This window comes from Temnothorax nylanderi, unplaced genomic scaffold (assembly GCF_030848795.1).
Source record: "Temnothorax nylanderi isolate EJ_2023f unplaced genomic scaffold, tnyl_v1.0 TNYL_tig0088_pilon, whole genome shotgun sequence".
NCBI classification, from domain to species: Eukaryota; Metazoa; Arthropoda; class Insecta; order Hymenoptera; family Formicidae; genus Temnothorax; species Temnothorax nylanderi.
This window is the reverse complement of record NW_027249150.1, coordinates 1-69097: the sequence shown is the minus strand read 5'-3', so window position 1 is coordinate 69097 and position 69097 is coordinate 1. Positions and strand designations below refer to the sequence as shown.

At 36.8% G+C, this 69097-nt stretch overlaps 10 protein-coding genes across 10 annotated transcripts; 3 read left to right on the top strand and 7 right to left on the bottom strand.

Annotated features, from left to right (window-relative positions):
* The first annotated feature begins 10266 nt into the window (after window positions 1-10266).
* Window positions 10267-18668, top strand: LOC139774814 (lipase 3-like). Its single transcript, XM_071710293.1, has 8 exons — window positions 10267-10564; window positions 10819-11017; window positions 11815-11929; window positions 14249-14492; window positions 14623-14781; window positions 17318-17402; window positions 17669-17811; window positions 18083-18668. The coding sequence occupies exons 1-8, from the start codon at window positions 10361-10363 to the stop codon at window positions 18296-18298; spliced, it is 1365 nt and encodes a 454-aa protein (XP_071566394.1). The 5' UTR covers window positions 10267-10360; the 3' UTR covers window positions 18299-18668.
* Window positions 18669-24196: 5528 nt separating this feature from the next.
* Window positions 24197-36854, bottom strand: Cln3 (CLN3 lysosomal/endosomal transmembrane protein, battenin). Its single transcript, XM_071710330.1, has 8 exons — window positions 36502-36854; window positions 32064-33759; window positions 29505-29647; window positions 28026-28184; window positions 26673-27009; window positions 26223-26372; window positions 25990-26130; window positions 24197-25809 (listed from the first exon to the last, which is right to left on the bottom strand). The coding sequence occupies exons 2-8, from the start codon at window positions 32247-32249 to the stop codon at window positions 25669-25671; spliced, it is 1257 nt and encodes a 418-aa protein (XP_071566431.1). The 5' UTR covers window positions 32250-33759; window positions 36502-36854; the 3' UTR covers window positions 24197-25668.
* A 2541-nt stretch (window positions 36855-39395) lies between these two features.
* On the bottom strand, window positions 39396-42675 carry LOC139774838 (uncharacterized). The gene is made up of 3 exons (XM_071710329.1): window positions 42048-42675; window positions 40120-41442; window positions 39396-39793 (listed from the first exon to the last, which is right to left on the bottom strand). The coding sequence occupies exons 1-3, from the start codon at window positions 42382-42384 to the stop codon at window positions 39396-39398; spliced, it is 2058 nt and encodes a 685-aa protein (XP_071566430.1). The 5' UTR covers window positions 42385-42675.
* A 132-nt stretch (window positions 42676-42807) lies between these two features.
* Trm7-32 (tRNA methyltransferase 7-32) lies at window positions 42808-45155 on the bottom strand. The gene is made up of 5 exons (XM_071710333.1): window positions 44750-45155; window positions 44436-44505; window positions 44133-44332; window positions 43531-43925; window positions 42808-43397 (listed from the first exon to the last, which is right to left on the bottom strand). Exons 1-5 carry the CDS (start codon window positions 44868-44870, stop codon window positions 42936-42938), a joined length of 1248 nt encoding a protein of 415 aa, XP_071566434.1. The 5' UTR covers window positions 44871-45155; the 3' UTR covers window positions 42808-42935.
* An 89-nt stretch (window positions 45156-45244) lies between these two features.
* LOC139774842 (probable U3 small nucleolar RNA-associated protein 11) lies at window positions 45245-46364 on the top strand. The gene is made up of 2 exons (XM_071710335.1): window positions 45245-45383; window positions 45500-46364. The coding sequence occupies exon 2, from the start codon at window positions 45516-45518 to the stop codon at window positions 46275-46277; it is 762 nt and encodes a 253-aa protein (XP_071566436.1). The 5' UTR covers window positions 45245-45383; window positions 45500-45515; the 3' UTR covers window positions 46278-46364.
* A 54-nt stretch (window positions 46365-46418) lies between these two features.
* LOC139774844 (uncharacterized) lies at window positions 46419-48499 on the bottom strand. Its single transcript, XM_071710337.1, has 5 exons — window positions 48252-48499; window positions 47888-48022; window positions 47728-47814; window positions 47519-47609; window positions 46419-47319 (listed from the first exon to the last, which is right to left on the bottom strand). Exons 1-5 carry the CDS (start codon window positions 48322-48324, stop codon window positions 46974-46976), a joined length of 732 nt encoding a protein of 243 aa, XP_071566438.1. The 5' UTR covers window positions 48325-48499; the 3' UTR covers window positions 46419-46973.
* Window positions 48500-48501: 2 nt separating this feature from the next.
* LOC139774843 (uncharacterized) lies at window positions 48502-51581 on the bottom strand. The gene is made up of 3 exons (XM_071710336.1): window positions 50917-51581; window positions 50654-50799; window positions 48502-49240 (listed from the first exon to the last, which is right to left on the bottom strand). The coding sequence occupies exons 1-3, from the start codon at window positions 51290-51292 to the stop codon at window positions 49058-49060; spliced, it is 705 nt and encodes a 234-aa protein (XP_071566437.1). The 5' UTR covers window positions 51293-51581; the 3' UTR covers window positions 48502-49057.
* A 198-nt stretch (window positions 51582-51779) lies between these two features.
* On the bottom strand, window positions 51780-53872 carry LOC139774841 (uncharacterized). The gene is made up of 3 exons (XM_071710334.1): window positions 53380-53872; window positions 52603-52887; window positions 51780-52320 (listed from the first exon to the last, which is right to left on the bottom strand). Exons 1-3 carry the CDS (start codon window positions 53558-53560, stop codon window positions 51944-51946), a joined length of 843 nt encoding a protein of 280 aa, XP_071566435.1. The 5' UTR covers window positions 53561-53872; the 3' UTR covers window positions 51780-51943.
* Window positions 53873-55104: 1232 nt separating this feature from the next.
* Window positions 55105-64170, bottom strand: LOC139774806 (uncharacterized). Its single transcript, XM_071710287.1, has 7 exons — window positions 63179-64170; window positions 61356-61968; window positions 59343-59432; window positions 58731-58916; window positions 58429-58518; window positions 57208-57376; window positions 55105-56975 (listed from the first exon to the last, which is right to left on the bottom strand). The coding sequence occupies exons 3-7, from the start codon at window positions 59416-59418 to the stop codon at window positions 55832-55834; spliced, it is 1665 nt and encodes a 554-aa protein (XP_071566388.1). The 5' UTR covers window positions 59419-59432; window positions 61356-61968; window positions 63179-64170; the 3' UTR covers window positions 55105-55831.
* Window positions 64171-65629: 1459 nt separating this feature from the next.
* LOC139774807 (uncharacterized) lies at window positions 65630-69091 on the top strand. Its single transcript, XM_071710288.1, has 4 exons — window positions 65630-65874; window positions 66928-67155; window positions 67443-67650; window positions 68252-69091. Exons 1-4 carry the CDS (start codon window positions 65805-65807, stop codon window positions 68805-68807), a joined length of 1062 nt encoding a protein of 353 aa, XP_071566389.1. The 5' UTR covers window positions 65630-65804; the 3' UTR covers window positions 68808-69091.
* The last annotated feature ends 6 nt before the right edge of the window (window positions 69092-69097 follow it).

Sequence of the window (69097 nt, the reverse complement as noted above, 5' to 3'; positions counted from 1 at the left end):
GCTGTTGAACAACGCTGCTTTGGACGATCTTTTATTTTATTTCAGTCAGAACTGTGATATAAAAAGTAGTGTGGCAGTTTTCATAGTTTTAACGAGATTTCGAAACGCAAGAGATGTTTTCCGGTTTTAATACAGAAAAAAATATGTATCAAGAATTATGAATTTCTGTCATGAAAACATGTGACATTATGTCTAATTTTATTCCTAAATTAGAGATATTCGTTGCTAATCATTATTGTGATGCTTTAATTTATTATGTTTCTTCCTTGTGGTATTCGTACTTAATTCCGCCCTCTAGGAATGTTCGCATTATATCACCTATTTTTCTTAGCTGGTCTGCCTCTAGAATGCTTCTGACGCTTCCTCAGCCTCCTGTCCAATGAGTAACAAGATCTTCAGAGAGTAAATCAGCGAGGCGGGATGCTGATCAATAGTCCGTGAAACCCCATGTACTTTTTTAATCGTTAAAAGAGGATATTTTTATCAACTTTATGTGCCCTATTTTGAATTGTTTCTATTTTAGCACATATTGTGTGTCATAATTGTATTTTTAATAAAAATATGTAAGGGTGCGATATTAGGAACATTTTTTTTTCGATGTCGTCAAATGCTACTTTTTTTTGTTTCTTTCAGAAAAAAATAAAAAGATATAGTTAAAGTAAATTTTGAACACATCATTCATGCCATGAAGATTATATTACGATAATTCTAGAATAAATTTATCAGAATTATGTTAGATCATTGATATTTAGGTGACTCATTTAATTCCTTGTTTTTGAGAAAATTTAGAATAAATGAGTCAAACTTTTGTGACATCTAGAAATCAAACTTTGTTGAAAGAAAATTCAAATAGTTATTTTTTTAACATATACGGATGAGGATACATACAATCCATCATACTTTTACAATCAATATTATATATACAGTTGAACCTCGCTAACTCTAACCCTGTTAACTCTAAAACCTTTATAACTCAAATTTTTTTTCATTGATCCTTTGAAAAACCCTTTATAAGTCGAGAAGAACCTTTGTAACACGAAGAAAGCGTCTATAAGTCGAAGAAAAAAAGGGGATTAACACGAAGTATTTTTCCAGCGTACCAACCCAGGTAACACATATTAGTTTCATATACGTTTTTTGAACGTATACGTAGTTTCATAACCATAAAGAACCATTAAGAAACGTTTGAACAAAAATGTTTTTGAAACCATGATTTAAAGGAACGTATCTTTTACGTTTCTACAGTTAACAAAAATATTTGTTAAATTTTTTCTTTCAAAATTATAATTTGCTTTATCATGTAATAGTTTATTAGCTTTTTTTAAAACATTTAAATTTATATTGCATTAATTATTGAACAAAATAAATCATTTTATCCATGCACATTATCCACTTATTTACTTAAATTAATTTCGTCCTACCGGTCTTAAATCTATTTGTCATGGGACAAATCTGAGCTTAGAAAACTTCCAACAATTGCAAAATAAATGTTCTGCTGAACGTGGCCATTGAAAGTACATTTATGTTTGTTCTGTTTTGAAGAACTTCCTGGTGCACATCAGTAGTGTAATACCTAACAATAAGTTAGAGTGAGACAATTATTGCACAAATGTGCACCAGTTCAGGAATTTCTTCGAAAAAGAATAGCGCCATAGATGGTATAAACTTCTAGAACATTCTCACGCATGTCTCAAAGACGTCATAAACACGTTCAAAAGACGTGAAAAGTAGGAATTTCTAAATTTTTTCATCATTAAAAAAACGTTTCTATAATAGTTTTTTAACCCTTAAATGCCACACCTCTCAAGAATCTCGTAAATGACACATGGGGTCTAAAAGACCCCAGCATGAAAAATGTCTCCTTACTTATTGATTTTTTGATATTTAGTTATGAAAATTATTTTCAATGTTGTTCAAGGCTTAGAAAAGAGAATAAAATGCTTATATTGTTAAAATTTCAATTTCAACATAGTATAAAAAATTAAGATCGCCAACAGTTAAAATATTGGCTCCAAAATCAAAAAAATAAAAAATAATAATAAATAAATATGAGCTCCATTTTTGGCGGGAACATTTGAAAATATATCATTGTAAAGGGTCTGGGGTCCGCTGGACCCCGGGTGGCATTTAAGGGTTAAACGTTATTTTATCGGAAAAGAAATGTTCCATCGAACGTTTTTCGAATGGACATTTTTACTCATGAGAAACGTTTCTAGAAATCGGTTATAAAACGTTTCGGAAAAACTCTTATAAAACATTTCTGAAACGTGTATGTGCTACCTGAGAATTACCTTAGTTTACTTCTACAACTCGAATTGTTTCGAAATATAGAGGTTAATATTATAAATTAACCTCTGTACCTCGAATTTCGATCAATAAAACCTCTATAATTCAAAGTATGAAGCAAAATAAAATCACAGATTTTTTTTCTAAATAAAAAGAATGTCTATACATGGCATTATAGTATTCATCTCTATATATAAATAAATAAAAATTTATTTCTTTAAATGTGTGTGTGTGTAGTTTTTTGTCTTTGTATGTGTGTAGTTCAAGGTTTAAGAGGCTGGCGTAAGTATTTTCATAAAGAAGAAATATTGCTCGAACTGAAAAGCAACCGGCGGACTGTAAACATGGCAATAGCACAGTTGAAAAAGGCAGCAACGTAAAATTCCGCAGTAAAGATTCTATTTTTCCAACTATTCAAAATCTTTTAATTATTACTTTATATATAATTTAATTATTACTTTATATGCTTGCAACACACATATAATTAATTTATTTGTATATAATTGAAAAAGTTATAATATTTGTCGCTATTAAATATTGTACAAAGATTGGATCTTTGTAAAAAACATGTTGAGTTGCTGCTTTCTCGAATAGTATCGTTGAAACAATCACACACTTCGGCAAGACAAAAAATGTTTATCATCTCGACGGTTTCGATGATCATTTTATTAAAATTGACGTAAATGTCTATAATACTCACAATCACAATTTCTCAATCAAAAGACTTAAGAATAATACCGATATATCAAAGTAGAAACGTGGTAGTTCGAACTAGTAATTTTTATATCTAATCGCAAGTGAGTAGGTAAGGAGACGGCGTAATCCAAGTGCGTTATTACGATTTCTAATTCATCAGTGAGGTCAATTCGTTACTGTACTACTAATACTGAGATAATCCTCGAATCTTCGTGCGATCATCCTAGTGGAAAAATGTCTCAGAATTTTTTAGATTTTTTATACGAATTGGAACATTTTTCAGAAAAAATAATAATAATAAAATATTTCAGATTTTTCCCGCTAACATATTTTTACAGAAATCTGAATAAATAAGAGAAAATCTGCGCAATTTTTCAGAAATTTTCATACATAATACATACGGATACTGAAATATTTCGAAAATTCTCATCCAATTATTCCTGAAGTATCTGAGAAATTATATATTATATATTTTTTCACAACACCTCCACGGAAAGTCCGACTTTCATGCCTGTAGAGAGGGGCGAAAGTGGCCAATTTCACGCCAGGGAGGAAAGTTGTTACTTTCCTCCCTGTTTAGCGGTGGAAAGTGAGCACTTTCCTCCTAGAGGCGGAAAGTGCTCACTTTCCTCCCTGTTTAGCGGGTGGAAAGTGAGCCACTTTCCTCCCTAGGGGCGGAAAGTGCTCACTTTCCTCCCTGTTTAGCGGGTGGAAAGTGAGCACTTTCCTCCCTAGGGCGGAAAGTGCTCACTTTCCTCCCTGTTTAGAGCGGGTGGAAAGTGAGCCACTTTCCTCCCTAGGGCAGGAAAGTGCTCACTTTCCTCCTGTTTAGCGAGGTGGAAAGTGACCACTTCCTCTCTAGGGGCGGAAAGTAACGACTTTCCTCCCGTGTTTAGAGCGGGCGGAAAGTAAAGTAACGGGCAAATCTTAAAACATATAGGAAGCTTTCCAGCAAGTGACAAGTCGACACAAGTGTCGTTTTGTCTTTGTTACTCATTCCTAAAAAAAATTATATTCTAAAAATTATATTTCTAACATTTTATTGTCATTTTGCTTCCTCATAGAGGAAGCTTTGTTTTCGTGAATTTCGTATATGAACCTTTGATTACGTATAAAGTTGGGTCTAATTAACCAAATTTAAATAATTTACATATGAAATAGGGGTAGAAGAAACCAACAAAGAGATTGGTTTTTGAGTTTTTGATGCCAATATGTTCAGAGTGTTCTAAAATGTCGAAATATCGCATTAAAATCGCATGTCTGTATGTATGTGCAGATTTGATGTCCGTGATTGCTCTAACTTCCGTAAATATTGAGATATCGGGCTGTTTTTTTTTTTTAATCGATAGAGTATCATTCAAGGAAGGTTGGTATTGAATTTGGCGATGATCGGTAAAGGGGTTCTTTTTTAAAAAAATTTTGAATTTTTTTGGAAATGTCCGTGGTTGCTCTAACTTCCGCAAATTTGGAGATATCGATCTATTTCTAATTTTATTATATTTTTTAGTCTTTTCTACCCCTATTTCATATATAATTTTTTAATATTTGGTTGATTAGACCCAGCTTTATACGCGATCAAAGGTCCATAATTTTGATCGCATATAAAGCTAAGTCTAATCAACAGAATTTAAAAGAATTATATATGAAATAGGGGTAGAAAAGACCGAAATAAAAATTGTTTTTTGAGTTTTCGATGCCAATGTGTTGCTTATGTTCAAAAACGTCGAATTTAAATTTTTTGAGGATCGGTTTTGAGGATTGGCTATCCATCAAATAACTTAGGGTTAATATAAGTTGTAAGACAATTTTCGTTAGTATTTTATTTTAAACGAGCAATTTTATCGTGCTATTAATTTTGTGTTATGTGGGGGGCTTCGCCCCCACACCCCCCACCAGGCAGGGGCTTCGCCCCTGGACCCCACCGGACGCTTTACTCCTAGACCCCACCAGGACTTCGCCCATGGACCCTGCATCACTCTCTTTTTCTCTTTCTATTTAACTACACGCGCGTACAAACTGTACGAATGGAATATCAAATGCATACACTCTACAGGCATTCAAAAGTCGAACATTTCCGTAAAGAGGTGTTGTGAAAAATATCGTGTGCACCTCGGGTCGAAAGCTTTTTCAGACTCGTGTGATTTGCCGCCCTCGCCTTCGGCTCGGGCGACAAACTTCACACTCGTCTGAAAAACGCTACTTTCGCCCCTTGGTGCACAATATACTATTTGAATTTTTCACAAGTCTAAATTCTTAGAAAAAAATCTGAGAAAATATGAGACATTTTTTCAACATTCTTGCGGACCCACGAGAATACTTGCGCATCCCGTTTGCTCGTAGCAAGAAAATAACGATGTGAAGATCGACAACTAATAGCAACCTCAGAGTACATATATCTACGGTATCAGAAAGAGTTAAACAAGACTACAGTACAAGTCAAAATTTAGATGCGCTATAGAAGAAATAGTACAATTCGCAAAATTTAGGCACAGCACCGTAAAATAAATAGGCTTACAGTACAACGCAGAATCTAGATACAGTACTTCGAGAAAGATTTCTTTCATTCCGCAGCGAAAACGCAGATGATATTCGTATGTCACGTGCTACGTCGCCGTATAATGTATCATGTAAACTTAATATGCGACATGTACTGCAATATGCCCTGTTCCTAATATATCTTTTAAACGTTTGTACCGAATAAAGCTCGGACATTTGTAATACATTGCAATCAAAACTACTTATTGTTAGAAGACACTTAAAATGAGTCTAGAAAGTTTCCGCGAGCGATACGGTCGTGGCTTAAAAAAATGTTTAAAAAATCCAATAAATATGATTATAAAGTAGAGTTAAAAGTAGTAGTTAATAAAACGATAAAAATTCACCTCCGTGTCGCCTGCATCCTAAACGTTCGCCACAATTTCCCTCGAAATTTCGTAGACTCAAATGCTTCTAGTAAAGCTAGAAGATTAGCTGGAACATTAATCGCTTCACAATCCCGCAAACGCGCTAAGAGCAGTTACGTTTGATCTACCTACGATCGTTAAATTAATAAAAGAAACAGCCGCGTTATCTTCGCCTCTAATCGCGGGCGTGTTACGTCGAGGAATTTTCGGAAGCGAAAGTCTCCGCTTGCGGACGATTGTAATGAATATATAAGCAGATTAGAGATACATGTGTAATAAAGAGATATGAAGATTATAGCGGGATATCGTTACCAAGCCCTGGTTGATAAAGTATTCGAACAGGTAAACCAGCCCGAGTGGTATCATGTACTTCAGCAGGCCGGGCACTAAATTGATCTTGTCTCTGAAGCTCTTCTTGGGGTTCTTGATGATCTGCTCTTGGCTGTCGATGCCGTTCTTGGTGATCGGGATTTTGGTGTGCGCCGGGTGTTTGAGGATACACCAGAACGTGATCGCTTGCAGGATCGGAACGGCTAGCATAACTAACAACGTGTGCTCGGTGGATAGTATCATGGTGAGCCCGGTGTAAGACACGGCGCCGATCACCCGGCGCCGCCCGTGCCCGACGACCATGTCGAGATCACGTGCCTGCGAGAGAATTAATGACAATTAACTGTCAATACTTAATAATACTTGATAGAAAATAAGAGAATCATCAAGTAGCTGAGAAGCCGAGAAAATAAACACTGAATACGAAGAAATAGAAGTTAAAATTAATGCAAGCTTGTCCTACAATTTTCGCGCCTTCAAATCAACTGACGTTAGAGTCTAATAAGCAGGTTGTTGTATCTAACAAGTTGTTTGTATTAAGCGACTCTTCCGCTTCATCTAGAGTGACAATATAACTCTAGACTCGCATAACGGACGTAACAGTTTACAACAAGTCCTCTTACGTTTTACGAGAGAGTGATTAGCGGTTAGCCGTCGTAACTGTTATTCTGCAGTTATCCATGGCGTGATTATAAACGTACCTATATATATACGTATACTGCCGAGTTCATTACGTTTTCATTATAGTTCATTACGTTTTCACATATACACACTTCCAGATCTGAAAGACCGAATCGCCAGCGTTGCATTATCTTATCGCTACTTCGCTGTCACAACTGTCTAAATGTTAATACTACAATTCAGTGTACTCTGGAAATATACCCGTAGTCCGGGAGTCAGGGCTATTAAAAAATGAGAATATTGAAGTTCACGGCGCAAAGCTGGAACTTTTTTTAATCGATTCTTATGATTTCCCGTAACAAGTGTGTAAAGTCTCTAGAATCAACTCGGCCCGCTTCGCCTTTTTTTATTGCAAAATATGTAAAAAAACGCGTTTCTGTATAGTTTTCTTTAAATAACTCCTTCTGTGTTGGTCAAACGACAAAACTTGAAGAGAGGAAAATTGTTCGGAAGAAAATTTCCTATAAAAATAAGCCTTAAAAAAATTTTTTTAATTGCAAATTGGCAAAAGATACGCGAGAAAAGGGCCATTTTTACAGGTTCCCGAAAACTGGGTTAAAAATTATCATATTTAAGCGGACATTCACTCAATGATACCTTTCAGTATGCTGAACAAGTGTGCACAAGGCTCGCCTCCAATTTCTATATGGCTGCCTATTAACAAATTATTTATGCAAATCGGGCGCTTGGCTCTCACGTCTGAATGGGTGAACTTATTTTGATGCACTTTATCGGAAATGAAAGGTAACGATGTCTACTTTATGAATTTAAAATAAAAAATTTTTTTTTTTCTAAAACTTAACTATTATTTAAAACAATTTAAATTTCGCGTATTAAATATCGGCGTTGTTTATTGGCGTAGAGTAATGCAAATAGCACCATTGGTTTGCGCTTAAAAAATCATGAATTTAAAAAAAAAACGTCCCGATATGACCAATAGAAGCCGAGATAATTGACTTTTACATAATTAATGATTATAGCTAAACTATTTCATATTTTTACTTGAAATTTGGTGTGAAGGTACTGGAGTGAGTGCTTTAACGGTGGAATTTTTTTCGCTGCAATTCGACTGCCAGGTTCGGCGAAAAAAAATGTCGAATACAGCGGTTTTAGAGCGAGAGCGCCGGAGCGGACGCAGCGGCGGCTCGACTGCGTGGCGTGCAGGCGCGCGAGCCGCCGCTGCGTCCGCTAAGCTCGCTTAATTAACAATTACTTTTTTCTGCAACAAAAGCACGTATCCAAACGATTTTTTTAAAAATCTGCTTCAAATTTTCCGAATTTTATGATTATCACATTATAAATGTCATATTCTCAGTATTAACGGAGATAAACAAGATATATTAGGAAAAATACGTATTAATTAATAACAAATTATTTTGTGATATTTTACATTTTTAAGCTGTTTTTTACACATACCGACATTTTTTTAAATGCGATATTTCGACGTTTTAGAACATAAGGAACACATTGGCATCGAAAACTAAAAAAAACAATTTCCTTTTTGGTCTTTTCTACCCCTATTTCATATATAATTCATTAACATTTGGTTGATTAGATCTAATTTTATATGCGATCAAAGGTCCATATACGAAGTTTATGAAAACAGAGCTTCCTCTATGAGGAAGCAAAACTACGGGAATGTGATAAGAATTTTTATACTTCAGGTTACAGTTTGAGTGTGCAGGACCTCGATACCCACCGGTCAGGTGACAATGATCACGTACCCGCGTGTCGTCTGGCGCGAACGGTTTCTCGCATATGTAGCAGTGTGTCGCACTGCGAAATATCTCCCACTCGTTTGGCGTTAAGTCTATCATGTCAATATTATTAGATAAGATACGATACACCACCGATATGTATGAAACGTCTCTGTAATTGAGTCTTCACACTTTCAATTCGCGTGATTTGAGCCACCAACGACTGTTGGCGGCCGGTTGATAATCGCGGCCGTTTGACTCGGCTTTTTTCTTGCAACGATTTGATAAACTCAACACATCGTTGCTCCCACGCGGCAAATTCTTCTACCGAATTCAGTTGAGCGGCTTGCTCCAACAACTCTTGCTTCAACAACTCGTGCTCCAACAACTCGTGCTCCATATTCTCAAAGATTCCTTCCAAAGACTGCTCGCTCGCTTGCTTGCTTGAGAATACTATGATTTTAACACTATTTTCCATCGTTTTATACTTTTCTTCTATCGCTTTTTCTCTTTTCTTAATCATTTCTTCCTCTTCTACTTCTACGTCACAGAGAGGTGACATCTCTTAGACCCTTTGGATCTCAATAAGCAAATAAGCTATTTGCTTATTAGTAAAAAATTTCGTCCGAATGGTAACATAAACCATGTCCCAACACGTAGCTCGTCAAAGGACGAGACAATTGTGGGTCATAAACTATAGCAGTCTGTCATCGGTGCTCAATTCTATAACATTTGCATGGCTCTTATCTGGCCGGATGTGCCTCCACGCAAAAAACATAGAATTTGTCCGTCCCTGTTTTTCACCATCATGTTGAGAGATACCCTCACCAATCATAGTATATCTACACATCAGGTGAAGCAAATCTCAAAATCTCAGGTACTTGCACTCGTGCGTTCGTGCGTAAAAGAGTCTGACTGTTTCTATCTTTACTCCCTCCCCTCCCCACCTGAGCAGCTACGGGGACAGATGTCCTGACACGTAGCTATTCATAGGACGTGATAATTGTAGGTCATAAATTATAGCAGCCTGTCATCGGCGCTCGATTCTATAACATTTGCATAAGAAACTCTTCGATACAAAATTTCTTTGGAACGCAGACCTAGAAAAATGGTCTTCGGTACCATAATTATAACCTAAATAAATATCTGGCTGCAATCTTGAAAGAACCTCTTCCTGCGTTCAACTAAAATCTATTGTTTAAGTCACGTAAATATGTTTTTTTTTGTTGATTTTTTTTTTGGAACGTAGACCTAAAAAATGGCCTTCGGCACCATAATTATTTATTTATTTATTTATTTATCTATTTATTTATTTATTTATTTAATTTTCTATTTATCTATTTTTTTTAAATTTATCTATTTATTAATCTATTTAATTTTCTATTTATTAATCTATTTAATTATCTATTTATTAATCTATTTAATTTTTTAATTTATTTATTTATTTATTTTTTAATTTATCTATTTATTAATCTATTTAATTTTTGTTTATTTATTTATTTTTTTTAATTTATCCCCCGCCCAGCTCCCCCCCCCCCCGCCACCCACCACCCTTGCCTCCCCCCCCCCTCCACGCCGTCATCCCCCTCCACAATTGAGTTAGAACCGACATAGCTTATCTACTGTCGACTCAGCACTTATCGCGTTTGTTTCTCATTGCAGACCGTATTGCAGGAATAAGTTGCCTCGAGTTTGCCAAAAAGTATTTTAAGTAAGATTGTGCCGACATAAAGGACTTTTCTTACAATCTACTTTGCAATAAGTGATATGATTACATCAGATATGAAATCCATGTTTCTTGCATTTTTAATTATTATGACGTTCTCAGAATCAGAAGGAAGATTGCAGAGCATATTGTCGGTTTTTCTAAACGAATTCTTAAATTTCTTCTTCCCTAAGGACCCTGGTTTAGTGAGAGTAAGAAGAATGGATCGAGTCGAAGAAATGATGAGTGGAAAAATATTGGATTGTGTGAGTAAAAATTCTTTTCAGTTTTAGTCTTGAATTTACGTGTATTTTGTAGTAAATTAAATTTATCTTTGTAGTTCTATGATAAATATAGATTAAACTATACCATATACAATTTCGTCGTCTTAAATTGTTAAGCCAAAAGTGTCTAAACGTTGTGTAAATATTTTTTGACATTTAAAATTAATCGAAATCGAAATAGAGATAAAACGATGATATCTCGCTGATGTTACATATTATGCTATTCTTTTACATAGGTTGGCTTGGTAGAACGATATAATTATCCCGCTGAGGAGCATAACGTCACAACGGAGGATGGTTACAATTTGAAAATACACAGGATACCTGGAAGTCCATTATCGGATAATAAGAAAAAGAAGGAAATTATATTTATGCAACACGGTCTTTTGGCTTCATCTGATTCCTGGGTATTGTTAGGTCCTGGTAAAGATCTTGGTACGTATATTTACTGATTACATGTAGTTGTTAATGTAACGTGCGAATCAATTCAAAGCATCGTGTAAAATTTCACCATATAGCGTTCTTGTGGAAAAAAGATTTTACCTTCAAATCTCATAACTTGAAAATTATTAATGCTGTAACGTTTTTGCAAGTGTGCTATTTTAAAATTTAGTCGAAATGCCTTTTTTATATATAAAAATGTTAAGGCAATACTATTTAATATTTTAAAATTCGAAGTATAGGTTCCAATGGAAAATCCGTACGAATAAACCGGGCTAACTAAGAACCAGCGCGGTAAATGAAGCGCGAAAGTTTTATTTATATTTCTATTTTACATATCTTCCAACCTTGACTGCGTGCCGACTAAATGTCAGATGTCAGACTTGAAACACAGCTCCGGTTGGAGTAGTAAAATCCCCCCTACACCTAATTAAATCGATTCGATTTAATTTTTGATGCTATATGCATCTAAATAACTGTAAAGAAATTATTGCAAAAAATATTAATATTTTAATATCAAGCTATTGGAAATAAAGAGTTTTTTCATGATATATAGATGTCAAAGAAGATTACAAAGACATAATGGAACATTAGTTATTCTCCAATTTGAAGTGGAATTAAATAAAATTTGAAGCTTAATCAAATTATTAAAGTTTTGAAAATTGCGAAATATAATGTTTTTGAAAAACTGATTTTAAATTTTAGAAAAGAAAACACATTTTCATATACATTTCATCGATATTATACATCGTACTAATAGTCAATTAGCTTATTATTATCTTATGTTGCAGCATTTTTATTGACAGATCAAGGATATGACGTATGGATTGGAAATGTAAGAGGAAATAGTTACGGCAGATCGCATGTAAATATGACGACATACGATCCCAAATTCTGGCAATATAGGTAAAATATTTTTTTTTAAAATTATTTTGAGCGAACATTAGATCTCAAGCTTATAAATTTTAAATCAAAAGTACGACCTGCCTAAAAATGAGATATTTATGAAGCAAAATGATAAAATAATCGTTACTTCCCATACAGCACAAATTATTTTTTAAATATTTTTAAAATATTTTTTAGGAAGATTAAAATAATTTACAAAAATATTTTTAGAATGTTTTTATGTCCGCCAGATCATGTCAGAAAAATATTTTCAAAAATATTTTTTCACAACACCTCCACGGAAAGTTCGACTTTCCATGCCTGTAGAGAGGGGCGAAAGCGGTCAATTTCACGCCAAGGCGGCATAGCGGGCGGAAAGTAACCACTTTCCTCCCTAGGGCGGAAAGTGACCACTTTCCACCCGCTAAACAGGGAGGAAAGTGGTCACTTTCCTCCCTAGGGAGGAAAGTGGTTACTTTCCGCCCGCTATGCCGCCTTGGCGTGAAATTGACCACTCTCGTTTCTCTCTAGGCATGGAAGTCGAACTTTCCGTAAAGGTATTGTGAAAAATATCGTGTGCATTTCGGGGCGAAAGCTTTTTCAGACTCGTGTGATTTGCCGCCCGAGCCGAAGGCGAGGGCGGCAAACTTCACACTCGTCTGAAAAATGCTACTTTCGCCCCTTGGTGCACAATATAGGGGAGACCGGGGCTAAACCGCCAGTTTTTTTTCGGTGCCGATTTTTAACAACAAAATAAATAATTTTAGTTAAATGTGGTATACCACTGTAAAGAGTAAACCTTTAGCTACAAAATTTATATAGGAAATTTTTATCTATGTTGCTTTGTTTAACCGGTATAGAGCAAAAACGACAACGGTGGAAAAATTTGAATCTAAAAAATGCCGGGGTTGAACCGCCACCCCCCCGGGATAAATCAGTTTCAGGTTTGATCGCTCATGAAATATTAGATATCTACACTGGATTCGTGTTCAGCATGCATTACTCTTTATAATCAGCATGCATTTATAATCACGTACCTCGAGATTTGGAGAGCAAATATTATTGCAGATATTACAAAATTTCCACGCGCAGAAAATTTCACTTTTCACCACGAAAACACGTTTGCCTCCGTAAAAATCATAACACGGCAGGTAACCTGCCGAAACTCCGTTGGTCACATGGGTACCATAAGCAGCGTTTACAATGTTAATAGCGAGTTCGCACAATATACAGGTTCCGAGATATTTGATTTGGCGGTTCAACCCCGTTGGCGGTTTAGCCCCGGTCTCCCCTACTATTAAAAGATTGCAAATAAATATATTCAATAATATTTGTAAAATCTTTTAGAAATATTGCTTCGAAAAATAAAATATGTTAGACCCAATCAGCAATAATTGTTTCACGTTTAAAAGATTTTTTTAATATTTGAAAAATATACATCTTTACATCTTACTTTGGAAAATATTTTGTATATTTATAGCATTGTGGTGTGTGTTGGGTAAGTCTTGCGTCGTATTGCTGGCGAAAATATGTGTCGCGAATGTCATGATTTCATGATTTTGCTTCGCCGTAGGCCTGCTTATATTAGATCCCAACTAAAATTTACTTGCAAGTTAGTCTTACCATTATGCGCCGCCTAGCGGCGTCGTTGCGAACTGGCACGGAAAAATGCGCTACCATGCATCTTTTTTAATTAAGAATATTTCATAATATTTCAAAAATATTTGAAAAAAGATTATAGAACCAATAATAAATTTAAAATATTTTTAAATATTTTGGAACAAGATTATAAAACATTAAATATGTAGAATTAAATTAATATTTCAAAAATATATTTCAAATATTTAAGAAAATATTGTCTGGGTGATAAAGAAGAACATTTTTATAAATATTTTTAAAAGATTCTTAAAATATTCTTAAAAATGTTATCACAAACGATTTTGTAACTATTTTAAAATATTCCTAAAACCGTTTTAAAATATATCTTGCAATATTTTTATAGAAATATTTAGAAATATTTTTTGAAAACATTTTGTGCTGTATGTGTTGTGTACTGAATAGAGTATACTTACCAAGTGATATAAATATAAAGTCAGGAATTTCTAAAAGAGTATATGCAATAAAGACGTAAAGCATGTATGAAAATGAAAAAAGGAAACTTATAACACGTTTTATAAACGTTAAAGTTTGCACAGTATTCTCTTTATTCCCAAGATTGTAAGTCTTTTATTTCTTACTCGTTTTCTCACTGTAAATTGATTGCGTACATACATTTATCAAATAGAGAAGAGGGCGAGAAAATGTTTTGTAAAATAATATCATAATTCTTACTCTTTTCAGCTTTCACGAGATTGGAACAAAAGATCTACCGGCCATGTTCGATTACATTCTCAATTATACAAAGCGAAAAGATTTATACTATATCGGTCATTCAATGGGAGGTACTACGCTGCTCACTCTTCTGTCAACAAAACCAGAATATAATATAAAAATAAAAATGGCTATTTGTCTGGCTCCTGCTTCTTTTTGGATAAAAGTGACACCTATAATTAACGAAGTTGCTAACATTTATCCAATATTGATGGTAACTGCCATAATCTGTGACCCCTTATTGCAAGCAATATAGTGTTTAAAATACATGAATCATAATTTTTATTATTTAATGTGCATGCTAAAAATACTAATACTTGATTTGTTTGTTTTACACGTGCCAGGAAGTTCTACGAGAGCGTGAAATATATGATTTTCTCCCACAATCTTTAGCGACTGTTACGTTATTAAGAATATTATGTAAAGATAATACGATGACTCAAATTATTTGCGTCACTGTATTATTTTTAATCGCCGGTTCTGATCCACCACAACTTAACACTGTAAGTTTTATCATACATAAGACACACAACCCGGAAAAAAAAGATTATATATTTTGCTGTGTAGGCTGTATAATATTATATCCCAGGTAGCAGAGTAACGTCAAATTACGTGTTAATAACGTCTTAATGACATCCTCTAACGTCAATAAGACGTCTTTAGACGTCATCTTCCTACTTGGGATATAATCATATAGGATTATATGTACTTCCATATAAATCTTACATGTATAATCCATACTAGAGCTGTTATTTTTGATAACTTCGAAGCTCCGAAGCTTCGAAAGAATTCAAAGCTTTGAAGTTACCTTCGAACTTTCGAAGCTTCGAATATCGAATTCTTCGAAGCAAATTACCAGCCCTAATTTGGGTATCCGTATCGACGCGGGTATAATAGCGTATGCTATAGATATCTGTATATTACATGGAGACGCGTATATGCAGAGTAATAAAACATAAATTCTCACACGCTTCAAAAATGGATAAAATATATGAAAGAATGCTTTTATTAACTTTCCATTTTTTCGGTACCTTCTTAGTGCATACGTGGGTCTGTCATGTTCAACACTATTTTTCCTACCTTAAGGGGTCATGCCACCATGACCGTTTCCAAAACAAGCATAAATTCTAGATTTTTTTCTTCGCAACTACTGCGTAAAATTAATTTACATTTAAAGGGTCTATTCTACATAATTTTAAGTATAAGTCATAAAAATTTCATTCGATTTTATTGATAATTGTGACCAGTACAGCAATTCTTATGAAGCGGCGCTGCCTCTGTACGGGCCGGCGACATTCTGACGCCCACACGGATAGTTTGAAACCATTAAATGAAGAATTTTCTTGTAAATAAAGAAAATAGCTAAAACTTAGCATAGCGGTTTTCAATTTTCTCGAAAATTGTGGAAATGTGCTCGATTCTAAAATTAAACATCGTTTTTGCCTCAAAATAACAAATTAAAAAAAATTGTTATTAAAAAACGGAGCAACATATCCAAAAAATCCTATGCTAGGTCGGAGAAAATCTATTTAGACATATTCCTACCAAATTTCAAGTCAATCGGACCATTAGTTTCGGCTGTACAACGTCGCCCGACTTGAAAAATGTAGTTTCGAGAAAAACACAAAAGAAAAAAGACTCAAGTTTCTTATGTGATAAAATTGCATTTCTTAGCTCATTGGCCTTAGCTCAAAATGTTCTTAAGAGACTTCAAACTTAAAGAAAATTAAAAAAAAACAAATCGAAAAAAAGAAAGTTGCATGGTGGCATGACCCCTTAAAGTATTTTAAAAAATCTGAAAAAATTCACAAAACATCTGTTTACATTGTAGTTGACGATTTTTGTCTTTTGATGAACATAGTTTATTTAATATTTTATCTTTAATGAACTTTGAATAAAATTAGCAAAATTATTACTTACAAAAAAGATGACATCTAGTGCATACGTGGGTCTGAGACGTCCGTGCGAGATTTGACTTGCTCGGTATTCGGAGATATATTAATCTTTCGTAACAGCTCTGGGTCCCTCTTGAGTCCCTTCTTCTACCTACTTTTTTAAGAAGGGGAGGCAGACAGGCAGGCTTGTCAGTTTTACAGTTACGAGCCGATATTATTTTGGCTCAAAGTCCGAAAGATCAATAAAACCGAATACCGAGCAACTATTGGGATCTGACATGGAGGCGGGGCTTAACCATATAGGGCGCAGAACGGCTTACACTTTCTCATATAAAGAGTCGCTTTCTTCATTTTTAATGCACTTTTCCAGACTTTAAAACGATCAATTTTCGCTAAATTGCCAAATAAATGTTTTACATGTATGAAGCACTCATTTTGGGGTTAGAAAAGCAATAAAATCGAACATTTAAAGTTTTTGGAGCCTTATTTTCACAACCGCGAACTGAATAATTAATTCTGCTCGTAGATTTTTAACGCGGAGAATAAAATTTAACATCCATAATAATTCAATGCAATTGTAATTCGCCAGTACGAAATAATAACTATAAGACATATGAATCGGCCTGACTGGCAATAATTTTATCGTCGTGACGATTCGACCATTGATTTTGGCCCGATTAATCGTCAAGCGTTTATAATCTTTGATACTTATACATATAAGCATCTTATTTTTAAAATAATTTAAATTATTTGAATATCGAAACTTTCGAAGCAAATCACCAGCCCTAATCCATACATAAGTGCATATATAATCTAGTGTTCATATCTAGTTATATTTGGCATTATATAAGCCCATATATAATGATATATGGACCCATATATAATTTTATATAAAGTACCAAATTTCATATATAATCACATATAATCATATATATGTTTATAATTATACATAATCTTTTTTTTCCCGGGAAAAGTCAAACGTAATACGATGTTTATAATGTGTGTAAATACTTATATTTTATAATTTTTCTAATTTTTTATAATGAAATAAACTTACTGTGACGGTTCTAGCTACTCCCTAATCTCCTTTTCTAATTTAAGTCGCTATATGCCTTTTTATTTATATAAATTATTTCTGTTATAGACAATCCTGCCAGATTTATTCTCCTATTTTCCAGCTGGTACTTCTACACAAACATTAGATCATTTTTTCCAAAATATACGTATAAGTGAGTATTCCCTCTTTTATAAAACAGAATTCCCTTTTATAAAGCAATATTCTAGTTGATGTGATGTTACAATAAACATTTCTTGTCGTTTAAGATAAGATATTACTGAAGGATGTAAATTAATTTACATAATTTTCTACTGCAGGTTAATTTATAATTATATGCATATGTAATTATTTAATTTTTTTTCAAATATATTTTCAAGTTATAGGCACGTATTTCTCTAGATGTACAATTAATTTAATATCGATTGTTGCTTGTTGCAGATGACTTTCGAAACTATGATTATGGAATAGCTGAAAACTATAAGCGATACAAACAGAAAACACCCCCAAGTTATGATCTCAAAAAGATAATTGCTCCAATAATTTTATTTTACGCAACAAATGATATGCTTGTTACAGACGAGGTAACAGTTCTCCGTTAAGTTTTTTATTGTCTAATTTTTACTCACAAGTAAAAGCAAAAGAAAGAAATATTTACACAAACATGATGAAATGGTAATCACGTAAACTGTTAACAATACGAAAGAATCCGATTGAATGTAAAATGTAATGCAAAGTATAAAAGAAAAAACAGCTGACTTATATCAATCAGATCGATTTTCTACTCTTCATATATTTAAATCATCTTGTTATTAATATCGTTCTTTCATTATTGCATGGGTTTTTGATTTTCAGAATGTGTTGGAACTTGGCAAACACTTACCAAATGTTCTTCTAACTGAGAAAGTTCCATTTAAACTTTTCAATCATATAGATTACGTGATAGCAATCAACGTGAAAACTCTTTTATACGATCGTGTGTTAGAACTAATACAAAGGTTTGATACTGACCAAAATAAGAGCCCTCGGCGGGGGAGAGGTAGAAATAGGGTCAAAAACAGAGCTGTGTGAAAGGGTGGAGGTGCAGGATTGAAGGAGGGTATGAAGGAGGTTGAGAGGAAGCGGTGGGATTGGAGGTGAGGATAGAATCGAGGTGAAGCGGCCAGAAATCGAGAGAGAAGAGGAGAGTTGAAAGTGAGGTTAGGATGACGGAGAGGAATTGGAAGGAGGACGCGGCAAGAGGGAAAGTAATGGTCAGGTCGGGTCAGGAAGGATGTATGTTTGTAAAGGATTGGGTACGTCCCTGAAAAACGCCAGTTTATGTAATGTATGTGTATAAGTGAGGTGGAGATACATTGTAAAAGGTTTGTGATCGTTCCTTTAAAAAAAACGCCTTTCGAACCCTGCGGAGAAATGAAATAAAGCATACAATACAATATAATACTGACCAAAATAAGTCTATGAAATAAATCTAATCGATAAATGTAAATTAAATGGAGAGAAATCCTAAACTCTCCGTACATATAATTTGAAATGGTAGTAAACGTAGAATTGCTAAAAATTGAGTAAATAACTATATGCGCGCGCGCGCGTGTGTGTGTGTGTGTGTATTTCTTTAAATTCACATAAGATTTGTCAATATAAAATTATCAATTATTATGTTAATTAGGCTATGTTGTGATAAGATTAAAAAGAGAACACTATGAGATACACTACCCATACAGCACAAAATATTTTGGTAAAACTCCACAATTAGGGCCAATACAAGAAATCAATTGGAAGTAAATCTTATGTATTTTTGCCCCCTGAATTCGAAACTGTTTGATAAACTTGGGGTCGCTTGTATTATCTAAGATATCGTCATGAAAATGATAAAAAATGCGGTAAATATTTAGTATTAAGAAGGAGCCACCCCCAATTTCCATAATTTTGAAATATATTGTCAAGGACCCTGAGTAACACTTTTCCTTGTAACTTAATCGGCGGTCATTGCTTATTTAAAAGTTATGAACAAAAATAGTTTGAGAAATATAATAGTTCCTGTCAATGCTAAGGGAAGTAATTTACTGACAGTATAGACAGTACACACGTGTAGGCGGGGGGGGCGGTAGCCCCTCCCCCGCAAGCAGGGAAGGGTGGGAGTGGACCTTGTTTCGCCTAAAAAGTTGAAAACGCGAACCGTTCAATGATAAATCTCGTTTCGCCCTATAAGCAGATATGGGGTGGGATGGAGTGGAGGGGCTACCGCCGTTCTCCCGCCTACATGTGTTATAGGGTAAAGTGCACATTTCGGATCAGATCCTATAAATTCGGATCAGCAGTAATGCCTCTCTAGCCGACTGTATTTATCATATGTGGATTTTTTTTGCTATTGTCTATAGCTATCCCTTATAGACAACTAGTGAAAAAAATCCACATATGATAGGTACAGTCGGCTAGAGAGGCATTACAAATTTGCTGATCCGAATTAAGATCTGATCCGAAATATGCACTTTACCCTACTGTCAATATCTTAGAACATAACTGGAAGAAGAATTGCTTATACCTTTCTTGAACGAGCCTGATAAAATTTAGGGCTGTTATGTGTTTGTTATGATTTTCGTATCGTGACAACACGAGAATTGTGTTTACTTGATTTTTCGTATAGGCCCTAAAGTATACATCTTATCTTAGAAAATACAAGCGACCCCCAAGTTTTATCAACAGTTTCGGATTCAGAGGGCAAAAATACATAAGATTTACCCCCTCCTAATTGATTTCTCGTATAGGCCCTAATTGTGGAGTTTTACCAATATTTTCAAAAAATATTTCTACATATTTCTATAAAAACATTGTAAGAAACATTTTAAAATGGTTTAAAAACCTTTTGTGATAACATTTTTAAGAATATTTTAAGAATCTTTTAAAAATATTTTTAAAAATGTACTTTATCACCCAGACAATATTTTCTTAAATATTTGAAATGTATTTTTGAAATATTAATTCAAATTTACATATTTATTGTTTTATAATCTCGTTCCAAAATATTAAAAAAGTATTTTAAATTTATTTTTGGGTCTATAAACTTTTTTTCAAATATTTTTGAAATATTATGAAATATTCTTAATTAAGAAAGATGCATGGTAGCGCATTTTTCCGTGCTAGTTCGCAACGACGCCGCTAAGCGGCGCATAATGGTAAGACTAAACTCGTAAGTAAATTTTAGTTAGGGGCTAATATGAGCAAACCTTCGGCGAAGCAAAATCATGACATTCGCAAGACGTCTTTGCCAGCAATACAACGCAAGGCTCACCCAACACTGCTGCGATGATATAGATATACAAAATAATATTTTTCAAAGTACCTAAGATGTAAAGATGTATATTTTTTAAATATTAAAAAAATCTTTCAAACGTGATGGATTGCAACAATTATTGCTGATTGGGTTAAACATATTTTATTTTTTGAAGCAATATTTCTAAAAGATTTTACAAATATTATTGAATATATTTATTTGCAATCTTTTAAAGATATTTTTAAAAATATTTTTCTGACATGATCTGGCGGACATAGAAACATTCTAAAAATATTTTTGTGAATTATTTTAATCTTCCTAAAAAAATATTTAAAAAATATTTTGTGCTGTATTTGGACTAGCTCAGTATTAAGTTACTGTAATCGTAAATGATTAAACGATATATTTTGTAGATTGTACTTACATGTATTAAATGTATATACCTTTTTTGCGTACCCCATTTTTTAATCAGAATATATCTAATCTTGTGTGAAATCACAAATCAGTCTATTTTTGACGTTATTAAATTCAATAATAATGTGAAATGGAAAATCTCAAACGTTTTGAAATTATTCAAAGTAGTAAGGAGAATATTCATGCAAATAATGAAAGTGATAGTAGAAGTTAAAACGTTTAATGAATGGGGAATCGATAAGATTTGGAAGGGATTGAAGAAAAAGGATGTGGATGTTCGACACTCTTTGGTTTGGACGGTAATGGGATATGGTGTGGAGATATGTGGCTGGAACAACTGAGAGAAAATGGAGAGTATGTAGGAAAAGATTTTTAAAACATAGGAGCAGATTGGACGACACTTGATTATACAATAAAGGAAGAATTCAAGAGAGAAGGTTTAAGATTACGAAGCTTAAAAAGAGCATGAAGAGAAATTAGAACAAGGTAAGGAAAATGGACTAGCAAAGGCATGCTAGGAGGAGATGAAGGAGGAGAGAGCTACGAGAGCAAAGTATTTGTTGAATTGGGAAGAAAACAGAATTAAAATAATGTGAGAGAGAGGGGGAGAGAGAAACTTATGCCGAACAACTATTTCCTTTCTTATGTCAAGGAACGCTTGGCTATCTGGGTAGCTATATATAGAGCAAAAGAGAAAAGCAAGAAGATGGGTAATAATAAAACGTGATAAAAAATAAAATGTAATAATTATTTACAATAGGGCCTTTTCCGAATTTTGATATTTTCTTGCGGCTCTCTTGGTAAAAACCTTTGTTGTAACTCTGACAGTGATAAATCAATCGGGGGAGCCCGAAAAATATGTACCCTACCTATTTTTAATCTATTTTTTTGAAGTATAATATTGTTCAATTTTCCACGCAAACGTTTAATTTTCTTTAGTATTTATGCATAAAAGGGGCCCCCTCTCCGATTTGGTTTATTTTTAAATGTTGTTGGGGGAGTCTTCCCGAATCATTTAATATAAATATATATATATATATATGTGTGTGTATATATATATATATATATTATATTATGAAAGGAGGATATGAATCGCTTACGAAAGGATGTATCTCTCTTGTATTTTGTTAAAAAATAATCTTGTTAATTAATAATTAATAAATTATTATAATATACTTGGCGTGAGACGCTACCGCGTCTCTTGATATATTATTAATATATAATTATAATATTTATAAAATAAGGAAATCTCTGTTGCAGAGTCTATATGGCAGCGTGGTGGTGACTGGTGGCAATTCTTGTCTTCAAGGATTTAGTGAGAGACTGAATCAGGACTTGGGTGCAGTAAGACCCCTCCGGTAAGCACGTTCTGTACTCACACTAATTTACTCATTACCGAGTTTCGGGCCTCTCGATTTATGACGACGCAATTTTTCTTCGCAGAGCATGAGACTGAAAATAATCAGCGCGAACAGCTCGAGCGAGCGACGTTATGGTGCCTGGATCGGCGGCTCGATCCTCAGCTCCTTGTGCTCGTTCCAACAAATGTGGCTGTCGCGTCAGGAGTACGAGGAATCCGGCAAACTTATTTTGGAAAGATGCGCGTAATTCAGTAATTTTAAAAATCACGGTACGAAAAACGGACGCTCTCCGTTTTCAGTAGATTGATTACCTTCTTAGTTAGGCTTTTGTTAATAATCGCTTCCAAAAATCTAAAACTTTTGATTTAAATGAAAATTAGGATATTCTTGCGACATTTCTTGAACATTTCATTTGCCAGAACAATCATTTTATGAATTAGTATGAGAGAAGATGGACTCGTTAATTTAGTCTAAATCGTAAATACTAATCAAACGTCTTACGTAAACGTTAGAAGCGATTTACATAAAGATTGACGTAATGGCGACGGTGTAATGTAAGCCGTCCTCGTGAGCAACAACCATCAAATTCGTTTTGAAGCCTAAAAATTTAAGGATACTGCTAAAGCATTATTAATAAAAAAAAAACCATAGATAGTGTGCTAAGGTTTTTACGCGATCTGCGAGAGATGATTTTTCACGACAAAGCATCAAACACAATGTTTTCTCGCAACCTTGCGCACTTGTAATGAGCAAAAAGTGCGATTAATCAAAAGCATCCTGTATAACACATAAATCGCGAGTATAAGCAATGTTTAATCGACAACTCGCTTAGACGTCTAATTAGATAGATATAAATATAACACGCGCGGCTTATAAGAATACAGTTCCTAATTGCTCCGTGAATCTTCCATACATCGTATCTTACAATTAGAAAGGAGGAATTACCTCTCCCGTTAAAGCCATTCCAAAACAAATATAAATGGATACAATTTATCGCGTAGTAGACTTTCATTATTTTACCAGATATTTATTTTTATTAGATATTTATTTGCTGTAAGCACAAAATACTTGTTTTATACATCGCGACAATAGAGACATATCGCAATTGTTCTCGTTTATAAGTTATCCTGAAGAAAAATAACATTATCGTATATAACGTAGTAAAAGTAATATTTCTAGCATATACTATACTCACTATTTACGTCCTGCTAAATATAAAAAATATCATCACATGCGAGTCATGCATTATTAATCTTAGAACTACATGCATATTTTTTTATACGCGCGGACTACATACCGGATCTCGCAAACCCAGATGGATATTTTTATATGTAACTCCGGTAAAAGAACATATTTTTCGACAAATCTTTTTCCAGGAAATTGTCAAACATTGTAGAATTAAAAAATACGATTGTAAAGTCAAAATTTAATCGACTTGCTAAATTAAAATAAAAAATAGGTGTTTGAACAAGGAGAAATTTTCAAGAATGTTAATGACTTGAAATTCTTGTCGGGTCTTGCAGATTTGTATGTGTGTAGTTCTAGGTTTAAGAGGCTGGCGTAAGTATTTTCATAAAGAAGAAATATTGCTCGAACTGAAAAGCAACCGGCGGACTGTAAACATGGCAATAGCACAGTTGAAAAAGGCAGCAACTTAAAATTCCGCAGTAAAGATTCTTATTTTTCCAACTGTTCAAAATCTTTTAATTATTACTTTATATATAATTTAATTATTACTTTATATGCTTGCAACATATCATTAATTTCATTTGTATATAATTGAAAAAGTTATAATATTTGTCGCTATTAAATATTGTACAAAGATTAGATCTTTGTAAAAAACATGTTGAGTTGCTGCTTTCTCGAATTGTATCGTTGAAACAATCACACACTTCGGCAAGACAAAAAATGTTTATCATCTCGACGGTTTCGATGATCATTTTATTAAAATTGACGTAAATGTCTATAAATCACAATTTCTCAATCAAAAGACTTAAGAATAATATCGATATATCAAAGTAGAAACGTGGTAGTTCGAACTAGTAATTTTTATATCTAATCGCAAGTGAGTAGGTAAGGAGACGGCGTAATCCAAGTGCGTTATTACGATTTCTAATTCATCAGTGAGGTCAATTCGTTACTGTACTACTAATACTGAGATAATCCTCGAATCTTCGTGCGATCATCCTAGTGGAAAAATGTCTCAGAATTTTTCAGATTTTTTATATGAATTGGAACATTTTTCAGAAAAAATAATAATAAAATATTTCAGATTTTTCCCGCTAACATATTTTTATAGAAATCTGAATAAATAAGAGAAAATCAGCGCAATTTTTCAGAAATTTTCATACATAATACATACGGATACTGAAATATTTCGAAAATTCTCATCCAATTATTCCTGAAGTATCTGAGAAATTATATACATATATTTTTTTTGAATTTTTTACAAGTCTAAATTCTTAGAAAAAAATCTGAGAAAATATGAGACATTTTTTCAACATTCTTGCGGGCCCACGAGAATACTTGCGCATCCCGTTTGCTCGTAGCAAGAAAATAACGATGTGAAGATCGACAACTAATAGCAACCTCAGAGTACATATATCTACGGTATCAGAAAGAGTTAAACAAGACTACAGTACAAGTCAAAATTTAGATGCGCTATAGAAGAAATAGTACAATTCGCAAAATTTAGGCACAGCACCGTAAAATAAATAGGCTTACAGTACAACGCAGAATCTAGATACAGTACTTCGAGAAAGATTTCTTTCATTCCGCAGCGAAAACGCAGATGATATTCGTATGTCACGTGCTACGTCGCCGTATAATGTATCATGTAAACTTAATATGGCACATGTACTGCAATATGCCCTGTTCCTAATATATCTTTTAAACGTTTGTACCGAATAAAGCTCGGACATTTGTAATACATTGCAATCAAAACTACTTATTGTTAGAAGACACTTAAAATGAGTCTAGAAAGTTTCCGAGAGCGATACGGTCGTGGCTTAAAAAAATGTTTAAAAAATCCAATAAATATGATTATAAAGTAGAGTTAAAAGTAGTAGTTAATAAAACGATAAAAATTCACCACCGTGTCGCCTGCATCCTAAACGTTTGCCACACTTTTTCCCTCAAAATTTCGTAGACTCAAATGCTTCTAGTAAAGCTAGAAGATTAGCTGGAACATTAATCGCTTCACAATCCCGCAAACGCGCTAAGAGCAGTTACGTTTGATCTACCTACGATCGTTAAATTAATAAAAGAAACAGCCGCGTTATCTTCGCCTCTAATCGCCGGCGTGTTACGTCGAGGAACTTTCGGAAGCGAAAGTCTCCGCCTGCGGAAACTTTGTTATCACTCGCGGCAGCGGGTGAACCACCGCTATATCTCTAGCTGCCCAGTCGCGTCGGCTGCGGCATCTTGCAAATGGCATTGTGAACAGGCATGGACAGCCATCCGGCCAACGCGATCCCGATCGAGTCCGCCATCGTCGCGATTCCCAGAGAAGCTTCGCGATCCTCCCTCGGAATCTATAAGAGATTTCACACCGGATTAATTTTAAGCTGCGGAAAATATCGTTACGTGCGTGGCAAAATATTCTTTATCGCATTAAATTGCAAAAAGATTCAATTTTTGACGCATTCCTTCATGTCATTCTGCATCGTTTGTAATTTTAGCATATTTCTTAAATGAAGAAGTAGCATAGTTACCTCGGTGGACATCCGATAGAACGTGTTCACGTACGCCCCGCCGCCAAGCAGACCCTCCCACAGTACAAGAGCAAAAACGATCCATATGTTCGGTATGTAATAGTAAATGGCCTCGAAGAGAAGGATTATGACGTTGACGAACTGAAAGAAACAATCAATTTCGAACAATAAGTTTTCCGATCAATACAATCCGTATTCTTCGACTTCTCGATTCCGGAAGTTTCATTTGTTACCTGCAACACGGACATGATCCAAATCTTGTTAATGGAAATTATGTTCACCGACGACCTCGAGATAAATACACCTATCTGGTAATCCACCTGAAGCCATCTGTACTGCTCGGAGTGCGTCAACCAAATGTCTTTGAATTCGATAAGCTCATACTACAAACAAAATTTCGCTTGCTCAGTTAACGGCTTGTAAAATTAACAAGTCAGATAATGATTCGCAATATTAAGGCTGATACGTCACAGACGACGATGCCTAACGCTGTAACTCTTGCATATATTTCCCTCTTAAAAAATCAAAACAGGAATTTATCGAGTTGATTTAACAAGAGCACAAACGTGGGCAAAATTATATAACGTTAACAGAAAGAGATGGACGATTGTAATGAATATATAAGCAGATTAGAGATACATGTGTAATGAAGAGATATGAAGATTATAGCGGAATATCGTTACCAAGCCCTGATTGATGAAGTATTCGAACAGGTAAACCAGCCCGAGTGGTATCATGTACTTCAGCAGGCCGGGCACTAAATTGATCTTGTCTTTGAAGCTCTTCTTGGGGTTCTTGATGATCTGCTCTTGGCTGTCGATGCCGTTCTTGGTGATCGGGATTTTGGTGTGCGCCGGGTGTTTGAGGATACACCAGAACGTGATCGCTTGCAGGATCGGCACGGCTAGCATAACTAACAACGTGTGCTCGGTGGATAGTATCATGGTGAGCCCGGCGTAAGACACGGCGCCGATCACCCCGGCGCCGCCCGTGCCCGACGACCATGTCGAGATCACGTGCCTGCGAGAGAATTAATGACAATTAACTGTCAATACTTAATAATACTTGATAGAAAATAAGAGAATCATCAAGTAGCTGAGAAGCCGAGAAAATAAACACTGAATACGAAGAAATAGAAGTTAAAATTAATGCAAGCTTGTCCTACAATTTTCGCGCTTCAAATCATCTGACGTTAGAGTCTAATAAGCAGGTTGTTGTATCTAACAAGTTGTTTGTATTACGCGACTCTTCCGCTTCATCTAGAATGACAATATAACTCTAGACTCGCATAACGGACGTAATAGTTTACAACAAGTCCTCTTACGTTTTACGAGAGAGTGATTAGCGGTTAGCGGTCGTAATTGTTATTCTGCATGGCGTGATTATAAACGTACCTATATATACGTATACTGCCGAGCTCCACGCGCGCAGCTTTTATCTTTATTTTTCCGCATGTATAAAATCGCGCACATATTATAGTTCATTACGTTTTCACATATACACACTTCCAGATCTGAAAGACCGAATCGCCAGCGTTGCATTATCTTATCGCTACTTCGCTGTCACAACTGTCTAAATGTTAATACTACAATTCAGTGTACTCTGGAAATATACCCGCCGCCGCAGCAACAAACGACGAATCTGCTGCCTCGTAAAACGTTGAGCCGACAGCTTTAAATTCGACTATCTGACATTTTATTATACGTTCAAAGTTTAAATTTTACGCTCCTTCCGTCTACTTTCGATCCTCCCGCTGTTCCCAAAGAATCACTGAAGCATAGAAAATTATACATAACGTCCAATAAAAAGAGATACTGCTTAATTTTATACGCGCATCTGTATAAATATAAATTACGTCTATAATACAATTATATTAATATAAAAATGCTGTGTAACGAGAAGCTATATTAAATCAATGATCTATATATTCGTGTCGGAAGCTACAAGAAGTTTCAGTTTCCGGTGTGTGTATAAACAAGCGAGAACAAGTATAACGCACCTGTAATATGACAGTAACAAACGGGGTGTACACTTACTTGGAGAACTGGTTACTGTAACTGAGAAGGGTAACTTCACCCAAGCCGGAGGAGAGCGACGTAACGACGACGCCCAGAATGGCGAGCCATTCGGTAGTGCTCAACGACACCATGAGGAATCCTGCAGCGGAAAAGAACACACAGGTAGCCAGTCGAGCACTGTAATTAATGAGTCGATTGCTCGATTAGCGTTTGGACTGACGGTTCGGGTCGGCCGTTTGCACAACCGCGAAAGGACTTACACGATATCCGAGGCTCCGCCGTGCGCCGGATGAGGTTTAAAAAAAAGAGGATATGTATCGAGAAAGATAGTTAGTAGATAAGTAGGAAGGAGCAGAAACACTCGGATTGCACGCTGGATCTCATACTCGATTAATTTCCCATATGCCATTTATACACTTTGAACAAATTTTAAATTTTTCTGTTCCAAAAAGTATATATGTGCGTCTCATAAAAAATGTATTATTAGTCTAATTAGCTAAACAATACCTTAAAAAATTATTTTACATGATAAAATCTTATTAGATACAATTATATTGATAAATTTTTTTGATATTACATAATATGCGGAGAATGAAAACTCTTGGATTAATTAAACACTGCCAGTTAAGTTAAATCTAGTGCGTCTCATAAAAGAAATGTATTATTAGTCTAACTAGCTAAATAATATCTCAAAAAAATGTTTTACGTGATAAAAACTTATTAAATATATTAATTTTTATATTACATGTATATAATACATAGAAAATAAAAACGTTTGGATTAATTAAACACTGTCAGTTAAGAGTGCGTCTCATGAAAGAAATATATTATTAGTCTAATTAGCTAAATAATACTTCAAAAAATTGCTTTACGTGATAAAAACTTATTAGATATATTAAAACATTTGATATTACATGTACAAAACGTGGAGAATGAAAACGCTTAGATTAATTAAATACCTCCAGTTAAGTTAAATCTAATTATTACACTTTTGTTTGCATATTGTTTGCACTTTATTTTAGAACAAACTGACATAATTAAAAGTGTACGTCATTATGAGCATCGTCTAATCGTCGCAATGTAAATTAATCTTGGTATGTTACGTTTAATGCTTTTACTAATTATGATATTATCGTGGAGCATCCAAGCGTGAAATCTGCAGGTGTTCAGACAAGAGTTTTAATCTCAAAGGAAATATGCTCGTGTATCCAATGCAATCAATTGCGCAACGCGAGAAAAATCACGTAGAATCTGGAAGACAATACAAACGTTTCACGGAAAAAAAAAGAGTCACACATCGCGTTTAGTTCTGTCGTCATTCCAATTAACTAATGGGAGTGAAACGCGGAGGTATTCGTTTTGCATTCGTGCTCACTGGGCTTCATTCGGACAAGTAATCGGACAAGGATAACGCGAAGATGCACGAGAATGCACATCGTAGGCGTTACACGCGGCTGAAAGAAATAAAAATAAGGAGAAATAAAGATAGATACTCACTGCACTAGAAATGGTAGGAACGGCGCCGTGATCTTGATCGCCAGTGCTGGCAGAATGTCTGCCAAAAGTATAACACCGGTCGAAACGTTGTTGCACGTGCGACCATCCGTCGTGTTCGTGACGTTTGTGATTGGTGTGGTATCCTAGAAAGATTTGAAAAACAATTGCAATTCAATTATAGCACTCCGTTCAAGATAAAAATTAAAGAAAACATTCCAAGGGTTTTTTGAGAAAGGGAGAGATTTTCCGAGGAATTTAATTTGAGTATTTTCTTCGTGAAAATTTAATAGTGACACGATAAAAATATCGTTTCGCAATTTTTATCTTTTTTGTAGTAAACTCGCTCCAAATAAAAATAATTTTTATTTTATGTAATAGACAAAGTGTACTCTGTCAAAAAAATAATTTTGACATTATGCGAGTGTAACGTTTCGCACGTGATATACTAATTGCTCCTTTCTTACGTAATTTATCGACTATAAATACGACGCATTGAAAGGACAATGGTTGCACAATAAGGCAGTCTCGTGCTGCTTTATCAATGACACTCGTTTTTCTCGCTCAGGAATCCGGCCGGAGGACATGAATTATTAAAGCACGACGATTTTCCTCGTTCAAGACAAAATCGAATCATTACGCTATTAAATGGGTCATTAAGTGTTATCATTATCGCGGATCACGTTTATCAATTTATTGCTAAATTGCGGCATGATTCGAATGATTACTTCAATATATGTATATTAGAATTGCATTTGCACATATGTTAGAATTGCATGCATTTTGTATCTCAGCGGTCTGTTAATATCGTTGGAAAATTTTCCATGGAACTTCCACGAGTATTTAATTACTTTTCAGATTGGTATCGTATATCGGCGCAAGAATTTAATCGATAATAATAAGCGGCTAGACTCACGCCATTGACCCAGACCGTTGCACAAAGTTGAATATTACCAATTGACATTTTGATCTATGCAAAATGTCAATCGCAAAAGATTGATTTAAAAGGATAAGAAGGAAAAGATATATCAATCATCTATTACTTGTACCTCTTCCGGTATAAAAAATAAAGATACTGAGCCTCAAAGTTTCAACTTTTACTAATGAAAAGGTTTTCCAGGCCAAACGGTAAGAGATACGAGGTTGGCCAAGAGGACCAAAGTTGCTCCTCTCGTCGAGTTCTATAAGGAAAAAATGCCAAAACTAAAAAAAAATTAAATTTAAATTTTTTTTTTGAAACTTTGAGGCTCAGTATCTTTATTTTTTATACCGGAAGAGGTACTGAAATTTATACCACGCATAAAGCACACCTAAATTAACGTATATTCACAGTTTCAAGAAAATCCTAAGAAAATCGATTTTCTCTAGTATATAAGGACCGGAGAACGTCCTTAAGTGTTCTTCTAAATTGTTTGAATTGAAATAGATTAAAATAGATACGCTGTTTCAGCAAATAATGTTTGCACTTGACTTCCCAATAGCGCGCTTTACACGTTCTTTGCTTGCATCGTTGCACTTTCAAATCTATATTGATATAAGTCTTATGTGTGTACTTATCGATAAAATGTCTCATGCGAGCGTTATTGAGACGCATTATCGCGGATACTGTTTCGTGTGTTGTTGTTGGACTCATTTCTGAACTGACGGATAACAGATAATTTTTAAGAAAATGTAAAGATATCGCTACATTCGATAAAAAAATATCAATCGGGTATAAAAGGTTAATTTAATTGTACACAATACAATTATCGTAAAGATATTTAGCCTGTATGGGAATTTTTTCTAGAAAATAAAAACGCGAGAATATTTCCAAAATATAGAAAGAAAAGATGCATGAAGTTGAAAGATCTCTGAGAATTCACGTCACAAATTATTATTATGCCAGTCTTTTGTGAATAATGCAAAGTGGTTCACGCTATCTCATGCGGAGGTGAATCTGATACTCGTTGTTAGTCACAGTATTGTTATCTGGAGCAGGCCACAACACGGTGAGTTCATCCAGAGATAACTACGTCTCCGTTTCGCTTGAATTTCACAGATAAATCTCAAATATTTCAAATATTCCACTGTTAAAGGGTTATCGGAGTGAATTTCTAAAATTAAATAACTTCTGTGTCTTCACGATAATCTCAATCTAATTATTTCGTTTAAATTACTTTCGCACATACTTTTAAATATTATTAGATTCTTAAATCGAAAGATAATTATGATTATAAATTAAAACAATTATTTTCTTGTTTTACAAATAATGCGCGAAAAACTACATTACAAAAGATATTTAAATTTTATTTTAATATTTAAAATATTGTAAAAATTAGTAAAAGAATTATAATTATAAATTAAAATAATTATATATTTTTCATTATTTTACAAACAATGCCCTAAAAACTACATTATAAAAGATGTTTAAATTGAATTTTAATATTAAAATTATTATTTTCTGATTTGGTCAGAATATAATTCGTCGTAATATAATTTTAAGTTCGTCCTCTCCGCAAACTCTGCCAAATTTAAAACTCCAGTTTTCTTCGCACACAATCAAGAATCGCGTGAATCACTCACCTTCTCACCGAATTTGCTCTGAAGGATGTCGTGGGCCGCGCTGAGCATCACGACGTAGCCGTAATTGTTGCACAGACCCAGGATCCAGAAGGCCAGGAGATTGCGCCATCGTGCCTTCTTCAAGATAGCTTCCTCATCAAAAACATTCCCGGCCGCGTGCGAGCTCGCCAGACTCTTCTTACCCATCCCAAAGAACAGTTTCGAAAAGGGTCACGTTCCTTCTTGCTTCTATGGACTTAACCTTTAGACTCTCCGTCTCCTTCTTTTATCTTCGTCTCTCTCTCTCTCTCTCTCTCTCTCTCTCTCTCTCTCTCTCTCCCGTCTTCTCTATCTATCAGTTCGTCTCCTTTCCTCTGACTGTCTTCAAACTCTTTCCTCGTTTCAGTGCTTTCCTCGCAGCACGTACGCGTCTGCTAAATCGGCGTCTGAACCTGAACCCGTAGGTTCGCTTTTCTTTCTCTCTTTTCGTCTATCGGTCTGTCTCTTCTTCACTGACTTTCCCTTTCCCACTTCGTCGCTTCGCTTACTCTATCGCTGTCGTGAATACCGTCTCGTCTTCGGCTTTTCCCGGCCGAGCGGCGGCGAGGTGCTTCTTCTTTTAGAACGGATTCAGCAGCGTTCGGGCTTCGAGAAACTTCTTCAAATGCCGTTGAAAGCCGAAGGATACTCGCATATAACACGAGGATAATTCGTGCAACAACAACGTCGTTTGGCACTCACGTGCTCAAGTGTACATTTAGTTGAAGAGTGATTGGCACCCCGAATTGTTTTGCGACGACTATATATCGTTTCTATTAATCCTGCAAGTCCTGTACTGGCCTTTTACCAGTTTAAATCACAGTAGTGTTGATTGTACTGATGAGAAAATCACATAAAATGGAGCGCGAAGGTCGCACAGCCTCGTTTTCTTCGTAACCAAGTGCGTACCTTCTCGCAATGGAGTAAAAGCACGTATTGTCTCGGTCGATCCCGCAACGAGCTCTCCGATGGCCTTCTACAGTCACCTACAATTATTAATGGAAATACCTCGGCTACTAATGAATCACAGAACACACGTGACACCAAGTTCAACGCTCTTCCTCCTTCGTAAACAGAGGAAATATTCTATTCGAAAGTAAATACTTGATTAATATTTCGCAAATATTTCGGCTTTTTTTTTTTAAATATAGATCGCCCTCTTATAGGCATTCAATCAATAACGTGCGGAATGCTGCTTTCTCACGAGTTATCGCTCTCCTTCGGCGAACGATACCGCGCGGCTTTACCATTTAAATTCGCGACCTACGATGCACTGGATATACTTTTTCCCCAGAATGACGCCAGCCGGCGAAGTCCCACCTTCGGTTCCCTTCTCCTCCTTCCACGTGCACACACACACCGGCTTCGAGAAACTTTCCCAACCTTTCTTTCAACCGGGCTTCCTCGAACGCACACGCGTTAAAGTACTGCAGTTTGCAAATGCGCTTCTTTCAAGATGCACCAACAGGTCACCATTTGTTAACGTCGACGAATTTCAAATCGTGCTTTTCGCAACTCTTCGTGGATATATATGGCGTTTTAGTATTTATTTTTTTTTATCCGTGATTTTGGATTGAAGATCTGGATCGTTTTGTCGGCTGATCTGGATGTCTCTCCTCTGAAATGAGTAGATGCTTGCGTAGATCGAGCGAATCCCTCGAAAAGTCCAGCAGTTAAGCTGTTAATAAGAGAGACAGTGTGAGCAGGAGAATTACAATTGCAGATTGGTGAATGAATTGCTGATGAGTTGGCGGGCATAAAAAAAAACGTGCTTTTAGATTGTCCGAGAGATTCAGCTCGCGCTTCGCGTTTGACGTGTTTGAAAACAGCGTGTGCAGTTCGAGACAAATATAGAACGCATTAATATTTATATAATGCGTTTTACATAATTGTAAAAAGTATGTGGCAAATGCATTACGTCGTATAAATATACCGTTATTATTAACGTTCCATATTAAATTTTTATGTTTAGCTCTCCTACTCGAATTCCTGTGTAAATTCTCAGCGTGATCGCATTCAGCGATCACCTCTGCGTTTAATATTGTTAACTGCCTCCAGTTAGGTGACACTAAACTACATTTTCTACGCGTCTATTCAAGGATGGCGTTATCGCGCTACTTCGCACGGACAAACATAAGGAGACCCTGTGCACAAGACGTGTTTCACTCGCGAAATTCACGCTTCGCGCTATTTAATTTCCTCCACATTCGAACAAGCACGAATAATTTAACGTACAAATCGCGGAACGCATCATGCATTTTACGGAGATAAATCTTGGAGAATTTCAAAATATCGTATAATTTTTTTTGAGCTTTGAAATTTGTTCGTGAAATGTATTTTTTTTTAGAAGAGACGCTTTTATCGTACAAAGCGGCTTGCGTACTTGCATTGCAAAATGCGAACGTGAATTGGGGATGTTAACTCGCGTATTGTGATGGAAATATGTATATATGCATGCGATATGTAGATAACATTTTGAACGTTGGAATTTAAAAAAATTTCCGAAACCTCGCTTTTTAAAAATATTTTTGGGATAATCTTGCAGTTATATTATATTAAAAGATATCTCCCGTTTGATTTCTTCCTCTTTTTTTATTTATCAATACTTCTGAGTTGTAAATTTTTCCAGTATCTTTTACGTTTATTGCCACGCAATTCTGCCGTAGTAGATATAGGAGCGGATTACGAAACGCGTTATCTAAACAGAAAAGGAAAATAGAAGTAAGCAAAATAGGTATTTCCCAATATGAATTTTGTTATCAAAACAATATGAATTTTGTTATCGAAATAGTATCTTTCGCTGAAAATAGGATGACAGCCATGCATATAGGATAAAACGGCATAAAAAGTGCATGGTAAGACACGTCTTGACATCGATCGCTCTCGTTTTCTTCGTTTGGATTATTTAAATCTCTTATTTAAATCTTTTCTTCGCGTTATAAGAAATAAAATTCAAGTAACACAGTTCACGTACTCGTTCTGTTATCTCACGACTCTCGAGAGGTTATTGCATTTGTATTATAATTTCTTTTATCTCTATCTGTCAGTGATACTGTCACCGTCAGTCAAAGTAATCCACGTCCGGCGACGATTCCATGTGTATTCCTGATGTCGGTTCACGCGTTTTATCGCGACTCATGTCGGCTGCGGATAACGACTCGCTGCACAGTTAGCAGCGACGGACTTTTTGACACGCGACTGGCGTGTACGAGCCGATTACACATTACCCTTGACCCATCTTCAACGATATTCAGCCGGTGCAGTATAATGACAGCCGTATTACCATACTGAGAAAGGAAGCCCGCGGTTGAATCGAATAAAACTCGGTCAAACGGAATCTCCAAACCCCAAATGAATCGCTTGAATAAGCAAGTTTAATGCTAAAACTTCGAATGGTTTTACATATTATGATCGTAATTAACAACATTTCTTATTACGCTACATTATTTGATCAAGGGCCGTGACGATTGTTTAAACAGTTTTAGTTGCATAAGCAAATTCTTTTCTCAGTATATATATCGACTGCACAATTATTTAAAAACATCACTGGCGATAAGACAAGTGCGGGTACCACTTAATTTTGCAGCTTCTTCTAATCGAAATTAGTGTAAAGTAAAATAATAATACAATAATTGTCATTTCTTTCATCGTTCAAGTTACATTACGACTGAGATAAAGTTTTGAGACTACGTTTTGCTAATTAAATTGCTCTTAAACGATTTGCTTGCCTCGTAATAGCCAGCATCTAATGTTACAGGTCTCGTCTAGCGTTACAAATCTAATATTACTGATCCTTGTGAAACAAAGGCTTATTAGTCGACCAGAAACGATTACCGAGCCCGCAGTGACGATTTAAATAGATTGGACTGACCGGAATGCCGTTTGTTTACGGCTGCGCTTTTATCGTTTCGCTCCCAAACCGTCATATTAAATTTAATAATAGCGCATGAAGACGTTCGTTCATTTGAGTGACTCACATTCGTGCTCTATATTTAAGTGCAGCCATCGGTGCTATTTAATTGCCACAAGAAACGTTACTACAAAATAAAAGTACAGCTGTATTTTGCACGGAATGTGGGTTTTCGTAGGTATTCGGATGAACATCTGGACTAAACAATTCTAATGTATGAAAGAATACTTTGCAAAGAAAGCGTGACGTGTACGATGACTCTTTAGCAAAATTAAACGACAATTAAATTGCATTATCTGTGCGATATAGCAAAAGCCTTTTATATTAAATAATTTTATTTTAAAAATATTTATTTTACATCAAATTTTATATGTGCGATAAAAGAGCTGTGGTCAGGACAAAAAATTATCTTGAGCTTTAAGGTGCATTGGTATAAAGGGTTGAATAATACAGTAAATTCTTTTGTTAGTACATATATATAGTTCTGAAGTAATCGCGTTAGGTACTCACTCGAAATTCGTCTCCGAAGAGTTCAGCGAGGGACAGATCGAAGAGTCTCTTATACAATAATGTTTTCGGGATATCACAAACACAATCACAGCATGTGATATCACCAAAACCAGCAGGTGATATCACAAAGACGGTGCAGCGTGCAGCTCCGAATCGGCGATCGCCGAAATCGTTTTAGAGTAGCTCGAAGACCGATATGATTTATTGTCTAAAAAATTGCGAGGTATATCTTCAGAACGTTCGAGAATAATTTAATCGCTATCACAGCTTGATAGCGCAATCGATAGATAGATAAGAGCCGCGATCGGGAGTGCCGTAGTTGTCGCGACGAGTTCCAGCTCCAGAATAAATAAATTCCTGGCGAAATCGGCACATATATCATCGACATAAGCGCGACCACTCGGTAGGATCGACAATGGCATTTCGTTCTTGAACGATTCCGAGGCTTCCGAGCGTTCGTGACACGAACGGCTGTTCAGTCGGCTTCCGACCGCCGATCCGGTCGGAGCTGATCGGTCGATGACGATAACGCAAGCCGAAGAAAGAAAAAGAGGAAAAAAGATTCTATTCGATAAAAAATGTTTTTAAATTATAATAATGCGTAACAAAGACATGCATTAAAATTTAATTGGTTAAAAATAATGAAAAAGTTAGGTAGTAAAGGAAAAAGAGAAGACAGAAAGAATTTTATTGATTCTTAAAATAATTCTTTTTAACACAAATAAAGAAATGTAACGTTAATTAAATCGAGATAATTAAAGATATTATTGATACATCTCTCTTTCTCTCTCTCTCGCTCGACAAACGAGAGAGATAAAAATTGATGTCGTGATAACGTGATAAAATAATGAGTTTTGATAAAAATCTGAATGACGTGCGACTACTAGTAAATAACACATTAATATAAGATAAGGAATGAAGCCGTATCTTCCTGCCTTCGTTACAAAATTCGAAAGTTGCACTTGAAAATTGAAAAACATCGCGGATCTACTTGTGCAGCGAAGTAAACGCCTCGAATAATGGTTAGATTTACAACAATTCGCGGAACAATGTGTTTTTATATCACTATATTAGTATGATCGAGGAGTATCAACGTGACATTGCGATATTGCCGATTCAATGACACTTCCTATAGAAAAAGAGGGCCATGGTTCGCTGAGAACCTTCGGTGACACGCGTGACATTGCGTGCATAATGCTGGGATAAACTCAATTATTTAAATTCTGTAAGCATAGTGCAATATCCCTTCATTCCTTTGCGTGGCTCGATTACTATAAACAAATTACCGTTATCCGCTGGTCGAAAGAATAATCGATAAACCGAGAGAGACATTTTTAAGTAACTCTAGCGAAACGAACTTTCTCCTATACTTACGCTTTTTTAATTGTAATTTTAAAAAAAGATCTTTTAAAGAAAGAAACAATGTACATCATTATAATCGTACGATATGCTTCCGACGTCATTGTGCGGCGCGATAACCCCGTCATCTTTTCTTTGTTGAGTAATATTGAGACCAGCCCCCAAAAATGACGCAATATTTCTTGAGCAATGGCTCTTTGAAACATGTTTTTGTCTCTATTTAAATATATCAATTAATACGTTAAAATTTTGATTAATTTACTTTTGATAATTCTTAATGTCTATATATGTTTCATTATTATAATATAAAAATTATATAGATGTAATTCTAGATCAATAAAGACAAATACATCGTCAGAAATCGATAAAAGAGATATGGAATCTCGACCAAATAAATCTCGATTATATTTCGATTTGACTGATATTCACGAAACCCAACGTATCTACAAGCACTTCCGATGAGATTATAACAAAATGGATAGATAATTAATGTGTGTGTGACAACGAATCAAGATAAGAATTTAATTAAGTCTTCGCACTTGTTTTCTCTGATAGCGTATTGTATATATATGCTAAATATTAACGATTTACGAATCGATAATAAACGAGTCTCGATTAGAAGTTAACATGTTAAACACGTTAAACCTGTTTTATAACGTAAAAATTGTGTCGATAACTGGAATATGATTGGAATAAAATAATAATTGGAATGAAATAATCTAATAATCGAACGCGGAAGAATCAAACGTTATGAATATTTAACGTTGCTCGAAATAGCGTACATATCGAAACTTATTATGTTGCAAGACTGGTATAACACATATTCACGCCTTTAATTAGAAATGCATAATATTAATTTTTATTGCATACTTACAGATAATAAAACAGTATTTAAAAATATAAAAAAGGTGACATCTTGCAAGTTGTCTTTATCACAATTATTTGTAAATGTAACGTGTATTTTAAAAATTAAAAATAACTTATTTAATATAATTCATTCATTCTTAAAAATCGCATCAGTTTTCAAATAAACGTATGTATAACTTAATATAAAAAACATCATGTGCACGTGCTAGTGTTTAAATAAAAATTTCCTGTTCAATACTATATATAATAAATTATTATATGTATAATAAAATAAGATTGGCATATTAAACATATTCTATTGTTTCAAAAAAATTTTATTTCTATAGAATTAAGCATTTAATCATTTTTTAATTACCTTTTAATTAAAGAGTAAAAGAGTTAAAGAGTAAAAAGTGATTGTATTTCGTCTACTTTCTTTATATTACTTTAATATTTAACACTTAATTTGCTGTTACAAGAATTAAAGTGAATAAGTAAAAATAGAAAAGAAAAAAGTTATTATTATGTAAGAAGTAAAATAATTTGCCAAGCTTTGGTTCGATCATTCATCAACGTTAATTTAATTTTTCTAAATCCGATAAAAAAAAGTTTCTCAAAAATAATTTCATGAAGTGGGTTAATTTATTACTGCCTGCTAGGTATCTTCATCTTTTATAAGGAGCATCGTTTTACTCTGTGGATTGATGGGCTCTCACAGGAAGTGGCAGGACCGTGTCGCCCACCGTCAGGGATCCTTGACTGAAAACCTGCGTCTCCGCGGACACTCCTCTGGGCGAGGTTGGCAAGCGGCTGTTCCGCATCCTGCCGATCGGCTGGCGTCCCCTGATCATCTTGTACCATCCCTTCTGACGTTTCGCGAGGGGACTCTTTATGTCGAGCGCGAACGCGATCGGACCTTCCCTCGAAGAGCCCTCGGTGACCTCGCGGGTCCGTTTACCGGGACGAGTTGGGCTGTTGCTGGCGCTGCTGGATGATTCCTGCGAGGATGTCAATTCCTCAACGATCTCTCGTCGCTGCATCACTTCAGTTGCCTCGATGCTTCTTGGCGGTATTCTCAAACCTGAAACTGAAGTTCCGAAAAGAGTTGAAGATTAGAGTTGCGAACGCGAAATCTTATCTCTCACACTGTTAAATATTAAAGGATGTTAAATATAAAATTTAAACCAATACCTCAAGTTAAATAACATTTTGTTATTTTAAAATATCATGCGTTTCGAAATTTATTATTTTAACACGAACAGTATTATTTTAACTTCATTAATTTAATTAAATTAACAGCATATTAAATTGGCTAATTATCTTTCTATTTAATTTGCTAATAAATTAAATAGAAGCAGTGTTGATCTATATAGAAATGGTTAAAAATCGCGAATGATTAAAACTTTCACCGACCAGAGAAACTTCTCAAGGCGTGCTTCATAACTTGCGCGACGGTCGACAGGAATCCGCTGCTGTTACTGTTTTCGCCGCTCTGCACGAACGACGAAGAAGATGCTGGCGCGAGCTGTCCGTGATTCGTCATCGTCTCTGCCCTGTTCGGGGAATAGCTCTCGACACTCGAGACACTCATCCTCATCGTCGTGATAGACCGTCTACAGACGTTAGCAGACTCGGGCGCGCTGACTGAAGGTGCCTGACAATTCGCCGACGCGATTTGCTCCTGTATCTTCTTCAGACCCGAACTGATCAGATCGTTGGTCAATCCCCCCGAATTCTCCATCGCCACCATGATCCACACTCTATTGGAATCTCGCTGATTCGAAGTTGGCGCACCTCCGTCGCTCACTTCAGGATCTTGATTCTCTTTTTTCGCGTTTTTCGTGTTGTCCTGAATGATCCTGATTTCCGAATTGCTTAAAAGATTCTCCGAAGGTTGTATCGAAGAGCGCGTTTTATCCTCCGCTTCGCTGTCGTTCGTGCTCTTCGCACCTTCCGCGCTGCGCGTGTCTTTCACGTTGTTCGTATCATCTGCGTTCTTCGCGTCCTTTATGTCTTCCGCAGTAGTTTTCGCCCTCCGTGCGTTGATCTCATTATTAGCGTCGTGAAACTCATCCTCCTCCTCCTCCATCGACGTGTTGAGAATAGTTCGCACGCAGGAGTCCGTCAAGTTTATTCCGCGCGTCTCGCCTGCCGCGGTTTTAAACTGATCGGAGAACCTCACCTTCTTCACGACGTCCTCGCGGACGTCGTCCGACTGCGGCGAGTCCTGCAGGATGCCGCCTTCGGGCGATGTCAGGTCCATGTCCACAGGCGACGACACCTTGATCTCGTTAGCAGTTATCTTCTCGGCGGCTTCTTCGTGCGCGGTCTTCTCTTCCTCCTCCATGATGCTCAGCTTCCTGAAGGAATTGCTTGTCCTGAAGAATTGCTCGTCCCTGCAGGTCCTGAAGGGCGTCTCCTCGCTCGAGGCGTGCAGCACGAAGCTGAAGAACTGCGTGTCGTTCGAGATCGACGCGATCTGCGCGATCGAGTACGGCGAGCTCGTCTTGGGCGTTTTCAAAGTGAATTCCGGCACGCAGGGCGTCTCGAAGCTGGCCTTTTGGCCGATGAACATCGGCGTGCTGGTCTTCCGATAGATTTCCGGCGGCGTGCAAAATCTGCTGCCGTTGCAGTCGCTCTCGCTTATGGAGTACGGTTTTAGCTTATTCTTCTCCAGGTAGTCGAAGCAGGTCGGCGACGTCAGACAATGCCAGCGTTCAAACCACTTGCACGCAGCTGAAGATTCAGTTAAAAATGTGGAATTAACATACTTGCCATAAAAAATACCCGGCGTTGAAGATAAAAGATCTATTTATAGACTTGAAATTTACGCGTTATGCATAATTTTAGAGAATATTTTAATGAAGAAATTTAAATTTATTATTTATATAAGAATTGCATTTTATGTATTTTATATCCTTAAATTTTATTTTAATTTCGATTTGATTGTATATTATAATATTCTACATGCTTTCCAAGTAACAAAACTTTGAAATAGAGACAGAACTTTATAAATAAAAACACAACTTTAAAATAGAGAAGAAAAGCATATCATATACATATTTGACGGTCATTTCCTTCTAGCGGACTGTAATCTTTATATTATTTAAAATTCAAGCGAATGAAACATGAGTTTGCATTAATTTCTTTCAATCCGTTATTTTTATGTAAATACTTAAGTACAGATTAAATATATAAACAATAATCGTCTCTAATGGAACAAAACTTGTCGAAAATTTGGTTCTAAAATTCTCGATCGTGGACGATGATGCTTTTCGATTTTCGCGAGTAATTGCGGACTGTCGGATCTTGTTATTAACTTGCTTCGCGAATTATATTACCGATGGACTTGAAGTCTTCTCTGGATACAAATAAATCACCGCACAGCCGGCAACGTAACGGCAAATGCTTGTCTATTATGTGGCTCAACAATTTCTCATCCTCCAAGTTCAGTTTCGCGGACTCGCACTGTCGCATCGGCAATATCTCAGAGGCGCATAGAAAACAATCGGCATTCACGTCGGGATGCGCCTTGTCCACATGGCGATCGTGACATTTCACGCAGCAAAACGTCTTCTTGCAAAACCGACAGACTCTGTTCGCCGCCTGCTGTCCGAAGTGAAAAATCTTCGAAAACGGATATGCGGCGCTTTTAGTAAATACCTTGTCTTTCAACATATCCAGACGTGATTGCCGAAACGATCGGGTGTTTACTGATCGAACTGTTCAACGACAAACCAGTTTGTCAGTACGTCCGTGGGGGAATAACAATATAAACAGACAAGTACGTATGTACAAAGTAGAAATATACGAAAGTCAGAGATTACAATTTATGAACGTCCGCATTAGATTACATTTTCTAATTTGTATTTATAATTTGACAAATAAAAAAAAAACTTGGGATGGAGCAAACCTTATTTACAGCTAAATAAAAATTAAGAAATCTCCATCTCGTTTTTTATTTAAACTTAGAGAAAGAGTTACATATTTTATGTTGTTTTTAAAACAAATTAGAAATGAAGAATTATTTAATAGAGGAGTTTACGTTTTCAATAGATGATTCGATTTCTGGAAATTAAATCAGTGGATCAGGGCTAAAGGTTCATTTTTAAGATATAAAAATTTATTTAATAATTAACGTGAAAATAAATAAATAAATAAATTGTTTCGCAGTGTATTTAGTTATCATCTGTATTTTCTTTTTCCTTGGATGCAAATTGGTTTTAATTTCATAACGCATCGTTCGCAGTTTTCGCCACTGTATTCGATTCATTATCAAAGTCATTATCCGCAGAAACGACCAATACTCGTTTCATATCATTCGCCAAAGACTCATCTTTGTATTCGTTCGCGGTGCTGCAATCGGAAACGGATGTATCAAGTTGATATAAGTTTTGTAACCCATCGATGGCCTCTCCGCTATCTTCATCCTGCACGGTTTTCGCGGATGTACTTGGCTGATTGTCGGAGTTATTACTCGCAGAATTCAACGCCCATTTAATTCCGGATATTGACGATTTATTTTCGTGTTCAATCGCTGCTTCGACGTCGATTTCGCTGAAATCGATGCTATCATCGAAAGTGGAAACGTTTTTCTCAGCTCTTCTCCTACTTATTAACAATGCTTCCTCGTAAGGCGGTGCTATGGGGGCTTGCACCGGTTCGTGGTACTTGTACTCCTTACCTTCGTACTGAAAACATTTATGTATAATGATAAAACCGAGGCATAACGAAATTAAAAAATAAAATATAAAGGAGAGCAAGGGGTTGCTAGAACCATTTGATTTACAGTCAAACGAGAATATAGTTTTCATAAACACTCACGTTTAGTGGATAACACATATCAGAATCGGGCTGACTGAGGTCTCCGCACACGACGAACGGAACGACGACTCTATTAACTCCTGTCAATTTCTCGAAGTCGCACGGCTCGTCCGTCAACCAAGGATTCAGCATGTTTGGCTCGTAGCCTTCCGGCGGGCTATAGTCTTTACAGACCACAAACGCCTCGATGCTCGAGTTACGGGAACTGCTAGGTTTCGTGCAGTAGACATAAGGGAAAAATATTCTCAGTTGAGCGTACAAAAGCGTCACGTCCTTGGCGCGGAAGATCTTTGCGACGAATGTCCCGCCGGGTCTCAGGATGTGCGTAGCTATGTTCAAAGCGGCCAGTAGCAGCTGCGATTGGATGAATATATCCATGTCGTGTAGACCGGTCACTGCGAACAGAATAAAATTTAGACAATTTAATCGACGCGCAGGTTTACTAAGGTTGGAAAATATGTGTAATACAAAAATATTACTAGGCTACTAAGATCCAAGCTCGGACTATAAATGGCTTACTCGATATTAATTGAAAATAAAGTTTATCGATCATACAGACAAATCTGTTGAAAACAAAAACAAAAAGGATGAAAGATACGTACCATCAGGTGCCCCATCGCATACCACCAAGTCCGCTCGGGTGTTATCAAAGTGCGCAATGATCTGCTCCGCTGTGCTGGTGTTAGTAATGTCACCTTGCAGCTGGATAACTCCTTCCAAAGGTGCCATTGCTTGCAAATCAACCGCCACGATTTTTGGCGGAGACGCAGGACCTTCTTTTAAAGTCTCCTGGTAGTTCTCGCTATAAAATAAAAATGTACAATTGTTTTATTATACAATAAGAAGAATACTTTTTTGTTACACAGCACAGATCTTTTATTTGGTCTTTTATAAAATTCATTTACTTTAGCTTGCGAGCCAAGACCTGGCTCCAGCTTCCAGGCGCAGCGCACAGGTCCACTGCTTTGGATACTCCTAAAAGAAAGAGAATAATAATTTTCTTTTAACGATACAAAGATCTTCTCTCAACATTTGTTATTTATTATTGTTAATTATCAGATCTGAAATTTTTATCTGTAACATTTTAATTTCTTGCGTTGTTTTCACATTCTTTTTTCATTTATCCAAATCGTGCATTATCTCAGTTTAAATAACATGTGATAAAATGTAATTAAAAAGAAGCGGAATTATTATTTGCTGCTATTATACGCACACGCACCATCAAAAATTTGACACTCCGAATCAATTTGGAGCAGCTTGAAGGCACTTCGGGCTCGCCATCCTTCTTCCTTCGCCTTTCTATAATATATATCGCGCTTGTCTTTTGAAGTTTTTCCCATTGTTGATATTTTCCGTTAAACTCACAATTTTTGTCACACAAAAGTATCTGAGAGCTTTTAAAATAGTTTTAAAATCTTTAATTAATGTTTTCTTTACATTCTTCTCTAAGGGTTCCTTATGTTTCCACTTAATAAACTTCTTTAAAGCACATATATTTAAATTTCAAAGTGCCTAATAAATAATTATTATATGTTATATCTTGCACAATATTCGAGCTCTAGCGAAACGACTGATCAGTGATCCGACACTTCTAGACCTAACCTCTCTAGGACGATCAGCTGATTGTTTAAAGAGATGGAAACTGCTCTTTGCAGGTGCACTGAGTTACACTTTCTGCATGTCTAATGCTCGTTTTTCTGCGCATGTGCGACACGGCGACACGTGACAGTATACACAATTACACATACACGTGCGTCGTGTGTATCGTCGCTAAATGTGAGGTTATGTGGCATAGAGATTATCAGTACTCGTTATTATTGCAATAGCAGTTTTTTTTCGTGAATACAAAAAGGGTAAGCACAATTAACGTAAACGGCATATTATCTGTATTCTGTATCTTTCACTATCGAATTTATTTATTTCATTTTTTGAACGTACGTGCGCAATGATCATCCGGGCACTTTTCCAGAGAGCAAGACGTCGAAATGTCGTCGTGGAAGAAAGCCGCGAAGGCGAGCCAGAAGACCCACCGGGAACGTCACCAACCGGAGATCCGCAGACACCTGGGGCTGCTGGAGAAGAAGAAGGACTACATCGCCCGAGCCAGGGACTTCCAGGAAAAGCGTGCGACCATCAAGCTCCTGAGGAAGCGCGCGCTGAACAAGAACCCGGACGAGTTCCACTTTCACATGATCAACTCCAAAGTGATGAACGGCGTTCATCGGGAGAAGGACAAGGAGGATGAGCACACGCCCGAGCAGATCAAGCTGATGGAGACGCAGGACCTCAGGTACGTGGCGTACAAGAGGAACATCGAGGCGAAGAAGATAGACAAGCTGCAGAGCCAGTTGCACATGATCGACGCGGCCAACGAGACGCAGAATAAGCACATCTTTTTCGTGGACGACAGTGCCGAGATGAGGAACTTTGACATCGCCGAGAAATTGAACACGCATCCGGCGCTTCTGTCCAGGCGCACCAATCGGCCAACGTTGGACGCGATCAAGAGTATGAAGCTACCGGAACTCGATAATAAGACTATCGCTAAGCTCGAGCAGAAGAAACACATGGCCTACAAAGAACTCGAGAAGAGGGTCAACAGGGAACGCGAACTGACGGTCGTGCAGCAGAAGTTAGAGATGCGCAGAGCGCTGAAAGACAAGGAAACCAAGAAACCGAAACTAGTGAAGCCTGGCTCGAAGGATACCGCTCCTATTTATAAGTGGAAGTTTGAGAGAAAACGATAATTTATTTATATTATAGATTTTTCTTAATGATTAGGTATAATATTATATTAGTTAATTATGAATATCGAATAAAAATGTATATACATAGCTTTCATCATTTTCGATATCATTCTTTTAACGTTTGCGATAAGTCGATAATAAACAATCACGTTTTTCGATAAATTCCATTGAATAGTAATTTAATAATAACGATAAAATCTATTCTTAATTTGTATTACTTATTAATATCTAATAATAATGAAATATAAGTACATAAAATATTGTTGAAGCAATTTATAATTTAGCTAAGAAAAGCACATTATTACATAGAAGTGTTAAATCAAAACTTATATACTTGTGTATACGCAACAATCTATAATGTTATAAGAATTTCAACTTTTTTTTGGTTGAACTTATGCATATAAAACTTCGTTTAATTATATAAATGACTTCAAACGAGTTGCCTTCATTTAACGCAATATAATCTCATTTCAAAATTATAGATTGTTGTGTATATAAGAGTATATAAGTCTTGATTTATTGACACTTCTTTTTTTCCTGTGTATTAATTTACCATCTTTGCTTATCTCGCTATATTGCTTATTTCGTAACACTCACATTCTTCTTTTTTGATATTTTTAGTTTTGTTATTATATCGCTAATTATTTTCTTCAATATTCCGCCGTCTGCGGACATCAATATAATCAATTGAGATTGTCATTTGATCGGCGTCGAAATGTTGGAAATTATTTCAAACATTTCGGTAATATTCTCCGCTTCTTCTGACCCTCCGCTTGTTTCCACGCCATTCATTTCCGACGTTTGCACGATCGCCATCTCGCTCGATGCCATTGCTGCCATTGGCTCTGTCATCGGCTCTGTCATCGATGACTGTCTGCTTTCTGCCGTGGATGCTTCCGCGATCACGTCCGTATCCGTCATTCTCACGGTGTTGTTAGTTGGCATAATCGGCAACATCATTGATATGCTTATGCAATCGTAATTGATCTGCCAAAGTTGTTTCTTGGCGTAAATGTCGAGGCGAAGGCAAGCCGTAATCGAGCTATATGAAAAGGTCATAGCTTTAGAAATTGCAGATTAAATTGAAAACGAATGTTTAAAGATTAACTGTGGATAGCTTTGGCAGTATGAAAATAATTTTAAGATTCACGAATTGAATTATTTGAAACAAAATTTTGAATTTCTTTTCATTAATTACAGATCTCTAACTTTTTTAATACAATAATTATTTTAACACGTGCCTAGGAAATCGATTAAGCTCCAAGATTTTGACACACGCGGTCGAGAAAAGACAACCAGGAACGTACACGCAAAACTGGAACGCCTTGAAATCTGTAAAATAAATTATATGTAACTTACATATTAATTATATATATAATATTATATTAATTATATAATTAATATATATTAATTATAATATATATATTATATTGAAATCGAAAATACTAACTCGTGACTGTTCTAGTGCTGAGTGTATCCGAACTCAACGTGACATCCACATTTAGTCCGTTCCTCTGATATGTGAAATTGACGCACACTATAACATAAAAAATACGATAGTTTAATTCTTGATTTATTATTTTACTTTAATATTACTTTTAAAGACTCACGATCCTTCTCTCTTCTAGTATAAAGGATCATCACGCTTTGGCAGCAAGAACAGGAGAAAGACATCGAGCAGTTGCATGATTGTCGAGTAGCCGAAACCGTTCTGTAAATCAGGAATCCTCTCGATACCCTTGTGCCTAATAAATGTTGCCTCTGTTAGTTTCTTTTTTTTTAGTTCAAACATGTAATAAAATAAATCCAAATACACATGCATCTTAAAATTATATATAATTCGAAAAAATCGACAAAATATATTTTAATATTTTTAATCATAATCGTCAAAAGTTCTATTTAGTTATTTGCCCAAGTATTGCATTTGGGAAGAAATAAAATTTTCTCATCCGTGAGATAATTGCTAGCACTAACTTTTAACAAGGATAATTTCGCGAACGAGGCACAACCAGATGAAGACGAGTGCACCGATGCTACGCGGATCCATATTTACACATTACGTTAATTATAACAAACGCGCGCGTTCCTCGTAATTATATTAGCTTATTAACGAGCGACGTCTCGTTATACACTAAACGGTTTCTGCTCTTTCACGTTCCGCCCGTCGTTGTATACAGGACGACTGCAATCACGAGCTATTGTGAGTCCATTGTATTGTAGGCTTTTAGAAAATATCCGGTACGTTTTTGTCCACTCTGAATTATATACGGGCGTGAAATCCGCCATTGTGTTTGTGCACGCAGCATTTCCCTACAATCTATCTATGAGATCAAAAAATAATGTGTGCATGCTCCTGCAACAATGATACACCTTCACATAAAATTATAATATTATATTTGATAATTAAAAAATTATTTAAAAGAAGAGAAAGTAGGTATCGTCACGCGATTTGCAGATAGAAATATACAATGCGCATTAAAAAAAATCATTTTTTTTGTAATAAAATCAAACTTAATAATTCTTTGTATAAATGTTTGCAATTATTTATTTATTTATTTATTTAAATATAGTAACAATGAACACGTACACATGGCAGATATAATAACTTATAGTATTATTATTATAGTATCAACTTTTATGGTGTGCATTTTCCAACAAGCGACACAAGTCGACATAAACGACTCTCTTTTTTTGGCAACGAGTAACAAAGACAGAACAACACTTGTGTTGCTTGTTGGAAAACGCATAATATCATTATTATCTGTTTTTGAAAGATATTTTTAGAATATATCATCGTCGTCGTCGTCGTCATCGTCATAATCATCATCATCCTCGTCATCGTAGTCGTCATCGTTCGCATCTTCCGGAAGAAGTTCTACTTGACCAAAGCCTAAACCACCTCCGTCTTCTGGCTTTAACAGAGCTAATCCGTTTGAACCGAATCTGAGACAGTCAAAATTAACCTGCGGAAATAGACGAAATCCGATAAAATTATGTAAGTCATTTCTGATCATTTATACACGGGAAAAAATGATGTATTAATAGGATGTATTAGATATTTAATTGGAAATAATTTGTTAATTCAATAACAGTATTATTAATAAAACAATATTAATAAAACAAGTATTTGTTTTATTAATACTTTAATACTTTATTTTATACTATGTATTATTTATTTAGACTAAACTATTATTTAGACTATTAATACTAAACCAAATATTTGTTCTATTAAAATAAGAACATAACGTATTGAATTAATAAGATTATTTCCAATCAATTAGAGAAGAACGCCATTTTTGGCCAGGACTGGATCTTGGAAGCCTTATAATAATATTATTCGCGTGAATAACGTTTTTTGTAAATACTTTTTTTACGCCTTAGTCCAAAAATGGCGCGCGCGTTCTTCTCTAATTAATTGTATATCATGGCGGTCCTATTTACTTATTATTAAGATTATTTCTAATTTAGATTTATTAAAGTCTAATGCTGTGTTAACACACATAATTTTTTTCGTGGACATAACAAGATGTGCACATTTTTTATCTATATTTGTTAGACTAAAAATATGTAGGGGAGACCGGGGGTCTTCACAATTTTGGCATTTGAGTTTTCAAACAACTAATTATCATGATTAAACAGTACTAATAATATGATAGAGAGAACCTTTCTCTACATCTTCATGCTAGGAACGTTCCTGTATACTGTATAGTTTCTTTGTAATAAGTGAAATACGAACATGCTGCATTGTAGCAAACTTGCCCTGATAGTAGGGTAAGTTAGAGTTGCGACAAAAGTTCATGTTAAATTAATGAAAATGTAATAGAAACACAAAACGGGTGACAGATATATACTTCTTGATAAAGATTGTATCTTTTAAAGTTATTTTTTGTAATGATTGAAAATGTTGTAATAAACAACAAGTCAAGCTATAAGCGTGCCTTGATATGAGCCAACATACCTCATCCCTATATACGTTTAATTTCAGTCATTTTATTACAATAAATTACTGTTGTTTCTCAAAATAACATGTCGTATAGTAACAGAAACGTTTCCTTTAACTAATGATGCGTCACTTTGATTTACTTCTCAAGCTGAAGAACATTAATACGATATCTTGAAACTCTCGAAAATTTACTTGCCACTTCTTGAATCAGAGTTTTCTCTTTTATATTATAATGGTTGTTTGATTTAAATAAAACTTTGGGAAAAGTACCTACGTCATAAAAGAGATATTTTGTGACAACTTTTCCATTGTTTCTTTCGCTATAAATACATAAACGGAACGCATTGCCAACAAGCCTCTTGTGCCAACGAGCCCCGGTCTCCCCTATGTAGCACTAATAATACTTTTCAAACAATGAACTTTCAAATCTGACCTTAAACAACGTAGTATCCTGGAATTTTCCTTCCAGATTAACACACAGATGAATATTCCTGCCTTGGAAATATATATTATAAAATCTGACGCACGCTCTGATCGGTAGCCTCGGAACAGGAACGCAAATTGGTCTAGGATTCTTTCCTATAAGGATACGATAAATTTTGATAAATTAAGAAAAAATATATTCATTTTCTTTTCATCTATAAATCTTTCAATTATTTGATTATTGATTTATGTTTTATCTGTATATGCGCTTACCGGAAATAGTCCTCGTATAAAGAACTCTGTCGTTCATCATGATTTTGGCGGTGAAGCTGAATTCGTCAGGATCGTACGAGACGTTCACGCAGGCCTTTTGTCCGTACAGGATTCTCGAACAACATCCGCAGACACCGCCGCCACACTGACATGGTTGCCTAGTCGCGGTGACCGTGCTGTTTCCCGATGTCGAAGAATTCGTGGTCTGTTTCAACAGCGCCTTGAATTGCTCCAGATCTTCCTGCGATTGCGAGAAATCCTCGAGCTCGCTGCTAACGATTCTTTCTGTTGTGAAACCTTCCTCGACTCTCGATTCCAGGCGCGAGCACAATTGCGCGAAGACGATGATCAACAGCAGCCAGCAGGCGGCCCTCATTTTGCGTCCTTGATCTTGTCTCTGCGCTCAAGCGAGACGAGAGGACATCTCCTCGAGATGTGCCTCCTTGCTGGGCGATTGAAACTTGACTGGCCGGTTAACGGGCTTTTCATACTGACCCAGTTTTACGGTGAAATTTAGGCTTGGCTCGCGCTCGCCCGCATTTTGTTATTGCCTAGAACTCGTCACGGAGAAACGACAGGATTTTCTGGAAATGCTGTCGCGTGTCTCGAATATCTTCAATCGTTCAATACGGCAAGGATAAAACATTATTTCAAGCTAGCGTTCCGTAAATTTAATTATTCGTTGATTTAATATGATTCTTCGTCAACAATTAATAACGCGAGGCTCTTGAAGACATTTGTAATTAAAGCAAGAACTTTATTTTTAATTTTAAAAAAATAAATAAATGCGTTAACTTGTAAAAGTTAATACTTACGTGCATTCAATATATTTTATAAAATAATATAAGGCAAATTCGAAGCTATACAGTTGCAATATACATTTTATCGATCTTCACATCAGGAATACATACATATATTATATAACGACAAATATATAGAACATATTAACTGATAAATATAATAAATACATTTATAACATCATAATAACGCATCTTGTATGCGTATAATTTTGTAATTTACGCAGACATCACAGCTTTAACTGGCCAATGTTATTTTCCTGCTCGGGGGTCAGAATCGAAGTTTGATTGTTTGGATGTTCAACGGAATCTGGCTCGAAGTCCACTGGGTCGTATATTTCCGGCCCATTCACTTCCGACATGAGCATTGCCAGTGGCGCCGTGTTGGAGACATTACTGCCGTCCTCGGGCTTCATCCAGGAGACGCCATCCGCGCCGATCTTTACGCAATCAAAGTGCAAAATCAAGACTGGCCATGTCACCACAAGTGTCTCCAGGTCAATGCACGCGTGTAGATTTTTGCCCGACGTGTAGACGTCGAAGAAACGCACGCAGAAAGATATGAAGGGAGGGTAGAAAGGCACGCAGACCGGTGGTGGATTCTTAGCTGCGAATTAATTTATTACACTACACAATCAATGTACACACGAACGCAAATTGCAATAAATTTAAATCGAATTAGTTAATAGTTCGTTAACTACAAATTTTGCGAAAAGTTTATATAATTAATTTATCGCAATTAATTTTTTAATTTTATTGCGTAGCGAAAAAAGAAAAGAGAATCCAATATTATTTTCTTCACCAGGAAAATGTAGATTTATAGATGAAGATTATCTCAGGTTGAAATATATTAATTATATGTAAAAGTTATTTAGTTAGAGTTACTCACCAGATAGAGAACCTGTACTAAGAACTTCTCTTTCGTTTACTATAAGATTGAATTTGATGGCGAAGTCTTCAGGGGAATAGGTAAAATTAGTGCAGGCACGACGGTCGAGGTTGAACAAAGTTATGTTGATGCCGCTGCAACAGCCACAAGTGAAACCTTCGCAGTTGCACTTTACACCACGGAAACCGATCGCAGGAAACGGGTCACGACCAATCCTCTCTAGTGCGCCTTTCAATCCCAATCGCGTGTTCGGATCGTAGAACACCGAATTGAATTTGGTCACATCTGAAAGAAAACAATGCCAGATAGGTATGTCTTTCTCTCTCTAAAAAGAATTATTTTTCTTTCTCTAAAAAAGTAACAATATTTTACAAAGATAATTAATTATCTTTGTAAGCAGATATAATTTATCTAAAAGAAAACGATGCTTTTAATTAATTGTACATATTATCTTTAACTCGTGCAATTCTCACGTAATAATAACAATATTTTTATTTTTATTATAACATAACGCTATTATTTTGGTTGCAATATAATGATAGTATAATTGCTACCTATTTTAACGAAAAAACATTTCTGTTAATTATAATTAATATTAAATTAATAATTTTCTATTAATTATAATTAATTATAAGAAAGTATCTCTACATTAACTAGAAGTTTTGCAAATATTTCATCAGGGCTGTTTTTTATTAACAAATGGCATTGCAATTTCCTACAAATTTCCATTGTAAAATTTGAAGATATTAATTGCAAAGAACTATTTAGACTTCTCACCGATGTATTTTCCGATGAAATGGCCCGCAGAAATGTTTTGAATTCCTAGAGCCAGAAGAGATACAAGGAGCCACTTAGATAGCATTGTCGTACCAGCTGCACAACCTGCACGTTTCAATGCCGACGGAAGACTGAAATTGGGCACACGTTGGACCACGAGACGCAGAGACGCCAGGCTCATTAATTATGCATCAACTTTCCATACAAGGTAAAATACTTAATGGAAGATTGTCACCATTAATTAAGTGACGCTTTACGACCAAGGAACTATCAAAGGATATAAACCTACTTTTACTTTTACTAAAAATGTAAGCTTTATAATAACTATTAAATGACTATTTAAATCTGTGAGAGATGCGGCAAGAAATTCAAAGAAATCCGAAACTTTGCAGAAAAATATGGTGCAAAAAAATACGGGAACCGTATTACATAGCTATTTTTCATAAAAAAAAAAGATTTTTAAGGATAAAAGCATCTCTCCGAATTTTTTATATCCTTTGCTTATATTTCTAAAATTACAAAAGATATCAAGAAAAATATTGACCTTTAATTTTCAAGGTTGCTAATAAAAATATACGCATTTAATACTACTTTAATATATGCATTATCCAAAATAGATATATCAGACCGGCAGCCATCTATTCGAGTGCTCTCGTTACATAACAAATAAGGAATTTAAGACGTCACATTATTTAAGAAAATATGGAAGATAAGAGCCCGCTTTTGTGTCTTGACACACGTGTGTTATTACCATGCCTAAGTCAATTATTAAAGTCTGTTTGTCTACTAGTAATAAAAGTATAAAACTCTTATCTTCAAAGCTGTCGTACATGTTTAACAATGTTAAATAATCTTAAATCTCTCGATTGCGCAACTTAAATTACTGGTTGCGTGCTGTAAAAATTAATCTGATTTACCAATTGTGTTTACCAAAACCTGCACTTAATTGCAGGCAACTACTTGAATAGGTATTTTTAGATATAGATACCTTTTGAATTTTCGTATCTTGGGAAATATCATAAGAATTATTAGGATCCCTTAAGGGGATCCTATAGCGAAGGCCGAACTTCCTCGATGTCGATAATGTCAACATTTCTAATCCTCTTTTCTATATTATATATATATATCTGTCCTTGTCTAACGAGAGGCATCTGTCCTTGTTCGATTGCTGCGCCATCTCTCGCTACACGCAATACTGCTTATCCTATCAACCTGCATGTGCTTTTGCACATATAAAAGTTAAAAGCATGATACTTTTTGTCTAGACTTCTATCGTAGTTGTAATTGCACGATATTGTTCTTCAATGTTTTCCCTAGTTTGTACCATATCTCATTTTGTATATATAAACTGCAGTATTTTTGTATAAGCAAATATTGTCGTCAGTGACAGCTCTATGTGCTCAAATTTTTAATTTTTTTTTCGTTTTTGATGTAAAACCGACCCTAGCCCCCTGCATTTTTGTGCGTACTTTAATTCTGTACAAGAATTTTGCAATTCCGTAAAGCCAATTAAAAGTGGTTTGCTTTTAACTAAATGTCGGTAATTACTGCCACTATAGGATTCCCTTAATGTATTAAACATTTTTATACGCATTTAAAACTACTTTAATAATTTAAATAAAATTAAATTACTCCTCTAATCAATAATTTATTACTGTTAATTGAAAAACTGAAGAAATTCTAAAATTAAAAACAAAATGAATAATTTACGAAAGGTACATGACATATAAATAGCGCGTTATATTTATTTATTTATTACAGAGTCAATAAATAACTTAATACATACATAAATCATAATACATACAATAAATATTCATTTGCTCTTATTAAATAACGTTAAACTAATCGAGCAATTTATTATGGCTGAGGTCATTGCAAATTCTCGCATTACATAAAAATCTCCCTAAGATCTTGTTTCCGAGACATAAAAATCTTCTATTCACGCAATTCTATTTGAGCGTTCTCTCAAGAAAGCTCTTCCATCTTCGCTGTAAGATTTCCTATCAGTCTCCATATTATTCAATAAATAAAAAAATAACTACGTAAAAAAACAAGATAATTGTGATAATAGCGAAATAAACCGCGAAATTATTTTCCAACAATAAAATCAATTAACAGTTATTGTGAAATTAACGATCTTCTTTTTACGATTATTGTTACGAATCATTAAGAAACAATTAGGATGTCGTGAAAACACGCAATCCGTTATTTTTCAGCCATCACGAAATTACGAGTCGAGAAACGTTGACTCTTGTAATCTTATCGTTAAAAAACAGGTCGCACTGTCACAATTATACCAATTCACCGAATCTTCGACGAACGTTCCGCCCCCGCCGATCCGAACAAAACACCCCGAGTTTTGTCGGATCCAACGAATTCATGACCAGACAAGAAGGATGAGCTTTCTTCGATTTCCAATTACCCTACTGACTGGAGCAATACTCTGTACACTTCAAAGCCTCGTGATCTTGCTTTGACGATTTTCACTGGGATGCCTCTCCCTACCGAGAAATCCAAGGTCGTAATCCTCATCATCGTGATTGTGGACGTTAGTTTGATTCGTCTTCGTGTCTTCTTTGCTCTTCTTACTTTTCCCAGTACCTATAAGAGCGCTCAACATGGCGTTTTCCTCTTCCTCGTCGTCATCGTCGTCGTCGTCGTCCAAATCGTCAAGATCCTCGGCCTTCACGTCCTCATCATCGTCGTGCTCCTCGTGCTTCTCATCTTCCAATTTATCTTCGTCCTCATCGTCTTCTTCTTCGTCTTCGTCTTCATCATCCTTCTCGTCGTCGTCATCGTCGAGAAGATCGTCATCCTCGTCGTCGACGTCCTCGTCATCATCATCCAAAATGTCATCGTCATCATCGTCATCCTCATCCTTGACGGGTTTCTTCGCCGGCTTCTCAGGATCCTGGATCGCGTTGACGCTGGTCGACGTTACCGTGGGTTTCTTCTTGTTTCCGATGACTCCTTTCTTCACTTTGTTGACGGTCGGCGTCTTGTCGGGTTTCGCGGTGTACACGATTTTGTTGGAGGACTCCGTGATCTGTTCCTTGTTCTCGTCAGTGTTGTCTTCGGTGTTGCTCTCTTCGGTCAATGCTCCCGTATCTTCTTCTTCTTCTTCTCCGCCCCCTTCTGCTTTCAATGGTTCCTGGGTGATGTCGTCGTGTTCCTCGTAATTATTTTCCTGCTCGTTGTTGTTGGCGAAGGTAGGCAGCTCGTGATCCTCTAACAATACGGGAGTCGTTGGCCGTGGTAGAATCGGTATGGTGAATTCCAACAACGGTGGCCCGGTGGTAACTTGGGGTCTTGTCGGCGCGTCGTCATCGCCACCAGTGAAGATATCCAGCAGAGCGCTGAAGCCCAGTATGTCATCATCGTCATCGTCGTCTGACTCCTGTGCGTTATCAACTCCCGAGGCATCGGGGACGGTATTCGTAATGGGTCTTTCGTCGTCCTCATCGTCGTCGTCGTCGTCGTCGTCATCTGAACCGAGCCCGAAAAAATCGTCATCATCGTCTTCCTCTGAAGTGACCTCTGTCTCGACAACTGGAAGTGGCTCGGCAGGTCGAAGCTTCAAACCCTCTGGACCGAATCTAAAATTCATCAAACCAAATAACGGCATCCTGCTTTTAACAGTACTAGACGTCATAAACGCGCGCGCTATTTAGCTTTATTATTATATTACTATTGCATTACACTATATGAGTGGATTTTAACAAATAATTTGCATATTAAGTCTTGTTCTTTACCTTAGGAATTTTTGTTGTAAATTTAAATTTGCAAAAAGGAAATCTACTACTATATTGCACTTTTATTGATAAGTACCTGAAGCAACTAACGCGAAGAGTGGCTTCCAACTCGGTAGGAGATTGCAGTTCCAAACCGAGGCACGCTTTGAAGTGATTCTTCGCGTCGCGCTGGATGGAATAAATCCTGCCGCAGAATTTGTTGAAGCCACCCGGTAGCGGTACACACACAGGCTTCGGACTTTTTCCTGAAATTCATAATTTTACCGAAATGTCAAATAATTTATCTCTAATAAATAAAAAATTAAGTAAAATATCGAATTAAAACGATTTTATTAAATCTGAGGAAGCGCCTCAGAGAGATACCTATATTACAATAACTAGGTATCATGATCTAGAACCTGTCTAGTTCAAACAAATCGAGGTCGTCAAACATGATAAAAAAAAAAGCAAACACACTCGACGTCGACATCCTCGAAAAATCGTCCGTACAAATACTTTCGCTCCGTTAGACTGACACGAATTTCGTCGAGTGGCGCCTGCACGTCACCGTTGACTTCGTAATCTATTTTTTTTTTTCGTGAACGCATACCGGAGAAATCGATCTCGCGCATATAAAACTGGCACGACAATGTGAAATTTGCCCGATGTAACGAGGCAAAAGTATTTTTTTATGTAGTTATTGCGTAGTTTCGCGTTCTTTACAAGGAAGTAAAAGTTTCAAGAGCTATGCACATCTTCTATCGACGGGTCTTCTATTGACAGCGACATGCACATGCCGGGTGAAAGTTGGGATTATAGCTTCCTGGACGTTACGCTAATATGATGTATCCGCCGAACGTTGATTCACGCGCAATTAACACACTTTTCTCGCCAATATTATCGAGCGCGCGGTACACGTGTGTGATTTAGTATTTTCCGAGGCACGCGACGTAAATTGTTCACCGAATGAAGAGAAACGTAGTCTGTAGTCTCCATGTGTGTTTTCTATAAAGTCTAGTTCTTTTTACAATTTATAATAGCGGTAATATATCATTCTAAATCTACATTATCAGAATCACTGTAAATAAATAATATTATATCAAATCAATTATTGAAATTACTTTGAATAAATGGGAAATTATTCGAGAGATCAATTTTTTTAAGCAAATTTGCTAAACTTTTATCGACAAGTAAACTGAAAAATATAATTATTCGCTGTAATTTGCTCTTTTAATAAAAATTCACAGGAAATATTGATTAATCAGAAAAAAATGCCGAACTATTAATCGACACCGTTATTAAATTTGATTGCGATTACCGTTAACGATTGTGCTGGTTAATATGTTGTCGCCGAAGCTCAACTGGACTGCCAAATTATCACCTTGAAGGTACTGCAGCGAAGCGCATCCTAAAATTTCAAATACTTTCGTTAGTAACGTAATATATTTATAAAAAAATATGACGTAATAAATACTACGAAGGATAACATTCTATTTTACGTAACACGTTTGACATGACGGTTAATCAAACAATACACGGTACTATAGATAACAAACGCATATTATACTTTGCTTCCGTACTGCACTTTCATTTTTCGTGTATGCGTTGCGTGATAATTACCCGGTCCTTTCAGCTGTACGAGCGGTATGTGAAAGTCCCGGCAGCAATTGCAGATGTTCTCGTTGCAGGTGCAGTATCGGTTCACGCTGTCGGTCGCCTGTTTCAGCGACATCGTCGTCAAGTCTATGTCGCTTTGCTTCACGTTATTCGCGGCGCGAGCCACTCGATGCGTCGCCTCATCGCGATCTGCGAACATTTTTACGATTTAAGCCCGCTTTAGACGATCTATAATTTATGTCAAATTTCAGGATAGAGTCCTATATAATTAATAATTTATTATTTTACGTTATACCGCGGAATACGAAAAACATTTAAATGTACACACATATAAGATATATATTAAAATATACATATAAAATAATAAATGGAAAAATTAAATTAAACACACATAAAATTATAAATAAAATTTTATCCTGAAATATGATAAATCGCGAATTATAGAAAGTCTAATGAGCTTTATCATGAGTATTGCTTTTTTTCTTATTCATATACGTTATACGTATGTTATGGAATCTGTATCAAAATTAATTTCCACGTTTTTCCATTAGATTTATTTTTGCTTATATCATTTTGTTCTTAAATTCATTTTTTTCTTAAATTTATTTCTCTTACCAATTACTCGACCGTAAGCCGCAAAGGCCACCAACAAAAGGATCAGCAACAGCTCGAAAATCGTCGACAGTCGCATTCTTTCGCTCTGTTCTGAAAACAATACCCAGAACCTGTATCGCGATTGTAATATTACGCTGTGATAAACATCCATCTCGTATGTAGTGGCACGTTCCAAACTCATTTCAGTATCTTTCGGCCAATTCTGATAAAGGTGCGACAATAGAACCGTAAAAACATAACAAGATTTTACGCTCGTGCCGACGCAGAAGCTAGAAACTGCGCCGAGTTTCATGCTTAATTTACGTAGTATATTTTCCTATTACGTGATTAAATATTATTTCCAAAAGTCGAAATTTTTTCAACAGATAATAATCAGTATATCTTTACGTGTGATTTTTTTCCACGCAAATCGGACTTCAAATTTAACAACTATTTTTTATTACCATTGAATTAAGAAGTAATTTTCGCAGTGTTAAATAATTTTAATGACAAAAATTCAAAATATTTTTTTAATGGTGTACAAAAATTAATTTATTATTAAAAAATTCATTATTAATTTATTATTAAAAAATGTATTGATATAAAGGGTGAGTATATTAAAAAATAAAAATAATTATTTTATTTTATCATCTTTTTTTATATAGGCCGGGAACTTTTGGATTTTACTACATATTTTATTTCCCTCGAAAGCTCGTTTCGTCAATTAAGCTACGCTTCTCAACTTTACGCAGAGCGAGTTCAAATTGTCATTCATAAAGAGCACATTTTAAAAAAAGAGTGCATTGAACGTGTGTTTCTTCCCTCATAATTATATTTCTCCCGCCTCCCGATGATTATCCCATAGTCCCCGTCGGCGAACAATAGAGACACTCGTTCCGCTCATCAATCGTCGAGATAGAGCGGCAATCTCGCTTCCTTTCTGCCACCCGATTCACGAAAACATCTCTACCATAACACACACACACACACCACCGCGGTATTATATTTTCATCTTTCGGATAAACAACCGTCCCAGACACGCGCGGCGAAACGTATTCCCCTTCCGGTTTTCAAACGCGAACGTCCCTCTCGTATATGCTAGCGACCGGTTGACCCAAATCCCGGTCACGGTCAAAGGCGTGCGTCAGAAAGGCGCTTACTCGAGAGACCCGATGGCGGAGTGCGGACTTTAGTAGCACGATCGAGGAGACGTGCGGTTTTACGCGCTAGACAGACACTCATGCCACCGTTATAAAAGCGCGTTACATATGGTCGAGGTTGCTGGATACGGTCGTGGCTACGCTTCGACGTTGTCGCCGAGCGCGTGAGATCGATTCCTCACGCGTCGTCGTGCCCCATGCACAGACCGAATCGCGGAAGTGACTGTGCGAGAAATTAGATTCGGCGCAATTGGTGATTTTATGAAATGATTTCTAGGACTCGCTATATCGATCTCTCACTCGTTAGAGGCTTTATTAATTTGTGAGAAGATACATAATAAATATTGTACATGAATAACACGCACATATTACACATATTACATTATGTAATACGCGTGGCGGATCCAAATTGTACAATATTTTAAATTTAATGGCGCATGCGTGCATGATGTTTGATTTCTGAATAATTTAAATATCAAGCAAAGTCAATTTTGCATAATGCGTGTAAAGAAGCAGAGAACAAGAAATATTCGTTGATTTTGTTCACATGTAAGCTCTAATTTTATTCATGTTAAACATATTAAACATGTGATTCTATTCAATGTTTATATATAGAAATCGTACAGAATACAATATATATTATTTTGTAAGGATTATTTAAAAAATTATGAATTATGTACATTTAAAGAGTCAATTGCTACGTGTGGCAATGGATTTTTTAAGTGTAACTCATGAATCTTTAGATAAATAAGGAAAATATGACCACACGTGGCGATTGATTCTTTAGCGAGTGACTCTTCGTTTTTGTCGCAGCGTGTGTTTTCCCGGTTTCTCAAATCTCCCAAACGTACAAATTGTATCTGACTCTACCCACCTGTGGGTCGTTGAGAAGAAATCCGAGGGAGCAACCGTGCTCGTTGTTCTCCTGTCTCCTGCACCCTACGGCTCTTTTTCCCTGACTCTTCGTCTTACGGAGGCCAATGTCCAACTGAAGATGCCGCCCAACTCCCCCCAAGGTTTCTTTAAAAGTCGGTCAGGCCACCACCACCTGTCCACCGCGGGCCGCTGCTAGGATTATTAAACATTCTAATGCGCTCTAGGTAAATCAGAGGCGGCCCCACACCAACCACGTCACGTCGCTCGCTTCCGATCCTTCGTCGGACTATACGATGACGGCGTCGCCGTCGTCCCGACGATGAAAGCGGGAAGTCCACTTTTCCATCTCCCCGCGTAACCGGTACCAGGTGCCATGCCCGCGGTGCGCACACACGGGTGAATGAAGATGGTTCCGGATGATTCAACATTCGCACGAAAATATCCGCGGGAGGGGGAAAAGTCACGCTAATGACTTCCGACATCCTTTAATTGCGTCCGGATTCCGGCAGAAAAAGCGACAAGCCGCCCCGGGACGCGACAGTCTTCGCGATGCGCTTATCTCAACTCGTTTAAATTGTTATCGCAAAAAGTTGAATGGCATATGGGGTATTCTGAAAAAAAAAAATATTTCAAGACGATATACTTAAATAAAAAAACAAAGTTTTTCAAAATATTTGAGATTTTTAAAAATATCGTCTTTTGGCGAAAATCCAGAAAAATCATTATCTACTCGCATCTCTCTAATTTTCAGTTATATTTTATAAGATTATATTTTTTTCGTATTATAAGCCAGTATTTTATATTAAATTTACAATATATTAATTAAAATTTTATTTTTACACATGCCGCGATTTAATTCAATTTTATGAGCATTATACAGATTCTAATTAATTTGCGATCGCTATAATAACGTGACCTATTTTCTACCGATGATACTATATCGCATTGATGACTGGCAATGCATCTACGATTAGTGTAAGTGACATCAATTCTTTATTCGCATTGTACATACTAATTGCTTTGACATCCATATCATCGTTTCATGTGAGTACCCAGTTCCTGGTAACCAATAAAAAACTTTAAAACTTGTCGGACAGCTGTTGAAAAGATAATGGGCAATTAAAAGAATCCTAATATTGAAAAAATTTAGTATTTGACAAAATTTCTTTATTATTCTCAATTTAGTATTCTTTCTTAGAATCTTTTGTTTTAATGTTTTCAAAAAATTCTTTATTAACTGTAACAGTTAGAAGTAAAATTGTGGATGTTAGAAATATATATATAATGTAAGTCAAAAATCTTACATGCGATATGTATAAAATATGTAAATTACTAGTTCCAATGTCTTTATCCTCAAAACAGCTGATAGCTTTGTCATTAAGAAGAAACAAATGTGTAGCAATGGAAATTAATATCATTAGTCCAATTACTTTAATTTTTCTAAACATTTTCTAATTTTTGCGCAGAGATCACGGCACGATCACAGCCGATGCCATAAACTCGTGCCAGCCGCGAATACCACGGTTCGCGACACAAATTCTAACCGAAGACCCACTTTCGTGCGCGCGTCCAGTCTCTCGCGGGTGTTTCGTCGCCGTACGGGAGAAGTATAAGAAAAGAAAAATATCCGGAACGCGACGAACGACACGAGTGCAGCGCGAAATTAAATGCAGGTGCTCGCTCGTATGTACGTTCATACAATTCGTTCATTTGTTCGTTCATTCGTACGTTCGCTTCTCCACAGAATCGTGTTTTGGCGGTTAAGGAGGGGCCTTTCTCCGGTTAGTGGGTCGAAGAAAGTAGTGGCCAGGAGTGGTTTACCTTGGTTAATATTTGTTCGTTTCCTCGATCCCCGGCCGCGGGTCTCCGATAGCGATGGCATCAAGCTTATCGCGAGTAGTGGCTCTTATCGGAACACGATACTCCACCCCTTTGAGAGTACAAGAAATAAGGGAGAGAATCTTAGGTATAAGGGTATAAGGATATAAGAGGGTATAGAATATAAAGGAAAGAATCTTGAGCAAAAATAATTCAAAATTGTTCAATAATGATACTTATAGAAAGATTCTAAATCTTAATTTTTAAACGTCAAGAAGATCTTTAGTACGATGTCAAATAATTGTTTAAAATATATAATAAATACTTGAATGAAAACTGTTCTTTTTTTAAAAGCCAGAAGAAGAAATACAGATTTCTTCCACGATAGGATCAAGCGGGATCTAACAAAGCGCATCAATTTGATCCCATCGCTACCCGGGCTATCTCGAATATGATAACTCGATCCTCGGGGGTTCCTAAATCGATGCGCGACCCGGAAATATGTCGGTCATCCCGATCAGGCGGGGGGCAAACAAGTTTTTACGTAACGTCGTGGGATAATCGTCGTTCAGATGCCGCGACCCGGCTTATTCCCTCCGCGGTTGCATCGCGTCGCGGGAGAGAAGAAGACGAAAAACAAGGATCGCGGGCGATTCCGACATGCAGTCGCACTTGCCGGGGCGATTAGATCCGCGATTAAGGCGGAGTAATCGAGTGTCCGTGACATTAACGTCTCGCACTGTTGACGGCACGACGCTATTATTTGCGCAATTATCTAACCGACGGGATCGTTTCCGCGGTGATGATCGATGACAGAGCGGATTACGAGCGAGTCGCTTCCAATTATTCTCCTCTTCTGACGTAATTCCAGGAGAAATCGCGCTTTTTTTTTCAGTCCGGTATATCTTTAAGATTGATTAGGAAACTGGTAATCTACATTTCGTGACCTCGTCTCGTGACTTTATTGAACATTAGTTCGACATATTTCGCTTACTTCTAACGCAAAAAAAAAAATTTTACAAGCGAATAGAGAAAGTCGCATTTTTACTGTTATAACGAATCGGGTCTATTTCAGAAAGGAATGTTCCCCTTCGAAGGAGAATGTCTTTTCACTCGGCCCATTCCGCGGTCACGTCAACAGACATTTCGCTCCGTTTCCCGTCTCTCTTGTAGTCACGCGTAGCGTGAACCGCGCCCACGCTCGTCCGAAAAAAGAAAGATATCAAGAACGCGACACACACGCTGTGCGATCGATAGGAATCGGAATCGTAAGTGATTTTACGGACCGCGACTTTTCTTCAAACGGTGAAAGCCGAGGAGAGGACCCTCGAAGAAAGGAAGAAAAGCCCCCCCCCCCGGCGCGTTATCAAATTAGAAAACACTCGCGCGCGAAGTAAGACGAATCTTTTGACGTTACACGCGTTAGAAAGTGCTTTTCTGTTCACGAAAATTTTGCGGAGTAATCCGTACTGAAATAAGAGATCGGCAATTAAATTCAAAAGTGGAACGTTTTGATCTCACAAAGTTACGAGTCACACCTGCATGGTTGTTTGGCGAAATATTAAAAATATTTTTCAACATTTATCTTCGACAATTTCAGTGCTATCGGATTTATCTGCCACTATAAAGCTCGTTTTTTGAACATCTTGCACGGTTTATCTTTCCTCTTTCTTTTCACATTGAAGAGAAAAAGAGAAAATATGAACTGTGCAAGAAATTCAGCTAAATAGAACAAACCTAGCAAGTAATTACTCTGAAAAATTTTGGAAAATTGCGATTTACCAGATTTTGATTTTGTCGCAGGTAGAAAATTTGTGACCTTTTAATAATTTTCACGGCTTCGCGAATAAAGATAAAAAAAAGGACGCGCGAGAGCGCGAAGATGCCTTGAAGATCCCCGGGAAGAATTTCCAAACAGAGAAGACGCACATTTCTATTTTTTCCGCTTTCGACAAAATTTCCAGAAAATTGCAGACCTCAAATCTCCAAAGCCTCAGAGTGACCGTCCTCAAGAACGTCCACCTCCCCAGCATCTCGAACAATATAATCCCCGAAGAGTAGCCCAACACCTTCTGTCCCCCATTCGTAGCGTCCCCGTGTGCCGACGCGACGCGTCGCGGAGGGGCACGGCGCGGCGGCGCGGCGCCGACGGCCGGCGCTCGCGAGTTCTCCCCCCGCGGGGTACCAGAGACCGGCGGAGGAAGGAGGTCACCCGGTCACCCAGATGAGGTTCCTTGCCCGCCGTTTGTTGCCCCCTCGTCGCGTCGCATCGCGCGCACCGACGGCGACGGTGGCCGGCCGGGGTGCCCCACCGACACGACGGTCCTGACCAATCCTGTCCCCTGTTTTCGTGCCGACCGCCGAACCGGTCGGCGATCCGGCACCCGCGGTACCGGCGCCGTGTCCAGATTTAAGCTTCTTCTTTGCCGGGCAGGATCTCCGGAAGATCTCCTCGCTCGCGCGTTTTACGTTTAATTTTGAGCCGCCCGTCAGTCGCGCGGTCACAACACCGCGATCCCCGATCATCTTCCAACGTCAAAGGGATCGGAGCATCGAGCGCGCGATCGTTTTCCCGCCGTAAGAGGTACGGCCGTTGTTGAGCGAGCAGTAACTTTTTGGAGAACACGCCATGGCTGTGAAGGCCACGATCCTGGTGCTGATGGTCACGCTGGTGGTCGTCGCGTCCGCTGGATTGCTCGGTGAGCTGTTCGGAGCAAAATGCGATTAAAGAAACCCCATATAGTGCGAAGATTCGGGTTCGCGCGGGTGACCGCGACGCCGCGCCAGAGATTTCAACGCGCGGGCGATACGGATGCACGTGCTTGCCTGAATTGGCGCGACTGCGATTGTTGTTTTGTTACCGTTCATCGTGATAAATGCGATTGCAAAAAAGAGCTTACACGACCGGTTACTTTCTATTTGTTTTGAAAAATGAAATGTCGAAACCTGCATTTAATTTATTGTTTTGCCGCGGAGTAAGGCTAATTTGTGTTGCGAAGATAGTAATTTGTTGTTGGAGTAAATAATTAATCCTTCTTACAGTGTTATTTCGTCAGAAAATATCTGACAGTTCTATTGTAGCTGACAGTTTTATTATAGAGAAGAGAAAGCTACTTTTCCAATGCAATATATTAATAATTTTATTTCTGTTGTGTTTTTTATTTTTAAGCAGACAAATTTTTATTTAGGATTATTTTCAAATTATCGCTCCGCTTCGAATAAATGTAAAAGTTTTTAAGTAAGAGTTCCTCATGATAATGATAGTCTAAATTAGACACGCGTTCTCTAATTTCACTTTCATCTTATGCCATTCGATTCTAAGCTGCCTTTGTCTCTATTGTCGAACGTCATCTGACGAAAGGTGCGCTCGAAACTGTCATTCGGTCATTCGGTCTCGACAATGCGCGTGAAAGCGGTGGAAGTCCACGCATTGGCACACTTAGCACCCAGGTGTAGCTTCCCCGATTCGTAAACGTGGGCATAAAACGTGTTTCTCAAATGTCACAGTCTGATTCGTCATTCCTCCGAGGGGAGAATCCAAAGGAAACTTTTACGACGCGGCGCGGCGCGGTGAAACGCGTAGAAATTTGACTCCCATTTGACTTTCGATCGGCGGCACGGACTTTCGTTTCGTTCCGATTTCTCTATTCCGAGTTTCTCTGCCGCGCGCGCGCGCGCGCGCGTCCCTTATCTTTTGCGAGCACCACAGGCGCGCGCGCGCACATACACACACATGCGTTTCCTGTCCGTAGAGACCCTGCTTTCGTGGAACTTGCCGGAGGCCGAGGCGAGATCGACCACGCCGCAGTCCAAGTGCCTGTGCCAGACTTCCGGTTGTCTGTGCTGCGTCGACTTGAACTTGACGTCGACGATCGATCTGGGCGGACCAGCTTGCGTCAACATCAGGCAGAAGGAGCAGAATATCTCGTTAAATCTGAGTTACGGGGATAATCCGATTCACAATGCGACGATAACGATCGGCAAGTAGTTAAATCATAATAATAAAAGAAGAAATCTTTTATCCACATTGAATTTTAAATTAAATCGAACATCGTCAACTTAAATTATTCGTATGAATTTAATGCGTTAAATTGAGCTGAAATTGAGAATTCAAAATATTAATAAAACTTTGCACGTTCCAAAATTTCACGATCTGCATTTTATATTCCGATTTACGTCTATCAATATCCACGCTTGTTTACATTTGAAAACAAGTGGCAAACTGATTTGAATAAACTTGCAATTGTCGATATTTGTATTCTTGTAGCGAACGCGGCCAATAAGCCGACATGCATAAACCTGTTGTCGGATTTGGCGCAGATCTGCGCGCGATTCACATCCGTGAAGCAATCCGACGTCGGTGGCTACGACGGTTGCATGGTAATCGAGCCGGCTTTGTTGGGCACGCCGCAAGCCACATACCACATAGGATGCTTCAATTTCTATCAGGGTGTACGACAGGTGGAGGTTTCCGTGTAAGTATCTCTGCTTTCTTCTAGCCGAGAGAGAAATACAAGGAAAATCTGGGGAAAGAATTTCTTGTTATTTTCGTTGAAATAATCTTATATATACGCAGAAAGAAAAAGAAGTGTCAAATCAACACTTATATACTTGTATATACGCAGCGATATATAATCTTGAAACAAGATTATGTTGCGTAACGAAGAAAACTTGCTCGAATAAAGCCATTTACATAGTTAAACGAAGTTTTATATAGCTCAACCAAGAAAAAAAGTTGAAATAAAAAGTGGACATTCTTATCAGAAAATTATAAATTGCGTATATACACAGAAAAAAAACTGCTGTTTAATTAAAAAAAAAAAAAAAAAAAAAAAATAAGTTGCTTTAATTAAACGTCGATGTCACGGACTGCCTGCACAAACATAAATAGTTAATTCAATATTATTGGACCAAATATTTGGATTATTAAAACAACTATCTGATGTTGTTTGTTTATTAATATTGATGTTGCATCAATAGATTTTATTTTAATTACACCGATACTATTGATACAACATCGTTTTTTTCCGTATAGCAGTATAAGTTTTGACTTGACATTTGTTTTTTTCTGTGTAGCATCACGGAGACGACGGAGCCCGCCGAAAACGCAGACGAGGAGGACGACACATTGAATACCGATGAGCTGATCGCCGCGGTGTCCGCCAGCGCTGAACAAGGTATCGCGCTGTTCACTCAATGGCTGGGTCTCAACCTGAATCCGAAGCTGAATCTGACCAACAAGGAGCACGGACACCAGGACAATCAACAGCAGCGAATGACGAATAACGAACGGACAGCGGAACCGTCGTCCACCGACGTGTCTTCGAGATCGGCGCGGAATATGGCCGATGTCGTCCAGAACGAGAAGAGCGACGAACGGTTCAAGCAGCTGTTGAGCGCCCAGGACAATATCCTGAAGGGCTCGGCGACTATCGGGCAGTCTTACGGCGCGGAGACCACGTTTGTCTACTCCAGGCCGAGCGATCTGATGACCGAGAGAAACGCGACCGAGGAGGCTAAGAGGAAGCTCGAGGCGGAGGCTGTGGCGCCGCAACACCGGGTCGTTGTGCCGAAGGAGTCCAGAAGAGGTGGACGGGCGTATAGCATTCATCAGCACGTCAACGAGATCTGAGCCCCGCCGTGTGATCGGTGCACCTCGTGCAGGAAGACTGCCGACGATTCCTTTTTTTAGATCTAGAGTGCCGCACGTAGACTATAATATTCGTATATATGCACGCGGAGCTGGGGGTGATGAAGAGGAGGTCATCGCTCCGTTCGACCGTCTCATGGCCATGAAAGGGTACATTTTAGCCACGGTAATTCAATTTTCACGATTATTACAGATCGTGATTCTCGGTAATATCCATCGGCGTTCCGATAATACCGTCAGCATATCGCAATTTGCGGTATGGCGTGAAACAA

What these genes read in the sequence shown, in the direction of transcription:
- LOC139774814 (XM_071710293.1), top strand. Translation starts at nt 10,361, where the DNA reads ATGATTACATCAGATATGAAATCCATGTTTCTTGCATTTTTAATTATT. An exon ending in ACATTTATCCAATATTGATG is followed by an intron (nt 14,493 to 14,622) that starts GTAACTGCCATA and finishes TACACGTGCCAG; the next exon opens with GAAGTTCTACGAGAGCGTGA. An exon ending in ATCCACCACAACTTAACACT is followed by an intron (nt 14,782 to 17,317) that starts GTAAGTTTTATC and finishes TTTCTGTTATAG; the next exon opens with ACAATCCTGCCAGATTTATT.
- Cln3 (XM_071710330.1), bottom strand. Translation starts at nt 32,249, where the DNA reads ATGGGTAAGAAGAGTCTGGCGAGCTCGCACGCGGCCGGGAATGTTTTT. An exon ending in GGATCATGTCCGTGTTGCAG is followed by an intron (nt 26,131 to 26,222) that starts GTAACAAATGAA and finishes TGTTTCTTTCAG; the next exon opens with TTCGTCAACGTCATAATCCT. An exon ending in TCTATCGGATGTCCACCGAG is followed by an intron (nt 25,810 to 25,989) that starts GTAACTATGCTA and finishes AATCTCTTATAG; the next exon opens with ATTCCGAGGGAGGATCGCGA.
- LOC139774838 (XM_071710329.1), bottom strand. Translation starts at nt 42,384, where the DNA reads ATGTTGAAAGACAAGGTATTTACTAAAAGCGCCGCATATCCGTTTTCG. An exon ending in AGAAGACTTCAAGTCCATCG is followed by an intron (nt 41,443 to 42,047) that starts GTAATATAATTC and finishes CTGAATCTTCAG; the next exon opens with CTGCGTGCAAGTGGTTTGAA. An exon ending in CGCCTTGAGAAGTTTCTCTG is followed by an intron (nt 39,794 to 40,119) that starts GTCGGTGAAAGT and finishes TCGGAACTTCAG; the next exon opens with TTTCAGGTTTGAGAATACCG.
- Trm7-32 (XM_071710333.1), bottom strand. Translation starts at nt 44,870, where the DNA reads ATGGGAAAAACTTCAAAAGACAAGCGCGATATATATTATAGAAAGGCG. An exon ending in GTCTTGGCTCGCAAGCTAAA is followed by an intron (nt 44,333 to 44,435) that starts GTAAATGAATTT and finishes TTTATTTTATAG; the next exon opens with CGAGAACTACCAGGAGACTT. An exon ending in ATGCGATGGGGCACCTGATG is followed by an intron (nt 43,926 to 44,132) that starts GTACGTATCTTT and finishes TTCTGTTCGCAG; the next exon opens with TGACCGGTCTACACGACATG.
- LOC139774842 (XM_071710335.1), top strand. Translation starts at nt 45,516, where the DNA reads ATGTCGTCGTGGAAGAAAGCCGCGAAGGCGAGCCAGAAGACCCACCGG.
- LOC139774844 (XM_071710337.1), bottom strand. Translation starts at nt 48,324, where the DNA reads ATGGATCCGCGTAGCATCGGTGCACTCGTCTTCATCTGGTTGTGCCTC. An exon ending in CGAAATTATCCTTGTTAAAA is followed by an intron (nt 48,023 to 48,251) that starts GTTAGTGCTAGC and finishes AACATTTATTAG; the next exon opens with GCACAAGGGTATCGAGAGGA. An exon ending in TACTAGAAGAGAGAAGGATC is followed by an intron (nt 47,815 to 47,887) that starts GTGAGTCTTTAA and finishes TTTATGTTATAG; the next exon opens with TGTGCGTCAATTTCACATAT.
- LOC139774843 (XM_071710336.1), bottom strand. Translation starts at nt 51,292, where the DNA reads ATGAGGGCCGCCTGCTGGCTGCTGTTGATCATCGTCTTCGCGCAATTG. An exon ending in TTATACGAGGACTATTTCCG is followed by an intron (nt 50,800 to 50,916) that starts GTAAGCGCATAT and finishes GTATCCTTATAG; the next exon opens with GAAAGAATCCTAGACCAATT. An exon ending in AGGATACTACGTTGTTTAAG is followed by an intron (nt 49,241 to 50,653) that starts GTCAGATTTGAA and finishes CTATTTCCGCAG; the next exon opens with GTTAATTTTGACTGTCTCAG.
- LOC139774841 (XM_071710334.1), bottom strand. Translation starts at nt 53,560, where the DNA reads ATGAGCCTGGCGTCTCTGCGTCTCGTGGTCCAACGTGTGCCCAATTTC. An exon ending in TTTCATCGGAAAATACATCG is followed by an intron (nt 52,888 to 53,379) that starts GTGAGAAGTCTA and finishes GTTTTCTTTCAG; the next exon opens with ATGTGACCAAATTCAATTCG. An exon ending in TAGTACAGGTTCTCTATCTG is followed by an intron (nt 52,321 to 52,602) that starts GTGAGTAACTCT and finishes ATTAATTCGCAG; the next exon opens with CTAAGAATCCACCACCGGTC.
- LOC139774806 (XM_071710287.1), bottom strand. Translation starts at nt 59,418, where the DNA reads ATGCGACTGTCGACGATTTTCGAGCTGTTGCTGATCCTTTTGTTGGTG. An exon ending in GGCTTACGGTCGAGTAATTG is followed by an intron (nt 58,917 to 59,342) that starts GTAAGAGAAATA and finishes AAATGTTCGCAG; the next exon opens with ATCGCGATGAGGCGACGCAT. An exon ending in CTTCGCGTTAGTTGCTTCAG is followed by an intron (nt 56,976 to 57,207) that starts GTACTTATCAAT and finishes GATGAATTTTAG; the next exon opens with ATTCGGTCCAGAGGGTTTGA.
- LOC139774807 (XM_071710288.1), top strand. Translation starts at nt 65,805, where the DNA reads ATGGCTGTGAAGGCCACGATCCTGGTGCTGATGGTCACGCTGGTGGTC. An exon ending in CGCGTCCGCTGGATTGCTCG is followed by an intron (nt 65,875 to 66,927) that starts GTGAGCTGTTCG and finishes TCCTGTCCGTAG; the next exon opens with AGACCCTGCTTTCGTGGAAC. An exon ending in CGACAGGTGGAGGTTTCCGT is followed by an intron (nt 67,651 to 68,251) that starts GTAAGTATCTCT and finishes TTTTCTGTGTAG; the next exon opens with CATCACGGAGACGACGGAGC.